The sequence below is a fragment of the Cucurbita pepo genome, chromosome LG02 (genome assembly GCF_002806865.2).
Source record: "Cucurbita pepo subsp. pepo cultivar mu-cu-16 chromosome LG02, ASM280686v2, whole genome shotgun sequence".
NCBI lineage: Eukaryota > Viridiplantae > Streptophyta > Magnoliopsida > Cucurbitales > Cucurbitaceae > Cucurbita > Cucurbita pepo.
In genome coordinates, this window is record NC_036639.1 from 396825 (window position 1) to 463504 (window position 66680).

General features: G+C 37.1%; 13 protein-coding genes and 2 long non-coding RNA genes across 21 annotated transcripts in view; 5 read left to right on the top strand and 10 right to left on the bottom strand.

The window, feature by feature from the left end:
* Window positions 1–79, top strand: part of LOC111788990 (ATP sulfurylase 2) — a 2795-nt gene extending 2716 nt beyond the window's left edge. The window contains exon 5 of the mRNA XM_023669599.1: window positions 1–79. This exon is cut by the window's left edge and continues 285 nt beyond it. The gene's annotated coding sequence lies outside the window, so the exon portion shown is untranslated.
* A 1849-nt stretch (window positions 80–1928) lies between these two features.
* On the top strand, window positions 1929–2683 carry LOC111788992 (auxin-responsive protein SAUR50-like). The gene has a single exon (XM_023669601.1). It carries the CDS (start codon window positions 2110–2112, stop codon window positions 2425–2427), a length of 318 nt encoding a protein of 105 aa, XP_023525369.1. The 5' UTR covers window positions 1929–2109; the 3' UTR covers window positions 2428–2683.
* A 3358-nt stretch (window positions 2684–6041) lies between these two features.
* Window positions 6042–11890, bottom strand: LOC111788626 (filament-like plant protein 4). Of its 2 annotated transcripts, none has more exons than XM_023669028.1 (6): window positions 11583–11890; window positions 10252–10356; window positions 9821–10040; window positions 7279–9700; window positions 7021–7078; window positions 6042–6789 (listed from the first exon to the last, which is right to left on the bottom strand). In XM_023669028.1, the coding sequence occupies exons 2-6, from the start codon at window positions 10348–10350 to the stop codon at window positions 6358–6360; spliced, it is 3231 nt and encodes a 1076-aa protein (XP_023524796.1). In that variant the 5' UTR covers window positions 10351–10356; window positions 11583–11890; the 3' UTR covers window positions 6042–6357. The 2 variants fall into 2 exon arrangements, with proteins under 2 accessions (XP_023524796.1, XP_023524797.1); XM_023669029.1 differs by lacking the exon at window positions 11583–11890 and adding an exon at window positions 10966–11061.
* Window positions 11891–17696: 5806 nt separating this feature from the next.
* LOC111789356 (auxin-induced protein 6B-like) lies at window positions 17697–18228 on the bottom strand. The gene has a single exon (XM_023670106.1). It carries the CDS (start codon window positions 18173–18175, stop codon window positions 17723–17725), a length of 453 nt encoding a protein of 150 aa, XP_023525874.1. The 5' UTR covers window positions 18176–18228; the 3' UTR covers window positions 17697–17722.
* Window positions 18229–22373: 4145 nt separating this feature from the next.
* On the bottom strand, window positions 22374–24720 carry LOC111787571. 2 transcript variants are annotated; one of them, XM_023667585.1, is made up of 7 exons: window positions 24561–24720; window positions 23967–24118; window positions 23697–23806; window positions 23499–23584; window positions 23181–23285; window positions 22911–23088; window positions 22374–22743 (listed from the first exon to the last, which is right to left on the bottom strand). In XM_023667585.1, the coding sequence occupies exons 1-6, from the start codon at window positions 24668–24670 to the stop codon at window positions 22953–22955; spliced, it is 699 nt and encodes a 232-aa protein (XP_023523353.1). In that variant the 5' UTR covers window positions 24671–24720; the 3' UTR covers window positions 22374–22743; window positions 22911–22952. The 2 variants fall into 2 exon arrangements, with proteins under 2 accessions (XP_023523353.1, XP_023523351.1); XM_023667583.1 differs by having other exon boundaries at window positions 22374–22790.
* A 1564-nt stretch (window positions 24721–26284) lies between these two features.
* On the top strand, window positions 26285–31229 carry LOC111789282 (auxin response factor 5-like). 3 transcript variants are annotated; one of them, XM_023669999.1, is made up of 14 exons: window positions 26285–27159; window positions 27251–27363; window positions 27461–27559; window positions 27664–27720; window positions 27813–27965; window positions 28049–28133; window positions 28250–28340; window positions 28422–28586; window positions 28674–28796; window positions 28877–28952; window positions 29023–29158; window positions 29247–30514; window positions 30602–30792; window positions 30867–31229. In XM_023669999.1, the coding sequence occupies exons 1-14, from the start codon at window positions 27048–27050 to the stop codon at window positions 31006–31008; spliced, it is 2811 nt and encodes a 936-aa protein (XP_023525767.1). In that variant the 5' UTR covers window positions 26285–27047; the 3' UTR covers window positions 31009–31229. The 3 variants fall into 3 exon arrangements, with proteins under 3 accessions (XP_023525767.1, XP_023525769.1, XP_023525768.1); XM_023670001.1 differs by having other exon boundaries at window positions 26286–27159; window positions 29023–29146; window positions 29250–30514; XM_023670000.1 differs by having other exon boundaries at window positions 26287–27159; window positions 29250–30514.
* A 429-nt stretch (window positions 31230–31658) lies between these two features.
* Window positions 31659–33255, bottom strand: LOC111789285. Its single transcript, XR_002814309.1, has 3 exons — window positions 33056–33255; window positions 32618–32683; window positions 31659–32030 (listed from the first exon to the last, which is right to left on the bottom strand). It is a non-coding gene; the product is annotated as an uncharacterized LOC111789285 (long non-coding RNA).
* Window positions 33256–33450: 195 nt separating this feature from the next.
* Window positions 33451–39170, top strand: LOC111789283. Its single transcript, XM_023670002.1, has 8 exons — window positions 33451–33837; window positions 35583–35753; window positions 36130–36741; window positions 37549–37736; window positions 37865–38103; window positions 38188–38387; window positions 38568–38693; window positions 38787–39170. The coding sequence occupies exons 2-8, from the start codon at window positions 35598–35600 to the stop codon at window positions 38883–38885; spliced, it is 1620 nt and encodes a 539-aa protein (XP_023525770.1). The 5' UTR covers window positions 33451–33837; window positions 35583–35597; the 3' UTR covers window positions 38886–39170.
* Window positions 39171–39343: 173 nt separating this feature from the next.
* LOC111789284 lies at window positions 39344–41542 on the bottom strand. The gene is made up of 2 exons (XM_023670003.1): window positions 41105–41542; window positions 39344–39643 (listed from the first exon to the last, which is right to left on the bottom strand). The coding sequence occupies exons 1-2, from the start codon at window positions 41459–41461 to the stop codon at window positions 39617–39619; spliced, it is 384 nt and encodes a 127-aa protein (XP_023525771.1). The 5' UTR covers window positions 41462–41542; the 3' UTR covers window positions 39344–39616.
* Window positions 41543–41882: 340 nt separating this feature from the next.
* On the bottom strand, window positions 41883–45708 carry LOC111788034 (protein IQ-DOMAIN 31-like). 3 transcript variants are annotated; one of them, XM_023668171.1, is made up of 7 exons: window positions 45404–45701; window positions 44721–45041; window positions 44435–44635; window positions 44209–44286; window positions 42843–44115; window positions 42486–42773; window positions 41883–42301 (listed from the first exon to the last, which is right to left on the bottom strand). In XM_023668171.1, the coding sequence occupies exons 1-7, from the start codon at window positions 45482–45484 to the stop codon at window positions 42282–42284; spliced, it is 2262 nt and encodes a 753-aa protein (XP_023523939.1). In that variant the 5' UTR covers window positions 45485–45701; the 3' UTR covers window positions 41883–42281. The 3 variants fall into 3 exon arrangements, with proteins under 3 accessions (XP_023523939.1, XP_023523938.1, XP_023523940.1); XM_023668170.1 differs by having other exon boundaries at window positions 42486–44115; window positions 45404–45708; XM_023668172.1 differs by lacking the exon at window positions 41883–42301 and having other exon boundaries at window positions 42679–42768.
* A 2192-nt stretch (window positions 45709–47900) lies between these two features.
* On the top strand, window positions 47901–49427 carry LOC111788036. The gene is made up of 2 exons (XR_002814082.1): window positions 47901–48227; window positions 49213–49427. It is a non-coding gene; the product is annotated as an uncharacterized LOC111788036 (long non-coding RNA).
* LOC111788035 (protein RCC2 homolog) lies at window positions 48243–53005 on the bottom strand. Its single transcript, XM_023668173.1, has 16 exons — window positions 52807–53005; window positions 52573–52634; window positions 52402–52469; window positions 52192–52313; window positions 51872–51977; window positions 51733–51784; window positions 51010–51127; window positions 50870–50900; window positions 50747–50770; window positions 50472–50596; window positions 50205–50286; window positions 49695–49817; window positions 49553–49606; window positions 49393–49462; window positions 49051–49084; window positions 48243–48910 (listed from the first exon to the last, which is right to left on the bottom strand). The coding sequence occupies exons 1-16, from the start codon at window positions 53003–53005 to the stop codon at window positions 48537–48539; spliced, it is 1644 nt and encodes a 547-aa protein (XP_023523941.1). The 3' UTR covers window positions 48243–48536.
* A 1755-nt stretch (window positions 53006–54760) lies between these two features.
* Window positions 54761–56695, bottom strand: LOC111788891 (aldehyde oxidase GLOX). The gene has a single exon (XM_023669462.1). The coding sequence runs from the start codon at window positions 56676–56678 to the stop codon at window positions 55002–55004; it is 1677 nt and encodes a 558-aa protein (XP_023525230.1). The 5' UTR covers window positions 56679–56695; the 3' UTR covers window positions 54761–55001.
* Window positions 56696–59876: 3181 nt separating this feature from the next.
* Window positions 59877–61708, bottom strand: LOC111789018 (aldehyde oxidase GLOX1-like). Its single transcript, XM_023669630.1, has one exon. It carries the CDS (start codon window positions 61629–61631, stop codon window positions 59961–59963), a length of 1671 nt encoding a protein of 556 aa, XP_023525398.1. The 5' UTR covers window positions 61632–61708; the 3' UTR covers window positions 59877–59960.
* A 144-nt stretch (window positions 61709–61852) lies between these two features.
* LOC111789020 (protein DECREASED SIZE EXCLUSION LIMIT 1) overlaps window positions 61853–66680 on the bottom strand; it is a 5016-nt gene continuing 188 nt past the window's right edge. Inside the window, exons 1-13 of the mRNA XM_023669632.1 lie at window positions 66504–66680; window positions 66328–66390; window positions 66173–66244; window positions 66014–66070; window positions 65510–65712; window positions 65295–65341; window positions 65109–65202; window positions 64703–64769; window positions 63898–63980; window positions 63728–63819; window positions 63047–63153; window positions 62623–62686; window positions 61853–62191 (exon numbers count right to left, since the gene is read on the bottom strand). The exon at window positions 66504–66680 is cut by the window's right edge and continues 188 nt beyond it. Coding sequence (XP_023525400.1) covers window positions 62093–62191; window positions 62623–62686; window positions 63047–63153; window positions 63728–63819; window positions 63898–63980; window positions 64703–64769; window positions 65109–65202; window positions 65295–65341; window positions 65510–65712; window positions 66014–66070; window positions 66173–66244; window positions 66328–66390; window positions 66504–66607 — 1152 coding nt within the window. The 5' untranslated portion in view covers window positions 66608–66680 and the 3' untranslated portion in view covers window positions 61853–62092. The remainder of the gene's footprint in view (window positions 62192–62622; window positions 62687–63046; window positions 63154–63727; window positions 63820–63897; window positions 63981–64702; window positions 64770–65108; window positions 65203–65294; window positions 65342–65509; window positions 65713–66013; window positions 66071–66172; window positions 66245–66327; window positions 66391–66503) is intronic.

A 66680-nucleotide genomic window follows, 5' to 3' on the forward strand; every position in this document is an offset into this window, starting at 1 on the left:
AATGTCTTTAAGATATGGTTGTAACAGTGAATTGTTTCTTCACTTGTGAGATGATATAATGGTTTAAATTAATTGCCAATATGAACATAGCTGAACGAATCTTAGTCGAGGTTAGGCAGTTAGTTGTATGTGTTATTTAGGGAGGGGTTTGTGAATAAAGAAAGAAAGAAGGGAAAGGGAAAGGAAAAGGAAAAGGGAGAGATTTTAGGTACATCCGGAAAGTACTTTTAGTGAGGGAGAAAGGAGAAATGGTTAGGGTATGAAGGAGAAAGGGAAGTGCAAATCCTGGGAGTGATCGGCATCAGCTTTTTAAGCAATTTGAGATGTGTCCCATTTATATTCAATCACCAATCGTGTTTGAGCTTCCCTCCAAAAAAAGTGCTTCAAAAAACTTCCCCCAAAATCCACTGTCAGGAAGGAACCCCATGAAAACCAGGGACAAACCTAACGTGGAGCTCATGTGATTCCCGTTACCAAAATCCTGTCACTTTCTTCTATTTACACACATACAAAATGGCTTCCCAAGCGCCTGCCTTTCGGTGTCATAATAATACACCCCATTACCATTGTTGCTCTGTTTTTATGTTCCCTCTAAGCTAAATGCCAAACCCAATTTCCTTCACACAACGTGGAGGAGAAGGCCGACCCCAACCCCAACCCCAGTAGTTTCTTCAATCATTCACCTTTTCTTCCCAATATTTTCCCATTTCAAGTCAACCACTTTGACCTTCCCCAGCCCCAGCTATATGTAATTAATTTCTCTCCTAAACTCCGACCTTATTGAAGATAAGGATGATCATTAATCCGCCAAGTCAGCCTTGAATTATATGAAAGAAAAGTTTTGAGAAATTATTATGTATAAAAGGAAAACACAGAAGACCCACTTGAAAACAAACCAAGTGTTGGAATTGAACATAAATAATAGTTTGTGTTTGAATGTTGTGAAGTTGAAAGGCAGAGAGGACATGGAGGAGGGTACTTCCTAAACACATACACTTTATTATTAATGTATTCTTTTCCTTTCCGTATCAAAATCTTGTACAACCTGGTCCTGTAACAATAATTATAAACACCACTATACTATATACTATATACTATATACTATACACTATTTATGTCAATCATTTCTTCCATAACAAATATAATACTTTTTATTATTATTATTTTCCAGAAGTCAAACCATTTCCCCTGACATTGACCTGTGTTCTCTTTATTTCTCTGTTTGCTTTATTTTATGATTGAAGCTTTTGGTGTCTCTAATGAAGTTTCAATATCAAATCATGATTTTGTTGTAAATGGTGTGTGGGGGGAAGAAGATGTGGATATAAAATGTATTAAAAGCAAAGCAAGGAAATATCTGGATTAAGATTTGGGCAAAGGTATGGATGGATGTAATTCAATATGGGGGCACCCCAAAACATTAAAGCTATTCAATAATATATCATTCTTTTTCCTTCTAAGGAAAGAAGAATCTCCTCGACTTAATCAACCAACGCTACAATATTGTTTTCAGTTATGCATGTTTAAAAGCTTTAAGAAGGCTTCACTGGAATGACCGGACTAGAAAAGCATTCAAAACTTGATCGAAAAACCCATGTCTATTGAAAAAGATATAGAGTCAATTACAAAAGGTACTAGTTTGAAAGTCTTATTGGAATCGAGCTACTCTGGGACTCACATTATAGAGTCAATTGCAAAAGGTACTAATTTAAAAGTCTGGTTGGAATTGAGCTACTCTCGGAAGTACAATTACATAGGACTTTTTTTTTGGGTAGTAGTAGAGGGTATTAAAAAAATGATGTTGCGAAGGGATCGAGTTTAGTCAAAATTTGGAGGGGGAGGGAGGTAAGTTGTGGAAAAGGAGAGGAGAAAGAGTAGGAAAATGAAAGGGTGGGCCGTTTGGGGTGCAAACATGAGATTCACTTCTCCCAAAACACCCGTGCTCTGTCATTTACCCCACACTAAATCACTAACCATTATAACCATTAACCCTTTCTTTCTCTGTTTCCTCTGTTTCTCTCCCTCCATAAATACCCCAAAACATCCCATCTTCTTTCCCACCTCCACTTTCCTCTCTTCTTCGTTGTTTTTTGTATCTCCCCAACCAAAATGGCCATCAGAAAGTCCACCAAAATGCCACAGACCGCAGTGCTGAAGCAGATGCTGAAGCGCTGCTCCAGCTTGGGGAAGAAGCAGCAGCAGTACGACGAACAGGGCCTCCCTTTGGACGTCCCCAAGGGCCATTTCGTGGTGTACGTAGGAGAAAATCGAAGCAGACACATTGTCCCCATCACATATTTGAATCACCCACAGTTCCAAATCTTGCTCCAACAAGCAGCTGATGAATTTGGGTTCGATCATGACATGGGCCTCACCATTCCCTGCGATGAACACTTCTTTCAGTCCCTAACATCCACCCTTCGATGAACTCTTATTATATTTCTCCTTTTTTTCATTTTCTTTTCTCCTTTTTTTCATTTTCTTTTCTCCTTTTTAGGCCGGCCAAAATGATGAAGCTGCTTCTCTGCTTCTCTGCCATATAATATTGTTATGTTCTTCTCCATTTTTCTTCATTTTATTTCATAGTTGATGGAGAAATTGAAAGGGAAGAAGAACCCACGATTCCGTATGACTGAAAATGTAAGTAAAATTAGTTTGGGGAAATGGAAATTTGAGTCAATCACAGTGAGTAGCGATCTGGGCTGGTTTTTTGTCCCCTTTTGGTTAGTCGCTGATTTTAAGGGTTTTGTCCGTTGGGCTTGTGTTTAAATTTTCCATGTCGCCGACGTTTGCCCAAATCTCGATTAACTCAACCGTTTTTTGCCGTTAAAACTGAACGACATGGAATGTTCTGTCACGGGCCAACGTTTTCTCCTCTCCCTAACTCTCTCTCTCTCTCTCTCTCTCTCTCTCTCTCTCTATATATATATATATATATATATATCTAAAATTAAAAATAAAAAAGAAAACTTTTAATTAAAGTAATAATAATGATTATTAAAGTCCAAATCTTTTTCCTAAATATTATATAAAGTATTTGAAAGGAGAGGAGGCAACCCGATTAGAAATTAAAAAATGTATGTATTTTTTGTGGTAATTTATGGGTGATTAATTTATTGGAAATTTGTAAATAATTTGAAAGTTGGGGAAATATGAGAGGGACANAAAAAAAAAAAAAAAAAAAAAAAAAAAAAAAAAAAAAACCTTCGACTTTCTGGAAGCCCATGTGGGTGGGGACCACAATCAGAGTACACATTTCTTGAAAAAGTAAAAAACTTTATAACGATTTAATGATCGGACGGTTAGGAATTAAGATGTGGAGGCGCGTGTCAAAGTGGTAGCCGTAGCCGTAGCCAAGGGAGGGCGTACTGCGTAGGACATCAGACTTCACCAATTAAATAATAAATATGGAAATTACTTCAACAAAAGCTGCCCCTTTTATTTTCATTTATTTTCAATTTTATTTTTCTTTATTACCAGTCAAAATACTGAATATTATTTATAACTGAATAACTAATTCTATATTATAACCAATTAATTATTAGCAAAAGCTTTGATTAATCAATAACTTATATAATATCCTCAAAATATTTCTATATTAAGCTAACTATGTTGATTGACTTTGAAATAGTGAATGCCTATTATCAATCATTACAAAAGTGGTTGACTTTTCAAAACATAAAAACAACCATTCATTATTATAAAATTCAAATTAGAAACAATACCACATAATTCAATTTTACTGTATTTTTAAATAAGAATTTAAATGAAATGATTTAAAGTAAGTTGAGAGCTAATTATAAATTCATATTAACATTATTATTCTATCAACATCGAGTGGACATTTATCATTTATGCCGACAATGATTATTTTATTTTACAAATTTCATATGTTAGATGTCATTTTCACACCTTTGCAATAATATTATTAAAAAAAAGAGTGATAATATTTAATGTAATTCAAAGATTTGAAGAAAGAAAAAAATTGGAAATTTGAATATATGGTCCCCTTCTCATTGTAGGGATGCAAATTAGTGTAGGGCCTTCAAATAACCACATGCCAAAAAAAAAATAATAACAATAATTACTATAAAAATAAATAAATTAATTAATATATTAGATATGAAATAAGATTCTACCGAAATTAGTATAAAATTTTAATGGCGTGTATCATTTAATGTTAAAAGATACTAATTATAATTAGGTAAATGCCGACCAATGACGTTGAGAGAGTAGATAACGACTATCGATGAGATTGAAACGAGACTACGCGTGAAAGTGAAAATGAAATTAATAAGAAAAGACAAGACGACCATTAAAACCTCTCGAATTTAATTTTTAAAAAAATCATTGTTTCCCCCACGTTTTTTGTTTGTCATTATTTTTCTAATTTGTTGAATTTTATAGGGATATTTTATTTTTATATTAGAATATAAGGTGATGGGTAAATGTTAATTATTTTCATCTAATTTTATTTATTTATTATTTTTTGAAAAAAATAATAATAAAGCAATTGGGATTATCATCAACAACAGACCAACGCTCGTGATTGCATCAAATCAAGTAGATCCCACGTCACTTTAATGGATTTACTAATTTAATTATTTTTTTAATCCAACTTTTTTTCCCATATTATAAATTAACCATATTAATTAAGAAAAGAAGGGGATATGTATATTCATAATTTCGGCTTTCATATGAAATGGGAGAGATGAGAAAATCTAGCTCGGTTCTTTTTTTTTTTGCTTTTGGTATCTGCATTGTACTAATGTGGACCGGTCGGGTCGAATTGAGTCGTGTCAACTGTGTGAAGGAGATTCGAGCAAATGTTTTGGTCCTTAAGTGGAAGAAGTAGGGGTAGGAATATGAAAAGTCTAAAATGTGGGGAAGTTGGGTGAGTTGTAGGGTATCCATGTTTGATATATATATATATATATATATTTTCCCTATTACCCTAAAATCTTCTATAGTTCCACATGGATTCTAATAGAATATGTGATGTGTATAAAAAATTTTGTAATTATACCATTGACCCAACTTCTATTCGTATACTATATCTCTTCTTGAGTTGAGTAATATTAAAGGTAGATTAGTTTCAGTTGTCGAGATAGAGAGATACAAATCTTCCATCTTTTGATTAAAGATATACTATTTTAATCATTAAATTTAAAGACAAAGTAAAGAACATGTTAATTTTACGACGTATGAATCAAATTATAATACTTTAACCAGTTTTTGAAACAGTGTTAATAGTCCAACATCATAAGTTGATATCTACAAATGGGTCATTATGTCCCACTCTTCCAACAGTCTTAATATATACATAAAGTAAAGATATGAAGCAATAAAAATGCAATAAAAGTACAACAATTTTACTTAGAGTGCGCCAAGTAGTGGAAGTGGGACATACAAAATAATGAGAAAAATGTAAATTTGGTACGTTATATAAATCTCCACGAAAATGGTGGACGGATCTTGGGCTGCATCAATAATAATAATAATAATAATAATCATAGTCTTTAGGAAACATTATAATTTCCAGATTTCAATATACCCCATTATTTATTAGCAAGCTTTGGTTCATATTTACTGCTTTGTCTCTTCATCCCAAACACAAACGTATTCAAATAATGCATTTCAGTTCATATCTAACTGGGCNAAAAAAAAAAAAAAAAAAAAAAAAAAAAGATTGAAATTTATCTGATAGTGATGGAGTGATCAAAGGAAGGAGCTTGTAATTAGTCGGTGGGAGTTGTTAACAATTATTGGGATTGAAGAACTGTATAATACGGTGTACTATTTTATAGAGCACAGTCCAACTTCAACTATGGACCAACAGTTTTAGCTGTCATTGATTTGGTTGGATCAGTAATTGAAGTGAGGACCATGTGAATGAATAACCCCACATGGAGCCCCTCATTTCAATTCATCAATAACGCCCTATGCTCCTATAGCTCATGTGCCTTGCTTATCCCTGCAATCTCCCACCACTACATACCCTTTGTGATATGTGTATATATTCAAAATGTGGGGTCCAAAAATCAAATAAAAGCCACACCAATTGATCACAGAGTTCACAGTCCAAATGTCAAGGGAAAGCCAAGCCTTCAAGAAAGGAGAAGAAAAGAAGAAAAATTAACAGATGTGAATATGATAATAATGTACAAATGTTAAAAGATACGTTTGTAAGCATCATTTTTTGTGCTGACTTTCACGACATAGACCTCCCAAAACTGATTCCCATCTAAAATCTTAGATGTCTATGTTTGTTTGGTTTTCTTTTTATCTATTTATCTTATTGAGTGAAGTATTTTAACAGAATCGCATTATCATCATGCATGAGAGTAGCACGGATGCCTAATGACTGTTCTTTCCTTTCGAGGAGAAGAATCTACTGAATCCTCGAGCATGTTTCTCTGGAGTTGGAGCGGAAGAGGAGGAAGAGGAGCTTGACTTGGTTGGTCTGTGCTTTGGATGTTTTGAATTGCTAGGAGACATCAAGAAGCTTCCTCCTTCACTGTCAGAAACACTGCAAGGGGATTCTGCATCGACTATGGGTGCCATTGCAGAAGCGGCGGTATCCAATTCAGACTGATCCAGGTCCACCAGATTGGTGCCACTTTTAGATGGTTCATCCTCGTTAAACTCTTCGCCTCTTTGACTTCTCTCGCTGAATGGAGATCCACCAAAGTCCGGTTGGGGGCGCAGAGATTTCAGCTGCTTGCTAAGAAGAAAAATCGTTTCTTGACATTCTGCCAACTTCTCTGCGGCCGCAGTCAACTCTATCTCCTATTGTAACAAAAGAAATACCAATACCAAGTTCAATAATAGAAGGCTCAACAAATTATTTCATTGCTCCTCAATTGAAACAACCTATTCCTTAACCATATTTGTAGATTGGAATAAGTTAGTGCTTTTCTTTCACGCTCATTCTTTCCTGAATGTATTATTATGATGGTAATTCTAGAGCGTTTATGGGGCAAAGCAATTTCAAAAACGGAAAAGGTATTTCAACTTCACCTGGCTCTTCTGGGGATCATCATTAATTGCTGAAGAACATGTAGCGCAAGCCTCATTCCTGTAACACAAGAAACAAAGGATATGAAATTTGATTTGGTGATGCATTAAAACGAAAACAGATAAAGATCTAATAAAATCAGGCAATAACGGGGGAAATTGGATAAAATTTAGGACAGACATTGATGTCCATCACCTAAAGTTTACCATACATAGGCGTCGTTATACTACTCATGCAACAGAGGAAGGTACAAGACTAACCTCTGTAGTTGTTCTTGAAGCTCCTTGCACTTGGACAAAGCTTCGTGATGATTCCTCTTTTCATCTTGAAGTTCATTATCCAATGCTTCAGATTTTGCTCTCAAAAGATTTATCTCAGTTTCCAAATCTTCTGATCGTGCTTCAAGTGACCTGTAAGACTCTACCATACATTTCAGCTGTGTTTCTGATAAGCTGTTTGATTTCTGAGCCAATGCCAGCTGTGACCTAGATTCGGCCAGCAGCTGCTCAGTTTCCTGCAGTTTATGCTTTGTTGCCTCAAGGTCCTCTGTAGACCTTGCTAAATCCTTTGACAGGTTCTCATTGGCTAATTTTAGCCCTTCAATGTCCTCTGCTGAGAGTTTGGGTAATCTGGAATTTGATTCATAGCTGGAGACTAGATTTCCATCACAAGGAACTTCAAGATCAGAAGTTGGACTAGAAATATGGGAACAACCGCTTGTATATCTTTCTTCCAGTGGATCGTTTTGGACAACCTTGTGCTCTGGTAAAGCTACCTTGTCTATGCAATCAGGACTATTAGTATCCCCATCAGTATCCTTGCATTCAATGAAACTAAATCTAAGCTCACTGGCCTCAGATAGAACATGAGAAAGAACAATCACAAAGTCCACCAAACTTGTGTTCGCATACACAAATTTATTGAAGGTGGCAGAGAATTCCTCAATCCTTTGACCCAGACCATGCCCATCTGGAGATACTGTATCATGAACTCTCGAGGCTTCTTTCCCAAGGAGCAGCACAAATTCATGAACTTGAGAGATGGCAGCTTCCAGGTCTTGCCTCATGGGCTGATTGGGTGTAGCAGACTGGGATAACGCAATTTCTCTTTCTACTCCTAAACCAGCATCATCAGGATTGGCTTGCCTATCGCATGTCAGGTCAGGGCATTGCACTTCTTTAGAAGCACAGCTCAAACTGACAGTAGGTTGCTGAAGTGCATCATGAGCATCTTGCACAATGCATTTAATATCCTCCAAAATTCTGCCAGTATCTGCATCCTTTGAAATAGACTCAAAAATCATAGATATTCTTGATCGGAGTTTCATCAAAGGCAGTCCATCGGAATCAGCACAATCTGTTGACAAATCAACAGTAGAAGATGCAACATTTGTAGATGGACTTGAATCCAGTTGATGTTCCGACTGGATACCATTCGAATACTGGTGTACAACTTCAGAGGCCTTATTGTTTGAATCATCTGAAGCAAGGATGGCACCATTTGACTCATTCGATAGGCATGCCAATTTCTCCATTTCCAGAAAGTCATCCATGAGCCCCAAGTGACTTCCACTTTCAGTTTTACTTAATTTCTCACTTCTCATCTCTCTAAATTGGGAAATGTCAGAGGTCGCCACTATGGATAGAGAATCTGCACAACTCTGGCCATCCTCATTTCCATCTTCAGACATAGAGGTCAAGCTGGGAGGATGAGTTGTGCTTTGGCATGAAAATCCTTCAACAGTGTACTGAACAACAGATTTTGGGGAGCTCCTTTGGTGATTACCATTTTGAAGCTGCATCTCCAAACTTTGAAGTTTACTAGCCGTCTTGGCACACAAACTTCTGGAAGTCTGCAATTCACTGTTACGCTTTGCCAAAGCCTCTTTCAGCATCTTAGTTTCCTCCTCCATGGCTAACAATCGTTCTGTAAGGAACTCATTCTCCTTTTGGAATTTCTGTGAATTATCAAGGGAAAATTCGGACACAGATAATATATGTGGAGTTGGAGGCCTACTAGGTGACTTCCTTACTCGGGTGTCTCCATATTCCCGGCCTAAACTTTCAACCTCTAGTTTCATTTGAGCCAGTGCAGCAGGACCAGGCAATTTCTTCCGCACAAGTCCACGTAACCTTTGACATTCTGCTTCCATCTTAGTTATTTTCTTAACAACCTCCATGTGTTGCTTGTTAGCTGCTTCAGCAGACCTCATGCTCATATTCTTCTCTTCATTGCGGATTTCCAACTCCTTAGATACTATGTGTAGTTCATATTTAAGTGAATTTATTTCTCTTTCACATGATTCAATATTGCCCTTCAACATCTCAATGTCGGCCTCAGCTTGTGACTTCTCTTCACTTATTTTAATCAGCATGTTGGAACGTTCTTGTAATGACCTTGAAAGTGCGGCATTCTCAGCAGCAGACCTAAGAAGTTCTTGGTCTAAGTCTGCCATCTTCGATTCAAACTCAAGTTTAATTTTGTCCCACTGCTTGGTCTTGGTGAAAATAACTTCTTGCAATTTAAGTTCATGTTCTTCTTTCAGGCTTCTTATCTGCCTCATGCATTCCTTCAGAGCACCATCCAAATGTGACGCTCGATCTTCAGCAGTGAGCTTCGACAGTGTCACGGTTTCTAGATGATTTTTTAATGCAAGAGCTTCTGCTTCAGCTTTCTCCCAACCTGTTGTCAAGGCATTGGTTTGCAACAAAGCATCCAGAATAAGCAAAAATTTCAAATCACCTTAATTTTACAATTTCAGATTTATCTCTCTAATATAACCGCAAAAATATAGAACAATACCTGAGACAGCTTCTTCAGCAACTTTAGCATGCTGTTTGACTAGGTTGTCCTTAGTAGTCATCTCGGACTGTGCCGCTGATAGTTTCTCATTCAGATCTTTGATCTCACCCTCCAGTGTCTGGATTTGTTCATCGCGAATTTTTACTTGATCCTCCAAACCGGTAAGCTGTGAATAAGTCTCCACAGAAATTTGTACATAACTTGGTTTTTTGTAACCATCCTGTATGAGGAAAGGAGATACGGTAAGAAAAAATCGTTTCAGTAAATAAATATAAAATGTGATTATAAATTCAAATCCCACCACCATCAGCTCACTTCTAAGAGAAGAAATTCTTGAGGGGAAGGAAGAGAGATACTGTAAGAACAGTACTACTGAGCAACCTCAGTGAACAGTTAAGATTTGTTGGGGTGGATAAGTTTACACTAATTACCTGATCACCCTGGCCTCCTGCCGACTCTGACGTAGTATTCGTCTTGTCGGATGTTTTCTCAGATGATTTCTTCTTCCAGGGCCAACTTCGTCGATCCATTTCAGGCTGCATAAATTGCAGTTACATCAGTTAAATTAATGAGTTATGCAAGGAAAAGAATAGACTATAAGATCTAAACCAAGATTCAGACAAAAACTAGAGTCCCAAACTTCTAATAGCATCATCATTTAGTGGTCACTGCCTGAGGAATTACTTAGTTCTGATTTTTTCTTAAGTGGTGCTTAAAACTTTCCATGACACATCGTATCCATGGCGCATGGGATGTGAAAGAAATTTTTTAAGAAAGAAAAGCCTCAGGGTTTACAGAAACTGAAAAAACCAAATCAACTAAGTCAAATAAGGGTAGTGGTCACAGATTAAGGGAAGTAAACTGCGCAGCTCCTTGCACGTATGGAGTAATGAAAGTATAAGGTTCCAAAAATGGAAATCCATTTCTTTAAGCCCACATTTTTTGCAACAAAACAGACCACATCCAAACGCTGTGTAAATGCTATTTATTGGACACAAACAGCACCAGGATAAAAAGTAGCTACACCGAAACACCAGAACGGGAAGAAATTTAAAGGATGGCAGTTAGCAATTCCACCGCTCATCTCCCGACGGAAAAATTCAGAAATAAGTTCGATGAAAAAAAAATGAGTCAGATAGACATGCATGTGAACGATGTCATCACTATCTGTTCAGTAAAGGAACCATCGAGATCTAAGCAGAGAACTATTGCTAGACGAAGATCATTGACCCTAGAAGCCAATCGGTGCCTGTTGGGATAATGTAGAATTCTTTTAATAAAAAAAGTAAAGAAAATAGTAGACATAATCTACCCACACAAGGAAGAATCAACGATGTTCTTAGGTAAAGCGAGATCCAAATTAATTAGTAAATGGTCCAAAATAGTTATAGATTAAAATTTAAATACGGCGAAAAAATGCACTGATACCATACCACGAAAAAGACAGTTATCAGAATTCCAGTTAGAATTAAAATCCCTAAACACTTGAAACAAATTTAATCAGAAGAAAAAGTGGAAGCAATTACCGACAAAAGAAGATATTTCCACTGAAGCAAAAATTCAGAATCAACATCAAATTAGGGAAAGAAACAAAACCTCAAAACTCCGAAATGAAAAAACTCGCGATTGCGAGAACAGAACAATTTATTAGTCAAACAGACGCTCCCTCATCCGAATTCGAAACCAGAAACAAACACAAGCAACAGCTCGAGAAGAAATCAGTAGTAGGAGATAAACGCAAAGAAACTCAAAATCAACTAACCGATAGGAATGCCGGCTGGAGGAAGAACAATCAGATGGAAAAGAGAAACACTCGGGTAACAGAAGGAACAGTGAAACTGTGAGAGTAAAGAAAACCAATCAGTTGAAATTCCGGCAATGAAGATCCAAAGAGATGATTCGCTAATCGCGGCCACGGCTTCGGAGGAAGAGACTCGGCGGAAACGGCGACGGCGACGGCGGAGGTGGAGCGGGAGGTGGAGGGTGAGTGCGGGAGAGGTGAAAATGAAAATATTCGGACACAGTGCGTCCACTAAAAAAAGCCAGGACGTTGGAAAAGCTCCAAAACCATCTCCTTTTTAAATTTTTTTTCTCTACTTAATTTGAAATTAAAATTTACTTTTTATATGAAATAAATCAATATTAATTTATTCGAATTTTAATTATAATGAGAGTCAAGAGAAAAAGGGCTTCTGTTAAGACGAATTTGCCCATGAAACAAACCAATAATGACGGAAAAGTCCCTCCCCCCGCGCCTGTTTTGCTGAAGAAGCTACAGCTGAGCTGTATCCGATAGTTTAGAAAGTTCGGTTTGTTAGTATTTACATTACGCTGCCACTATGGACCACCGTCACTCTCTCTCTCTCTCTACAGCTCATTTCTTTTGGCCACAATCACCTACGCCGCTTTTACCCTAAACCCCACCATCACAGCCGTCCAGTCAACCCCCAACCGTAATTTGTTCCCCTATGGTGCGGATGGCCCACTGGAAAACATGAAATTTGTGCTCTTCGATCTCTTCTTAACTGATGTACGGCTGTGATTAAAAGCTGTGTATCGTATATTATGTATCTATCCCAGAATATTATTTAATACCCTCCTGCGTTTTGCATAGTTGTAATGATTAATGAGGGTTGATTAAGCAACTTAATTTATATAAAGAAAGAGATTAGTGGGAAAATTAATGTTTTTTTTTTTTTTTCCATAATTGGATTTGGAATTTGAGGAGGGGGTGATAATTTTGCAAATTTTTTTTAAATTTAATCCTTCTCCATACTTACTGTTAACTTTTTTATTATTTATTATTTAACTTAAACTTATTTCCGAATTTTACATATAATGTTTTAAAATAGTTAATGCAATTCTTTATAATTAAGTAACTTTTTTTTTCCGTCAAGATTGTATGATAGTTGAGAGTTGAAATTATGTGACATTAATAACGAATTAAGTATATTAGAAATAATTGATGGTTTAATTAATGAATTAGACACATAAAGCACACTCAAAGTTGACATGATTTGATTTGATTTGTAATGATATTCCGACATGTTTTAGTCACTGTTAATCTTTTATTTTTTTTCGTTGTTGTTGTTGAAAATTATATTTTGATGTGAATAAATAATTTATAAAATTAGAGGTTCACGTGTTGGCTACTTGGGTTGTACTAATTGTCATTTTTGTTAAGACATTGGGAAGCATTTAATAGCTGCCACGAAAATGAATTTGATTTTATTTGCCAAACTGTTGGACTCAGTCTTTGGGAAATGGAGATAACATTGNAAAAAAGTAACATAAAATTGGAACAAAATACAAAACCTTAGGAGTTCAAAACAAAATAAAAAAAAAAAGTGGGGAAAGGGAAGAACTTGTGAGAGACGCAATTGAATGTTTGGAAGAACTTGCGTTGCACTCCACCTTATCGCCCACATGCTTCTTCTTCTTCTTCTTCTGATTCTGCTTCTTGGTCGTCGTCGTTGCTGCTCTTTGGTGTTGTTTGAGGCCCCAATGGGCATGGAAATGACAGCGTTTGAAGCAAGGAATCCATATCTATATATATATAATTGATACCCACAAGCCCACAACTCAACCTCTTTTCTTTTCTAATATACAAATACATGCTTCTTTTCCAAGTCAAGTCATGGCATTTCAATTTTTACTATCAACTTGAATATAGTTCAATTGTAGCTAACGTAAAAGAAGAAACCTGACATAGTAAAGTTGAATTGTATTGAAAACAGGGACAGAAATTTGAGAAGGGGATCCAGAGGGAATCCAAGAACATAAAAGCTTTGTCGTTTTCCCAGATTGATTTTACTTAATTTGTTCAAACATCCGATTTATTGGCGGGCTGAATCGAGATTGAATTTCATGAAACATTTTTAAAATTTTATTCTAATAATATGTTCATCACCTGGTGAGTGGTCGGATTGGAACCGTCATTTTTTTTCCAGATGAATACGGCGGCGGCTTCGGCACTGTTTGGTGACGCAAGTGTGGATTTAAGGGGCTCGACAATCAAGACATCCGCTTCGTTTGCACAACATGACTATTCCTTTCCTACCACCTACCTCTATTTATTATTATATTTCCTTCCATTTATCAATTTATTATTCACACTTCAACTCTATTTTTCAATTATAAACCTTCCACTTCACCACATAATTCATTTTTTAATTTCATTATTAGCTTAGGGGTAACGACTTTGATAAGGTATTTAGGTAATTTATTGTTAATATTGATAAATATATGTGTGTGAAAGAGAGTAATAAATATGTTGTCGGAGGACGTGAATGTGATTTATGAATGATGGGAACTAAATAAAACATGGTCAGTTTGAATGGACAACTCGACCTATAACAACCTCAAGAACTCGATGTTTGTTGTTCATTTAACTATATATATTGTATCATAGGAGATTTTATTTTTATTTTATATAAGTTGTTATAAGAAGAATTATGTAGCATTTGCAAATGCAATCGGAATCGTGGAGTGAAAAATAGTGAACAAAAGGTGGTGGTCCCCACCATTTATTTCTTATTGGGTGTGGGGACCACATTTTTGCTCTCTCTAATTTACATGGAACCAAATGGGTAAGACATTTGACACGTGTGCGTTTTGTGAAACCCCAGATGGTCTTGCTTTGCCGTTTTATTAATCGAAGTGGACAGCGTCGGCATCCCCTTACCAACGCTTCTAAACGCACCGTTTAACCTCTAATTATTGTTAAGCAAGGATTAAGGGTGTGTTTAGATGCATATCACCATCGAATGAAAAAAGCAATTGAAAAGATAGCACCAACACTATAGTACCCAAATGAAGCAACAAAACAATCCAACCACCAAAACCCAATAATGGAGGATTAATTAACTTAATTTCATTCATTGACTCATTAACAAAAATTAAACTCTCAATTCATATAATATAATATAATATATATCCCCCACTTGTTGTTGTCTATTCTAATTCTTGTCACCAGCTCATCTTGCCTCTCATTTCAACTAACTTAACATAACAATCACATAAAAACATATCTAACTAACTAACTAACGTCTCCATTATTCATCCCCTCTAACCCTTTATGCACTATTACTTGTGAAAGTCTCTCTTTTTAGCCCGCGCGATTTAATAACTTTGAAGATAAGCTAAAAACGACAATATATGCTAGCTGTGAGCTCAGGCGGTTACATCTAAACTTTCTTCTTTAATTAAGTAATATATGTTTTTTTTATAGTTAGTTGGTGAGTGACGCTTAATTATAAAACTTGCTACAAAAATCCAACCTAGCTTACATTAAATGAACAGGGTCTACTTTGAGTGGTTGTGAACGCTTAATTATTTAAATCTCAAGTCTTTTATAAAGAGTTGGAATTGTTAATTAAGTCAATGACTACATATGTGATAAATTGACATAAAAACTACTTCTTATTAAATAACTTTTTTATAAAGTCGTGAATTGAGAGAATTTGATTGACGTTCAGGAAAAAATTTCTAAGCTACGAATGCTATTCGTGGTAGAGAGGTTAGGGAAAATTAATGTTTAGTAACGATAATTGAGCTACAATTATATACTAAAAATCGAAAAAAAAGAAAAAAAAAAAAACAAGATATTTAGTACCGAAGGTCAACTTCCATTGTCACCTAACATAATCACATCCACAATATCAGCAAAAGCAAAACTACTTTATTTTGGTCATGCAATTAAAAAAATACCAACTTTCTTTTTACCATTTAAAAAACATCATGGAAATTACTATTTTAGAATGCATGAATGACAATGGAAAGATATAAGAATTAATTAGGTAACTAAAATTTGGAATCATCCAAATATAATAAGATAGAGGTGGTCCAAAAGATTCACATAAAATGTAATTAATTAATTAAAAATGAGTTAATGTAGAGATAATAATTTAGGAGAATTGATGATACGTATAGCTGTAAAATTAGGCAGAACCTTAATCGCAAAGGGTATTCATTAATAATAGTTATAGAATAATTAAGGGAGTGAAGAAAAAGAGTAAGTTGGCGGCACATGTAATAAATATAAAATTAAAAAAAAAAAATGTATATGTAATATGGTATGAAAAGACGTGTTACATAATTAATATTATTAGGAAAATATAAAAGGGGGTTTAAAAAGTAATAGAATATATTAAGGTTGTAATATAATATATTAAGGTTGTGACTTGAAACCTAAGAGTGAATTGGTATTGCTTTAAGGTTAAGTGAGAGACATGAGTGAGTTTTGGAACCCAGAAACTTATTGTTCTTTATTTTAATATACATTAAATTATTGTTCTTTTTTTCTTTTTATTTTTTTAATGAAGGGCTTTACTTTGTTGAGAAGTAAGTAAGAATTTTTCATTTAATGGGTTATTTATATATATATATATATATTGAAATTATAGGATTTGAGGGACCCACGCGTTTACTTGAGACAGCTTGAATCCACAATCCATTTTTCCCCCCACAAACAAATGCTCTTTCCATCCAATGTTCTTTTTTCTTTCTTTTTATTTCTAATATTATCATTGGATTCCATTTGTTTGCCTTTGGAAATTGGAATTTTTTTTTTTTTCTTTTTGTCTCTTTTATTATTATTATTATTATTAAAATAATAAATGAATAATATCATATTATTATAAAAATATAATTTTACGAATAAAAAATTCGTAGCGTAAAAAAATAACAATTCACCAATAAGGTTGAAATTGAATTATAAAAAAAAAAATAAAAAAAAAAAGAGTTTGTCGGTGTGTAAAAATTGCCTTTTTTTTATTCTTTTGGGGGAATTATGTTTCTGTCTTCGGCTGGGCTTTAGACAAGAAAAAACCCAAACTTGAGTGAACTGGGCCATTGGGTTTTCATGGGCTTTTTATTATTTTGTTGAGGCTTTACATGGGCTCCCATATCAGATTCTCACAAACAAAATGGCACGGCCCATTAATAGTACGGCCCATAATAAATGGGCCCAATGATGTGGTGTCCCATATTGGTTGAGGTGGAGGAGAACAAACCACCATTTATAAGGGTATGGAAACCTTCCCCTAGCAGACGCGTTGTAAAAAAGCCCGAAAGAGAAAGCTTAAAGAGGATAATATATGCTCCCAGTGGATGTGGGCGTTACAAATTATGAGGTTCCCAATATAATTATGCATTTTGTTTTATTTAGGGTGGTTAGTGGTTAGTACATAATTATGGTACCAAATAGTAATACGGGCTTGCGATAACCCACTCGAGATTAATTATGGACATCACGGCATCATATTTTATTTTATGCTAAGATTCCTTCTATTTTGTTTTACATTTCTTCTTCTTAATTATTAATTTTTAAATAGAACCAAGATGCTTGTTTATATATGAATAATTTTTCAGCAAATAAAAATTGGGAGTTAATTTGGGGAAGGTAGGCCTGAAAACATTACAGGACAGGAAAAGTGCACGAGCAATGTCTGAGATGGATTATAGTATGAGACAAGGACATGTCGTGTAATAAGAACTGAACACCCAAATTTTAAACATAAATAAATAAATGTTAACTATAATTGACCAATAGAGAGAAATTGGAATTTAAAATTTGGCATTGGATAATTTGTTCAAATAAATCGATTAATTTACAAAAGTAGCCCTCCCTCTCCCTGAATAACCAACATTTGATGTGGTTGTTCTTCCTTGTTCCGATTTGGGTTCGGGACGACGACGGTGGAATCATGTCTCCGACCAGTTTTGCCATCTCCACAGCCCTTCTCCGGAGCTCAAATTATTACATTACACTGTTTTTTTTTTTTTGTTCTTCCGGAAAACCCCTCCTTAATCCTCTTGCTACGTTTGTGGCAAGTGGGATGTGGGNGGAAAAAAAAAAAAAAAAAAAAAACCCACATTATATTTGATTCAGACGGATTTTTTTTACCAGATGGATTTCTCGGCCAATCCATGAAGCAAAGGCCGAGATTCCGGCCAGAAATCGACTCTGTTTCTGATTCCGATATGGTAGTAACTCTGACAATCGTCCAATTTCACGAACCGCCCCGAGTTGGGTGGCTCGGATCTAGAGATGAACCGGATCACTTCTTCGAAAACCGATTCGTCGCAAGGGATTGCCAAGGGGCCTGAATTGCTAAACCCGTATTCCTCTTCTGCTTCGACTAAAAGCTTCTTGAAAACCGGGTGGTTCAAGTAAGTTGCCCGGACGACGAACCGTCGACAGCTCGTTCCAACGCAAACGGCCACGTGTCCGGCCGGTACGTCCGAGGGGATACGATTGGCGGATATTCGTGCCTTGTTGCGCCACCGTCGGAGCATTTGTCGGAGCCTGACAATGTGTCGGATTTTGCTGCATTTCCCGAGTCCAGCCGTCATTTCTTGATCGGAGAGAAATGAAAGTGCACGTTGATGTTGAAGGTAAGATTTGTAGGATGTGTTTGGGAGTTGGGGAGTTTTGGAAATGGCGACGGTGGAAGTTTATATAGACATCCGCTTGACAAAAATACCCCCGCTTTTCTTTTTTAATTACTCCGGCCCCACATATATACATATACATAAATAAATAATGGTTCTAAGTGAAAATATTCGGAAAAAAAAAAAAAAAACACCAATTTTGGGCACTTTTCACAGTAAATAATTTTAAATAAAATAAGATATATTTTTGGAAAATTCCCAATTTTAAGCTAATTAAATTTTAATAATTTGTTTATAAACTTGAAAATTTCATAAAGTGAAAGAGTGATGTCTAATAAGCTATTGGTATACCTTATTTGATTGACTCATAACAAGATTTAGATTCGATGTGTAATGACACCCGACATTTCAGGTTTCTTATGTGACCTAATAGGTCACTATAGTAGTCTCGAGTGGTTGGGGAAATGAAATGGTGAAAGATTTTTGTGGAATGTCCGTGCATTTTTGTTTTGCTTTGGGCGCACGAAGTGAAGGTGGTTATTATTCAAACCTACCACATGTCTTCCTCCCTTCATTTTTAGTCACATCTTTTCATCTTTCTTTTGTTCATCAAATTAGATTCTTATTTTCTTTATATTTCAAATAAAGGAGTTTTTAAAGAAGAAAATAAAGGCTTCATTATTCATTGATTTATAGAAAAGTGGTTGGATGGGTTTGGGGTTGTCCTTATGAATATTTATTTTTAATTTCCAAATAAACAAATAAAGCGATGGTGATATAATATTTTATTGGTCAAAAAAGCAATTAAATAATTTAGTACTCTCCTAATTTCTGACACTCCCCATGTGCAGCTATGCCCCATCTCAAAATTAAAAAAGAAAAAAACAAAAAACAAAAAAAAAACATCGTCTCTTCCCCATTTAGCCCCTACCCATTTGAATTAATTCCACAATTTTGCTTATATAAGATGGAAACTAAGAAGGTCAATAGATGTCAAAAAGTGGTGGTCCCCACACCCACGTTCAATCACCTTCCCATTCCCCCACGGTGCATCCCCCAGAAAATAAAATGATAAAAATTAAGATTTTTCACTCCTTATTTTAAATTTTGTTGTTGTAACAAATTTTATGATCTTTATTTCTGTTCTTATTACGACATTCATGCTGAGATCAAGATTTTCGAGAATATTTGCAATATTATTAGCATTCGTGATTCGTGTTCCGATATATTATTTATGGAATACATCTTAAATATTATATTTTAATATTTTTTCTCTATAGTTTGATTTATAGTATATTTTATTTTATAGCTTGTATCCTATTTAAAGGATATCAATATCAATGAGAATACACACCTCCCCAATTCTATTTCTATCTCATTCTTCACGATTTTGGAATCATTTCTTCGTTTTAATCAATAATTAAATCATTAAAATAACGTAGTTTTCTAAAAATATTATTATTCTCTCTTTCTCTAGATAAGATTTGTCTCCACTAATACATGGTTTTATCTATATTCTTATTAATATTTAATTTCATTTTGTTTTCATATTAAACAAATTTCCAAATATATAACGTAAATCATAATTACCTTTTTTACCCAAATGACGGCATGTTGTCGGTTGAAGATACCCAACTTTTCATAGGAATAAATTAAGATTCATCCAAATTTGAATTCTATGACACATGGGATGTTTTGAGTACACAAATTGGATGGATATCTCATCTGACTGCTAAAGTGATGTTATTATAAGAACGTGAATAGACGCAGTAAACATTTGTGCGGCTAAATTTGGATGAATATGGTGAGCGTGTAGTGTCTATAGATGGGACCTCACATCAATGTAATTTGAATTTGAGATTGAAATCAAATTTTTTATAAATTAAAGTTATTGAATTTGGAGTTGATTTAATAGAATGATGTGAAATTGAAGTAATAATTATGATTAATTTGTTTGGACTTAGTAAATGGAATAATAAATATGAGAATGACCGTAGTTTTGCGGCATCTCCTCCGTATACGGATTACGGCCCACTTCTTGGTGATAATGACAGATATTTCTAATTAATTAAATAAATATATATATGACGTGGCAACGAATTATATATATATATATATATATATATATTACGTCATCAGGTGTTGTAGCTGGGATTATTGGAATAAAAAGTAAGTAAATAAAAATAAAAATAAATAATCCGACATGTCGTTTGGGTGTACGTAGTTATAGAGAGTTGAGTAGAATTGGTTTGGTTGTTGTCGTAAAGGCATTTAATCAACTCTTTTTCATCCACTACCAATACCATCATTTTATAATATTTATAATAATTTTATATTTATTATTATATATTTAAATATTCCCACCTCACTGTAATATTCCCCTAGCTGGCACATGCATTATAATATATCAAAACGCTGTCGTTTTCCTTCCATTTACGTGCGGTTTTTTTAAAAAATATTTTTATTTTAACTTTAGCGGCTAACGGCCTCAGAATCGACTCCACAGTTTATCTTCATTTTGTATTCTATTTTCATCGTAACTTATGTCTGTTTCGTGCTGACTAATCAGAGCTCAGATTTATTCTAATTCGGGTGATACTTAGTAAATCGTAATGGAAAGCTAAATATCATATTATAGTAAGCCATAATTCAAGACTATATATCTTTTAACACTAGCGTGAGAGTGATGGCTAACGAGTTGGAAATGATTTGGATAATAGATGTATCTGTCAGCCCATTTGGCAACTTGGGAGTTGATGATTTCCAAGGAATCCGTAGTAGCAGAGAGAGGCCATAACATGAATGGATGGTTCCGAATTTCGAGCCTTCCATCCAGAATACGCCGCCCATTTCACTCAATCATCCACCCTTTTTCCTTTTCATTGAGTGTACTCGAAATTAAATCAAATCTTTGGAGTTCTTTTAGCTTGTTCTTCATGATAATACGACAAGCAGCTATAAATTTGTTAAAATAAACTACACCATGTTATGTGGCCGGCATCGCTACCTGTTATGCCACAGCTCATCATCCTTCTATCTCTCTCTCTCTCTGTTCGCCACTTGTCTTATGAATCAAAGCTCAAACTTGATTATCAAGATTGCCAAACAATGCTCCATCTTTTTCAATCATGGACTTAGAAAAATCACCCAGGAATGAAGATTGGGGTTGGTTGTGGATTCAGTCAATTCCTTAATTATTTTAGCAACACCATATCATTAGCTTTTGAAAGGGCATCATATGATTGATAATGATTGGGAAGGTAGTCCATTAGATTTGGATACTTGGAGTTTATTTAACTTTATAATTAGCCACTGAAATAGAAGCCAACCAGCCAGCCTGCATAAAAAGAAGGGTTCAGTTGAATATCGCATTCAAATTCACCAACTATAAGATTTCCATAACCGACCTCATAATATCTTTGAATAAGACTTGGTCTTCTTAAGCCCCATTTCAATCATTTAAGCTTTTATGCTATACGACTTCGAGTTGAGTTGATTTTTTTATTGCTTCTAGCATTATGAAATGAGGCATTGAATAATATTGGAAGATGAGACTCAGTTTGTAGGTTCCATAAATGAGAAAATTTGAACTTCAAGAACGTGCAGAAGTTCTGTTCAATCATTTCTAGAATTGAAATTTATTAATATATCTTCACTGCATATATTTTGAAGATCTTAGAAAGACATCAGAGCAGGGGATCGAAATTCTGAAAACCGAACACAGATTCCAACTCCACAGACTCCACAGACGGTCAAATGTAAACATTAAACGATGTAAAGAGGAAAAGACACTAATTTTTCGAACCGAAGCTTGGTTGGATTCAAGGGTTTTTGTGCTTCCTAGTTCATAGTTCATGATACCATGCTACAAATCCGGTTCTCATCCACAAAAAAAAGAAAGAAAAAAGAAACTGTCATATGGCTGTCTTTGGATTTATGCGATTAAACTACAAACATAGATCACACATTCACATGGGAGTTGAACCCGGTTCACCCATTTCTGAAACTCGATTCCCTTCTTCTGATTCATACAATTCAGCAGCGGGTTGGATTGGACAGGGCACCCCATACCTTATAATGCTGAATTATATTTGCAGCTTTATATATATAAATGAGGGATATAGTGGCAATCATATGAGTCAACGGTGCAAATAGAATGTACTTGCAAAACCCAAATCATATCCTCATTATAATGATTGACAAACAAACGGTCTGGTTGTAGTGTTGTTTTTTGTGGTGTGTGTGATTCTGAATGAAACTAAGAAATATAATATCAAAATCTCACAGTTTTTTAGGGAAGTCTAGGTTGATAACATGTCCTCCCCCTATCCTTACCTAATGCACATTGGACTAAACAAAAATCATTTGCTCACTAATGTCTACTAGAGCTAAGCCCATAAAACAAGGATTTGGGCTACTTCGAAGACAATTACAAAGATGGGAAACTGCATTTATCTACACCTTGATATAATGTGATGTGTCACGTCAGATATTCCCAAGTGAAAGGTGCATCCCTTTCCCAAGCTTATCTTGCAATAGGAAAACAACGAGGACTCTGATTTGAATCATCATCACCCTAAATGCAATCGAATTCAAATATGCTCTTCAGGTAAATTTCTGGCTAATGTAGCTTCTTTTAGGCATGGAATAAGATCAAGCGATTAATTGTCTGTCATACTGAGATAGAAAAAATTACCTGATACAAAAACGATCTATGTTGTATGACAATTAGCAGTCTTCAAGATATTCTGCTAGTTTTTTGTTTTTTGGTTTTAGATTGATGGTCGTTGTTCAAGAGAAGTGCATTTACATCAGTGGCAACACTATCTTGCAACAATGATTCTCTGTCGGTATCTCTCATCTTCTTTCTACTCCTACAAAATTTAGTCACAAGAATCAGAAACATAATCAGATTTGGGATTAATTAAAGGTCAAAACCTCCCGGAATTCAGTATCTGCCATTTACCTATTAGTTACTGAACCTTCAACTGAATTTTTCTCCAAGCAATGGATGCTCCCTGTGTGAGATGGAACTAGAGATCCAGAGATGTGCAATATTTCCTCATCAAAACTGCAAGAATTAGTCCTTCGTTATGTTACATAATCAAGATATTTAGATTACTGAAGAACAACAAAAAGAATCAACAAATATGAATAAAAATGACAGGCTATCCATCAGATATGAGCTTGGTGTTCCGGCCCTGATTATTTGGATTTAAGCTCCAAAGAATAACCTTAAACTAAAATGCTACAGCACAAGTGTATTTATAGGGAAAAATCTTACCTCTTCACCAAAAATCGTACCATTGTCCCAACCTTTATCACATGGTGCTTGTTAGCTCTGCTGACAAACATTTCTTCTCCATGTTTCTATATCAAAATCAATGCATAATACAATCAGGGCCAGATAATAGAAACTTCCTTCTGATATAAGAAACATACCGAAAGGTATAAATGCTCAAGTATAATGCACAAAACGTACTGTTCTATGCTTGAATTCATCGCGAATGTCTTCATCGGTTATTACAGCAGAAGCAAAACCCAAGACAATAACATGGATTGATTCTTGCCTAAGCTTCACCACCTTTCCCTCTGAAGCAATAACAGAACTATCAGTAAAGCATCGTGATGAAGATTAAAAAAATTGCCTCCTGTTGGTAATTGAATATGTCTACCATCATAATGCCATGAAAAATTCGAATGAAAGCAATCGATACTCCTCCACATACTATGAGGTTCATAGACAACCAACCTAAAAGCATGTTCGGCTTCGGAGAGAAAAGTAATAGCTTTGCCTTTATTGTCACACCAAAATATGGATGCACTCCAGATAGAATCTTCGCACTTTTATCAATAATATTGGCCTCATAAGCCAGTAGGACACCTTCAAACCTTTCGTCAAATCTGCCAAAAAGATGCAGTTAATGATACAAGTTCATAGATATGTAACACATAAATGAACTTGAATGCTAATCAAATGGAGCAAAAGAAGCATCAATTACAATTACGAGAATTTTAAACTTCGTGCCTTGAGTTCAAAAAGAATGAAAACATCCAATACTCCCGAATAAATAAACTGTTTCCTAAAATCTAAAAAGTCACGGTATTTAAAACTAGAAGAACTTACATTATGAGTTCGCAACACAGAATAGCACGCGAACATGTAAAAAAACGCGGGAGAATGAAATCAACCTCTGAAGTTCCAAGTTAAATCGAGGCTAAAATCAAGTTTGCACTAGTCTAACTCTACCATTATCAGACATTAATACCAACAAAGCAACAGGATGAATAACTGGAAAATATGGTGACTTGAATTCGTTGAGAGGCTGAAAGAAGTTGGACTTACTTCAGAAGCATAGCGCCGAGCTCACGAAGCACCGCTTGCGAAACCTTCTTACTTTTGGATGGGTGAACGTAAATAACCAAATTGGCGTCGGAAACCTTAAGCCCCTCCATTGAAACGGCGAGCGAAACAACGGAGGAGAAGACTAATTAGGTGGAAGCAAGGTAAAAGCAGCACAATCGAGCGTATTTCTCCCCATGAAGCCCTAGTCCATAACATAATGGACGACAGGCCCAACTTCGTAAAGGGCCGAGTTTAATGGGCTCCGTAATTTGGGCCTGGGCCTGAAGGCGTGTTTAGAATCGGCCCAAGATGGAGTGGTGGGAGGGAGAAATGATTGAGGAGGAGGAATATAAAAGAATAAAAAATTGCATGCTTATAGATTTTGTGAATGGATTGGATTGGCAATCGAGTATATGCGTAAATAAAGAGGCTTTTTCTTTTTCTTTTTCTTTTTCTTTTTCTTTTTCTTTATTGTAATTAGAATAATATTTAATTCCACGTCACCTAAAACCAAATCCAAATATTTATTATTTGTCAACTTATGCACTTCACTCAACAAACAAAAATCCATTATCTTTTTGACCAATTCACAACCCTGAAAAAAGAAGAATCATTTTAAATTGTACTGTGAAACAAAATCAATAAATAAATAAATAAATAAATAAATAAATAAATAAATAAAGGTAAAGAGGAATGATGGTGGGCTTGCTTTCAATCAGTGGAAAGAGAGATGCCTTTTATATATATATATATATATATATATATATATGTTAATTAAGAACAAGAAAAAAATAAAAAAAGAAAAAAAGAAAAAAAGTGGTCGCTTAGAGACAAAATGGAGGTGTGTTTTGATTGTCCCCTGGAATGCCTACACACTTCACTGCTTCAATTCTTTGCTTTCTATTCCTTTGACTCCTCAATTCTTCACAATTCTCCAACCTATTCTTCCTCTAATTCTAATTAACTTGTGAAAGCATCATTATCATTTGGATGCTAAACTCCGCATCGTTGCAAAATCCATGTTTCAAGTTGGTCGAATTGATGCGTTAAAATAAATGTGAATTAACCAAATTGGTAAATGAAAAAGAAATAAAATAAAGAGAAAATAGAAAAGGGATGGGTAAGGGGTTATGATGTGTCTACCACCAAGGGAAACACAGTGGAGAAACCGTGCTTCCTGAATACATCATGGCTTATCATATACATGGCATGACCCATCAATTATGGAAATTCCCTTTCAAAACACACAAATATTATTATTATTATTATTATTATTATTATTATTATTATTATTATTATTATTGTTATTATCATCAACATAATCACGCCTTTTTGTCTTAATTACTTGGTTTACATATTGATTAGTTTTAGAAATCATTTTTATTAAAAAAAAAAAGAAAAGAAAAAGAATGATGAGATGGAGTGGGGTAGTAGGATAGGATGTACACAAAAGCTGTAGAATTAAACAGTGTGGGAAAAGCAGAAGCAAGGAGACAGTCCATTCACAAAAAGCCACGTGTCGCTTTCATCACCCTCCTGCACCTCCTGCACCTCCTGCACCTCCTGCTATTTTGTCGCCAGTGGCACGCGCGAGGAAGCTAAAGTCAAGCTTTACCCGCCTCCAATTAAATTCTATCTTTCTTTACTTTCTCATTCTCCTTCCATTCCATTCCTTTTCTCTTTTATTTTGTAAATTAAAAATAAAATAAAATGGAGGGTTGGAACCGAGGAGGAAGACGAAGATCCGAAGGGTTTTTCAAATCCTGCCAATCCACGTGGCTAAAGTGCGCCTCTCTTACATTCCTCCTCTCCACCAATCAGATTCTCGTTTTTTTCCCAAAGGACAATCTTCCTTCCCAATACCCTTTCTCTACTGGTTTCGTGTTCTCATAGCCTTTCTCTGTTTTCTCTTTATTTTTTTCCTTCTTTTTTCCCCTTTTCATTTGCTTCTCATCACAGTTTAAAGCTGCAAGGGAAATGCCCTTTTACGGGTGTGAGCCCAGGATTAGGATTTCAACCAATTTACTCTAAATAAAAGTTGTTAAGTTGTGGGTTAATTTAATACCCCATGAATTGTTAGTTCCTAGTGTGAAGTGTTGGGAACAGGAAGCAGCAGAGGTTTCCATCCAGAGGTCGGTGTCTGTTCAACGTAAAAACAAGCACACCCAGTTGATAATACGCCTCAATCCATGCTCTTCGATTCCCGTGCTTTTGATTCCAACACACCCCTTTCAGCTCAACAAGCCCCCACCTACCAGATTTTGCAGACACTACCATTTTTCAGTTTTTGTTCCTTCCCTCTTCTTGCTTTTTTTGACTCATGCCTTCTCTCTTGTTTTCTTCTTCTTCTTCTTCTTCTCTATCACTGTCCTAGTCATGGACTCCACCAATATGCGCCACTCTCAATTCTTCACATTTCTTCCATCATCAACTGGGTTTTCTTCTCTTTACTGAGGATGTGAACAATCCACGCTTTGTTTCCTCCTTATGGGCTCTGTGGATGAGAAGCTCAAAACAATAGGGGGGTTCATTACTCACGCCCCACAGACTAACCTTCTCGACGACATGAAACTGTTGAAAGAAATGCAAGATCAAACTGGTTTGTTTCTTCTTCCTTTCCTAATGGAATTGTTTTCTATTCCGGCCATGCATTTTTTAATTGAGAAATTCTCCATTTGTTTGGGTTGCAGGGGCCCGGAAGGCTATAAACTCCGAGCTATGGCACGCTTGTGCTGGTCCGCTTGTTTCCTTGCCGCATATGGGCAGTCTTGTTTATTACTTTCCTCAGGGACATAGTGAACAGGTACCTACCAATTCTTTCCCTTTTTCGTTCTTCATCTTCTTATGTGAATCCCTTTTCAGCTTGCCATGAACATACTGCATTTGTTTTGGTGTAACAGGTGGCAGTTTCTACCAAGAGAACAGCAACCTCACAGATTCCAAATTATCCAAATCTTCCCTCTCAGTTGATGTGCCAAGTTCATAATGTTACGTTACATGTATGTGCTTTTGTTCATACTTGCACTGCCTTTTGGATCATCCTTCGAAATATTATGTATGTTCTGAAGAATGCATTGTTATCCCCTTTCTTCATACTTTTCAGGCCGATAAAGATTCAGATGAAATCTATGCTCAGATGAGTCTTCAACCGGTGAACTCTGTAAGAATATGTTTATTTAGTTTTGCTCTTCTGGGTCACCTCTGAATTTGTATTATTGTTTATACCAACGTCTTTTTTTCACATTCAAATAGGAAAAAGATGTCTTCATAGTTCCGGACTTTGGACTACGGCAGAGTAAACATCCAAACGAGTTCTTCTGTAAAACTTTGACTGCCAGTGACACCAGCACACATGGTGGGTTTTCAGTGCCACGCAGAGCTGCTGAAAAGCTCTTTCCTCCATTGGTAAGGATTCAAGTCCATGCCATTTCTTGTTAATACTTAGTTCCATTTTCTCAACATTACCATTCTTGTTAATCTTGAAACAGGATTACACAATGCAGCCACCAACTCAGGAGCTTGTTGTCCGTGATTTGCACGACAATACCTGGACTTTTCGCCACATATATCGCGGTGAGTATGGTTCGATAGCGTGATAGTCACTGGTTTTTTTGAACTATGATCTACCATTCATAATGTGAATGAGGATTATGTTGTTTCCCTGATGGGGGTTTGGTATGTTTCTATAGGGCAGCCAAAGCGACACCTTCTCACAACGGGATGGAGTCTATTCGTCGGGGCCAAGAGGCTTAGAGCTGGCGATTCTGTCCTTTTTATCAGGTAAGATATCCTCTTTTTGACACCTTTTTTTTTTGGCAATGCTACCAAGTTTGAATCATTTGTCTTGTGACAATGATGTAGGGATGAAAAGTCACAGTTGCTCGTTGGAGTGAGGCGTGCTAACCGGCAACAATCAATGTTGCCATCATCGGTTCTATCTGCTGATAGTATGCACATAGGGGTTCTTGCTGCTGCAGCTCATGCTGCTGCCAATCGGAGTCCGTTCACAATCTTCTACAACCCCAGGTTCTATTAACTTTCAAATGGTTCACCTTTAGAATTTCCCAACTTCTTGGTCATCTGTCATACTTTCTTCGCTTTTTTTTCCCGTAGAGCATGTCCTTCAGAGTTTGTTATTCCCTTAGCCAAGTATCGCAAATGTGTATACGGAACTCAGCTTTCTGCAGGCATGAGGTTTGGGATGATGTTTGAAACAGAAGAGTCCGGTAAACGCCGGTGAGTTTAATTACAAGTTCATAGATTTTGTCAAAATATATGATCTGGGATTTTCTTACCATATTGTATTCTTGGCGCAGATACATGGGAACAATTGTTGGAATTAGCGACTTAGATCCACTTAGGTGGCCAGGTTCCAAGTGGCGAAATCTCCAGGTGAGGTATTACTGATTACGAGTATTCACTGGCATGTTTCTCCGCTGCCACTCTCATAATTTTGTCACAGGTGGAGTGGGATGAGCCAGGGTGCTGCGACAAGCAGAACAGGGTTAGTTCATGGGACATAGAAACCCCAGAAAGTCTCTTCATTTTTCCTTCTCTGACTTCGGGTCTTAAACGCCCATTACACGGTGGGTTCTTGGGTAAGATTTGATCCTTTCTGCGGCTTCCACTAAACATACTAGTTCTCAGAATTACATGTTTTTTAAAAATGGGATTCTTTCACGTTAGCAGGAGAAACTGATTGGGGAAGTCTGGTGAAGAGACCAATGCTTCGTGTTCCTGAAAATGTTTCATATGCGTCAACTTTATGCTCCGAACCACTGATGAAGATGCTACTGAGGCCTCAACTGGTTAACCTTCACGGCACCACTTTACAGCAGCAGGACATGATGGGGGTTATGCAGCCAGTAACCAATCCCAAAATACAGCAGCAGGTTACACCGTCGTCTCAGCATCAAAATCATCATCAGCCAGCTCCTTCGCCATCTACTGATCCCATTAACTCAAATTCATCACCTAAAGCAAATGAACCAGGAAAAGTACAGGATCCGGCGGCCATTGAAAGTGAAGCTCCTACTGGAGCTGAGGCAGATAAGTCGAAATATGAACGTGAAGTTTCAACCTGTCAGTCTAATCCATTGCCGCCGGTTGATTGTGGGGAGGATAAACTCACTGGTAATGAAGTGAATATGCAGACGCTTGTAAACCAGCTTTCATTTGTGAACCAGAATCAGATCCCCATGCAGTTGCAATCCGTATCATCCTGGCCCATGCAGCCTCAGCTGGAATCACTAATCCAACATCCCCAACCAATTGACATGCCTCAGCCTGAATTTCCCAATTCAAATGGTTTGATTTCATCCATGGATGGCGATGGATGCTTGATTAACCCTACTTGTCTACCTCTTTCTGGTGTAATGAGATCACCAGGGAATCTCTCTATGTTGGGATTGCAAGACTCCTCAACAGTGTTCTCAGAGGCTCTTAATTTTCCTATACCCTCTACAGGTCAAGAGATGTGGGATCCTCTTAGTAATATAAGGTTCTCTTCTCAAAACAATCACCTCGTCTCGTTCTCCCATCCTGATGCATCTAACCTGAACTGTATGGCTAATGCGAATGTTACGAGAGATGTTTCCGATGAGAGCAACAACCAAAGTGGGATATATGGTTGTTCTAACCTTGAAATCAGTAATGGTGGAAATACTTTGGTTGATCCTGCTGTTTCGAGTACCATTCTTGATGATTATTGCACACTCAAAGATGCTGACTTCCCACATCCTTCAGATTGCTTGGCTGGGAACTTCAGTTCGAGCCAAGATGTTCAGTCTCAGATCACCTCTGCTAGTTTGGGAGATTCTCAGGCTTTCTCCAGGCAAGAGTTCCATGATAATTCAGGTGGTACATCCTCTTGCAATGTGGATTTTGATGAAGGCAATCTTCTGCAGAATGGCTCGTGGAAACAAGTGGTACCGCCCATGAGGACTTACACCAAGGTAGGAATCTGTGGGTTTTCTGTTAATTATTTTCCCTACTATATGGTATGGATATCAACCCAATGACTAGCTGCTATGTGATTACAGGTCCAGAAGGCGGGATCAGTTGGTAGGTCTATTGATGTCACAAGTTTTAAGAACTACGAAGAACTGTGCTCTGCTATAGAGTGTATGTTTGGACTTGAAGGGTTGCTTAATGATCCAAGAGGCTCAGGATGGAAACTGGTTTATGTGGATTATGAGAACGACGTGCTGCTTATTGGCGATGATCCCTGGGAGTAAGTTCTTTTCACTCATGTTTGTTTCCTGAATTGCATGTGAAGCAGCCAAAGTGATGGGGATTTTTCTGCAGGGAATTTGTTAGCTGCGTACGGTGCATCAGAATCTTGTCACCTTCAGAAGTTCAGCAAATGAGTGAAGAGGGAATGAAGCTTCTCAACAGTGCTATGATGCAAGGCATGAATTGCTCCATATCAGAAGGTGGCCGAGCTTAAAACTTGGTTCGGTTGAACCAGTCGTCAAAGAAGGTCGATTCTTCTGCTTCGTTAGTTGAGAATCAAGTTTATTATAATTGCTTACACAAGCTAAAGCAGTAAGGAGAATTGTTAGCATAAAGCCTTCACCTTGTTGCAAGTGTGATTGTTAGTTGCCTATATTTATCAGTAAGGGACATTTGCCAAGCGCTCTAGTTGAAGTAGATTCAGTTCCTGCGAAATTGTACTCTTTCTGAACTCAGTNAAAAAAAAAAAAAAAAAAAAAAAAAAAAAAAAAAAAAAAAAAGAAGAGGGAAGCCTTTCTAATCTTCAACAAGTTAGCTCTTCTGCAGCCACTAACCATGTCCCCAAATTTAGAATGATACCCATGACTTTCAACTGGGTATCCATATCTTTATTGCCTGTCTTTATAGTAGATATCATATCTAGAGTTTTTTCCTCATACACTGCCTAGTTTCCAAGCTTGAACTCCTAGTTTAATTATGATCCATGCTCAACTTTATGTTAGATTAGGAATTGAACATAAGCCAGCCACATTCTAGTTTCTCCCTAGCCAAATATCTATTTTCGAGAACCTATGAGCATGTTCGCAAACCTTTCTTAGAACACGACCCTTAAGAAAAGAGAGATCAAAGCCAGTCATAAGTTGAAACTTGAAAGTGAAAGTAGAGTGATATTGAGATAGCCAAATCTCAAACGAGTCTATCAAGATGATGTATGACTTTTATTTCAAGAACATCCATCCCATTGGCAGATTTGCCATTCGAACTGAACAATTAAGCATACACCATGCAGTATTTGCAATACCCAACATCGTTTAAACAAAAAAATTTATTTTCTTCCAGCAGTAAAAACCAGAATCTAATATATATCAAGCCAAAAATCACATTTCTCCAATCAACGATCAGAGTCTCTGCCTATGCTGTAATTTCCATCTCTTCCATTGCTACAAGCTACATTAGTAAATGCGTTCATCAATGATGGGCCTTGGCTGCAGCTTTCGCATGAGACTTGGCCTTTGCCTGGCAAGTGCACAAGAATACAACCAAAAGATACGTTCTTAGACAATTGAATTCATATTCTGTACAGATAACTACTGAATAGGGACATAAGATGGTCTATGATTCATGAGCATACGTGCCTAATTTTTTTCTTAATCAAAACAAATAACATGGCACGGTAGTTGGCGAAACCAGAAGAAGAAACTTTCATATCCAGTAAAAATGGCTCATAGCTAAATGTTTCTAACTACACAACCAATGTTCTTAATTTTTTTTTTTTTTTCTTTTCAAATTTGGGTCGTGATTTCCAACAAGACTTCTTAAACTAGAAATGCCGACGGAAATAATGGCAGCGAATAAATCTGTTCTCCAAAAGAAAACAAGTGAAAACCATCAAATAAACAGATTACATGAAATCTGGTGATAACGTTGAATTCATCTGAATGAACGAGTGAAAGGGTAACAATAATCTTTACAAACTTGCAATAAACATGGAATTGATTCATAGACAGAGACACCAAACAATCAAAACCCATGCACAACAAAAATGACCATTTCAATGAATTTACAAACAGGAAAGGCTGGAAAAATAGTTGATTCCAATTTACCTTCAGAACCTTGAGTTTAATGCTTCCGTAAACCAAACCAAAGGTGAATGTTGATGCACGAGCTACCTGTGTAAATCNAAAAAAAAAAAAAAAAAAAAAAAAAAAAAAAAAAAAAAAAAAAAAATTGGCACATAAAAAGAAAGTTTTAGAAACTAAAATGAACCGATCCATTTGATTCCCAAGAAAGGACTTAAAAATGATAATGAAGAAATACAACGAAGAAAATAAAAAATTTCAATCGCAGATATCCACTCGCACCAATTATCACACGATAGAGAATTCTAAACGGACAAATCTAAATGCATTCAAATATCGCCGAAACTTTCGAGAAAAAGGGTGGATACAGCACATGAGAGGGATCGAAGTAAATACATATCGGAAATATGAAATAACGTAGTTAAGCAGATGATTATAGGCAAAAAAAGAAAAGGCATATACCAGTGCGAGAGTGCTGGTGCCGGAGTAAGGGCCAGGAGGGAGCGCCATTAGATGTAAATGATGATATCAATCTCAACGCAGAAATGCTCGGATTCGTCTCCTTCGAGTGCCACGAGTTTCCCTTTCCCACCTGGATCATAAAAAACCCTAATTTCCTCTGCAATTTCGGATCCGTAGCACCTGTCAAGGCTGACGTGTACCCGAATATCGAGCTCAAATTAATGGAGGGTAATTTTGTTAAATAACCTCCCTACATGGGCTAAAAGTGTAATATTATCATATCTATTATTCTAATATGTATTAAATAAATCATCAATTTACATTTTATGCCTTAAAAAAGGGTACATTTGGCATTTACATCACAATCCTTATATTTTTTTTAATCACAAAAAGTGATATTACAATTATGTCCCCATTATGGTTAAATCGGAACCTAATCAAAGAAAACGAAAGGAAAATAATATTTTTTTTAGTTCAATCCCAATGTCTTTCCCTTGTTACAGTGCACGTAGAATCCAGAAGCCTTACGCGATGCCACGTCTTACATCGATTCCAGTTTACCGGTAATTGATAAAGAAATGAATCGAAGGAGGGAACAAGACGCTAAGGTGGATCAGTGAACGGTGCCTTTTCGTCAGAATCGTCTGGTCGCCGATGAAGAAGCCATCGCTCTCAAGTCGTTGATGGTGCACTCGACTTACAGCATTTCACTAGATTGAAGGATACTTGCGTCCACGGCATCAGAGCTAAGATTCGCATACTGCTCAATTTCTCCCCGTCAGGTTTACTCCTCTGACTTATCTAATCCTCCTTTCTTCCTTCCGTGTCTTTTATCATTTGTATCATATTACTTTTGCATTTCTTCTCGCTTTGAGTTTCTGAAATGTGTTGCTCGGTTGAAGTTAAATTCTCATAGTAAATTAGTTTTCTTCGTATGAGCTCTTTTTGTTGTTAATTGAATCGTGGCGGTCGTTTCTTTCTTCAGGAGGAAGATGACTCAGATTCATCCGATTCCAAATCTTTCTCTCTTTGCTTTTCTAAATTTGGCTAGATATCTGAAGCGCGAGTACCTTTCTTGTTTTATTATTATTTTTTATTTTTCAATTGACGGCTGTAATGGCTGGTATCACGTTCTGTGGTATAATCACTCTGCTATTGGACCTTAAAGCATTCTAACACTAAGAGAAGTGGAAAAACCTTTATGTCATTGAAGGTAAAAAGGAAACGGAAACATTCTTTATCATTTTTTAGTGAAGATTAAAGAACTCTAGCTTGATCCATCTCCATCCGCTCTACTCTTTTGGATCGAATTGTGAAATGGATAGTCTGATTGTATCGAATTGGAGCATATATTTTTCTTTTTTTTACTTTACTTTATTTCGATCTCCTATTTTTGTACTCTTTTTTATTTTTGACATCTCTATCCTTTTAATTCCTATGACTACTTAGTATTTGCGATGTTGGTTTATTAATTTGTATTTATTATGTCTCTTAGTGATTGGCTGTAATTTCTTCTGATGTTAACATGAACATCTTGGAAAAAACTTGGTCTATTTTTTATATTTTTAATTAATTTATCTTCCCTGTCATGTCTAAAGTACAGTGTCTGATATTGTAACTTCTGATGATACATTTAGGATTTTTAACTGTGAGTTCCAATTAAGTATCTGTAATAGCCAAACTAATTAAGGATATTTGTGAGTTGTGACAGTATTTTATGTTCTTACGACTGCATTAGTACTCTTCTAGCAGTGACTTGACATCATGTGATTGGTTGTAGCAGAAATCCGTACTATCCACTACTAATCATTGGCTTTGTGTGGCAAAGATGCAACTTGACTACTTCCGATCTCGTACTTCATATCACATATTTATCGCGTTAACATGCTTGTCCCATTTAGTGGATTTTTTAGTCTTCACTCTTCTCTTGATTCAGTTAATTTAGCATAGAGATGTTGCTCTTATCAAGGAAATGCTGCCCTTCGGAATTTTAGCATTTAACTCCCAAATTATTTTCGTTGGTTAACAACAGTTGTAGTTTTTCCAATATTTGCGGGTTTATTACTTTTCTTGATAATGTTGAGGTGTATAAACATTTTTTTTCCTCTTCTTGTTGCAAAAGTCATAATGAGATTTTTATGAAGCTTGTTTTTCTGTTAGATGTTTATACTCATTGAATATCAAAATGAAATGGACATTGGTTTGCCTTCTTAATATTCTTCTCTTGGACTTCTTCAATATTTTGTGATTATTTACTTAAAATTTTGCATCCATGGCCTTAAATCATCCATATTTTATTCAATTTATCACTATCTAGAAAACATGTTTTTTGTTTCGTTATTGTTAATATTGTCTTACTTTAAATTGCTGCTACTTTATTTACAATCACTCATGAGATAGGTTTATGATTAAATTCTTGATATATCATACAGAAAAATAAGCAGGTACACAGTTGACTCTTTCTATGTCAGGTACATTCAGTGTTTAAATAGACAATAACTGGATATTATATTTGTTCAATCCCCAGTATTATTGATCAACAATGGGCGCATCAACCTCAACAGAGAAATGGGTTCCTGATGACCAAAAAGAGGCTGAAGCTCTAGCAGCTTCAACGGGAGCTCTTCCTCAGCTTCAGAGTGCATTCTCTAAACTGGCGGATCCCCAAACAAATGCAATTCCTTTCGAATCCTTACAGGCAATATTCTAAACTAGTTTTAATAGCTATATTGGATGACCTGTAAAAGTAAAAGTATTGTATTGTAGATTTGAGATCACTGTTCATAATTTCAATGGTTTGAGGAGGGAGACAATTTCAATTATTCTATTGCGAAAGTTTTCTAAACATATTTTTTTTTCACAGAAATCTGCTTCTACCAACTAGAAAACTGTTTTCCACAAACAATTCCGACAAACTACCCCTAGATTTTAGACCCCCTAATCCCCTTCCTCCCTCCAGATCTTAGAACACGTCGAGCATGAACAATGGCTGCATTGGTTGAGACTTGATTTTTTTAATTATTTGTTCATTCTTCATGTTTGCAATTTTCTTTTAACGTGTAGTTTGGTTTCAGAAATGCTTCTTTTTAGGTTATAAAAACCGAACCCAAGAAACATCTGTGGTGCCTGAATCCTTTCCAGCCGTCCTAGACTGTGTAGGCTCAACGATAGCTGAACTATTCTTCATTCCAGAGGAAGGAGGAGTTACCTGGGTTGAATTTCTCAAGGGCTACAACAAATGTTGTGGAAATATATCTGCATCTGTGTTGCTTAATACATTAATTAGGGTATTTGATGCTACGATGGTAAAGGCAGGACTCCCTTCAAAATTGGAGGTTACTTCCCTTGAGGATGAATTTAAGATCAGTGGTTTCCTTCTTTCCAGTGATATTCTTATGCTTCTTTGGATGTGTTGGACCATGTCTTGGGATTCTAGTACTTTCAAAGTCTTAGGTTCAAATTCAAATTTGTTTTTGCCGGATATTAATAATCTGGTGCTGTCATCGGTGTCATCATGTGCTGAAGCTGGCAATACTGTAAGCATTTGGGACTGCGATATCTTAGGTTTGGCAGTTGAAGTACCTGTTGGAAAGTTTCTTCCTTGGGCAGTGAAAACTGTTCCTAGTCTTCCAGATGGATTTTCACATTTTGTACATGCAAGAATTCTTCAAGCTCCTACTCAAGAGGTAACTGATTCCTTTCTTAAGTTAACTTTGCATCTCTTTACAAATGGCTTTAAATCCATAGGCTGACACTTCAAGGCATTACATTTCTTTACTAGGTTGAAATATGGTTTCTGATAAAGTGCCTTTAGAATCTGTTGTATCTCTGCAGACTTATCTGCGGAGGTACTCTGGTATTGAGCGAGTTGTAAACTTATTAACGAAGGAAGAGGCAATCAACTGTATTATATATCATTCAATCAGTAATAATACTAAAAAAGAGATCAATGTCCTTCAATATAGAGATGTGTTCATCCACCGATTATTATTAATTGCATTAAAATTATTGAATATTTCTATGATGTCTTGTTTTACAATTTACAATGCAGCTCCTGGCTGATTAGCGCTACTTCTACCTTCTTGTTCTGGTGACTTTAAATTCAGTTTGTTATTGTTCTTTCATTGATATTAGCACATATTTGAGGTTATAATCTAGGTCTAGTCTCTCTTGAATGAACTTCGGTGTTATTCTCTATATTCCAGAGACCTGTTTTTAGTCCTTCCAAATTAGATGTGATGCTCATTCATAGGACATATTATGATGCATTGTTCTTTAAAATTAGATGCGATTACTGTTCCTAGGTTATATATTATTACTTATTAGCACATGAATTTAGGCTAATGTTTCATGCTGAGTTGTAGAACGTAAATATTTTCCACTTCAAGATTGGTATTTTGAGAAAGGAAATTGTTAAATCTAGTGTCTTGAAAATAAATTGTTTTCTATGGAGGATCCTAGTTGACCTTCCCTTTTCTGGTTGGTCATGATAGGTCGGAGTGGAGTCATCAAGTTCATTAGCTGCAGATATTGCCTCACCTGAGACATCAAGTTCCTATGTTCTCACCCGTGGAACAGCATGGGCAGTTTCCCTTTCACAAAGAGGTTGTATAAGGGAAGAGATATCAAAAATATGTTTTGTAACCAGTGGCGATGGAAATTATGAACACCTCCTTTATAGGTATGAATTCGAGTCTTCCCTGGATTGTTGTTTGTTGAAACGATCTTTCCCATTGACAGTTTCAGAATGCATGTCAGATATGCATGATGCAATTTAAGGATGTATTTGTATTCTTCTATTTATTGTAGGTCGTCACTTCATGGAAGAGGCTTAAATAGATTCTGGTCAAACATCGAAGGCTACCATGGTCCTTTGTTTGTGGTTGTTCATGCTGAATCTGTAGACACTCGTGACGATAGCACCAATGAATTGAAATGGACTGTTGGTGTACTGACATTCCAAGGTTTTGAAAATAAGGATCAGTTCTATGGAGGAGGAGGAAATATCTATGCTCTTAGCCCTGTTTTTCATGTCTATTCACCTACTGGTAGGATGATGTGGTGGTGAGGTTCTTCCAGGTTCTCTTGTTTGCCAAATATTTTTTGGACTTACTTCAAATAATTATTTACAGGGAAGGAAAAGAACTTTGTCTATAGCCACTTACATCCCTCTGCAAAGGTTTATGAGCCACATCCGAAGCCCGTTGGAATTGCATTTGGGGGAACTACTGGAAATGAAAGAATATTTATTGATGAAGACTTTGCCAGGGTTACTGTTCGCCATCACGTGGTCGACAAGACTTACCAGCCTGGTCCTCTCTTCCCGGATCAGGTAGGAATAATATTCTATCCTAAATGTGAATTATTGAGTGTGAGCCTGAGATATTCTTATTTGTGATGGTTTATCCTCAGATAGATAGTTCAAAGATGAGAGAATATATCGACTAGATGTCTGTTCCTTAGTCAAGCATGCTACTTACCAATTTTCAATTATGATTCAAATAAAACCCAGGGGTTCCTGCCTGTTGAAGCCTCCATTTTAGAAGTGGAAGCTTGGGGATTTGGCGGCTCTGCGGCCAAGGAAATCCAAAATTCGTATAAAAGGAGAGAGGAACTTTTCACTGAGCAGAGAAGAAGGGTAATGAATATTTGATTTAATCGAAATATTCAATTGTTTTAACGAGCAGAATATTGAAGTTAGCATCCATTTGGTTCCTTGAAATCTTTGCAGGTTGATTTAAAAACATTTGCTAGTTGGGAAGATTCACCGGAGAAGATGATGTTAGACATGATGTCGGACCCAAATGCAGTTCGACGAGAAGACCGTTAAAACAAGGATGAGTTGTTTTTGTTCATTATCATTGCTTGATGATCTCTACATTTGTCAGTAACTTGATGGTGGCTGTACAGAAATCAATAAACTGCAAAACTATATGTAGTGTAATGTTTATGTGCCTATTTTCTCGACGAAGCTGTTACATGCTTTGTCGCGAGATGGCATTATGGTCTCTGGCTTGTATCCATTACTATGCTTACACCATAATATTGAGAGGGACTGGAAGACTTTGAGAACAGTGTTTGCCGTGATTATCAATGTTTTCAGGTGTTTCTTAAATCCTTGTGTAACTTCGTGAACTTGAAAAGAGATTTTAATCTTGCATTTCTATTCATTCAAAATCATAGAAACTCATCCATCTTGGTGTTTGATATTCCAGAATCGGTCACCTACTGTGAACATTGTTCAATTTTCGTCAACTTTGCAGTGTTTGTAAAAGCGTGAGATTTGGGTATCAGGAAACTTGTCACAGAGCATGTATTAGCAACAAGTTATTATATGAATAGTTCGCTCATGAAAAAACAACACAGCATCCATGTTTAGAACTTGGTGCGGAAGGAGAAAACAAGACTAGTAAACATCCATAGGAAAAAATCTAGAACGAAAACATCTCAGAGACAGCAGCACATGTACTACTACACGGAAATTGATAACTTGGTGCGAGGACAGAATGCACTCCCTCTTCTTTCAGGTACATCCGTAAGTTGATCAATTGAAACAAAGTGTTACTGCTTGTCTTCCGCTTTTCTTGGCTGCAACAGGAAGCACAGTGTTAGAAGATTACATGAAATTCAGACGCAGGAACACATGCGAATGAAAGAACCTAAAAGATCAACTTACAAGCTCAGGAAAACAGATTTGTCACCCAACTTGGGTGTGTAAAAGTACACATGATACAGAGAGAAACTAATTAAAAGCTTGTAAATAGCCCAAAAGCACAAGCTTACCATACAATCACATTCTGGATTTATTTGAACTCTAAGACAAACATTTTGAACTTTCTTACCACCATTTCCAGAAAGGCATAAGAAACGAGTATATTGCAGATTTCAATGATTTCAAGAGAAATCTGCAACATGTGCTCGCTTTGTAAGTAAGAATTAGTGACTTAGTGAGATTTTGCAGAATGGGAATACCAAATCAACATCAAGTTGTAGAACATCTGTTGAGTTCCCTTGTTGCCGAAAAACCCTTTTAAACTGCGAATTCCTTATGATATGCAACTAAAACAAGTTCTTGCGAATGGAAAAAGGAGCTGTTTGAATGTGGGGATGTTCTTATTTTACCCGAAGGGTTTGAATTAGCCCCCCACCCCACCGCCCCGATTGTATTTCTCCCGATATTAAAGAAAAGATGGACCATCTGTCTTTTCATAGCTATTGTCCAACTAAAACACCATAGCAAAAGGTTAACTAACTGTCCTCTTTTGCCTTTGTGCTTGATTGGTTCAAGGGTGAATTCTGCGGATTCATTCAACAAACATTCTCTTGAAACTATGACAGAAGCAGAGCCACAGATGGAAGACTATATATTAGCACTTTAAACAAATAACAGCCGTTAAAACAAATGGAGCTTTTAGACAAACACCTAATACAGAAGATCATCAGGGAAAAAGAGAAAAGAAGCAATTCCCACAGATTTGGATCACTTAGATTAACTTACTACGTGAGGCCTAGGAGAAAAACTTGGATTAACTGTACAACTCAAGGTGCGTAAAGACGAGAGATTTTCCAATGGGTCAGAAAAGTCAGTAAAACGAGAATACTAATCATCTATAAGTTACTAGTAGAGTGTAGTTCATATCAATACACATATTGTAACACTGTATGTTCCAGCGCAAAGGTAATTAGGGCAAACATTCGAGTCAAATGAATACCAAAACGCTAGCGCGCTGCATAAGACAAGGGCCAAAAACATATCATCAATTCAAGTCCTTCTCAAATGCTAGTGCGGTTCACAAAATAATGCCAAAATCCATAACTCTTGAAAAGCAGAAGCGAAGCATTGGGAATTCTTACAGGAAATTCAGTAGACAAGTAAGTACATGAATATAAATTCTTATAGTTGCAAAAACTTCATTCTAAAAAAGAAAATCCATCAAACTCTTGGTGCACATAAGTTGTTCGACAAAATGCGACATGTAGTACCAAAATGAAACTCAAGCAGAAGAGGACAAAGAAATTTTCCCAGCAAGGGAGAACAAAAGCACGAACCTTGATACTGGGAGGAGGGTGATTAAGCTCCTCATCGGGAATGATAACCGGCCAAGTTTCTCCAGCTTCTCGAAACATTTGCTCGGTCTCAAGGAGTTGGCCCTTTTCAAGAATCATAGTCCTGATTGTTTGAGCAGGAGTAGAGGTAGCGTCGAAAACCTCTTCGACTCCATTGACGAAGGTGACGGTGATCTGGGGCGGGTGGTCGTCGGTTCGGCGCTTGACGATCAACTGGCAAGCCGGGTTCGATTCCTTGGCCTTGCGAGCATTACACTGCGCCAAGAATTCCATGCAAGATGCCAAGCGTGGATCTAAGGCATTGAATTCGATTCTCACTTTGGAGAGGAACTTCAACATTGCGGCTTATTCCTTTCGCCTCAACCTTCCAACAAAAGTGATTGGGGCGTGCAAGAAGAAGCCTATGGAGGGGAGTAAGTTGGGTTTTATAGACCGACCGAAACGGAGAGTTTCTTGAGAAAAATTAATTAAAAATGTATTTCTTTTTCTTCCTCTCTTCACACCTTTAATTAAGTTTTGTGCTCAATTTTCTTTTTTCTGTTTATTAATCTCTATATTTTTAAATAATTTTCCACTTTTAAATTAATAATTAATGATTTTATTTATTGAGCTATATATATATATATATAATTAAAAGTTAAAAAAAAAAAATTAAAAGATACACAACAAACCAGTGGAGGAAAATAGAAAAATTAATACAAGGTTAAGAAGGAAATTGGATTTTGTTTAAAAGGTATTAAAAATATGATTTGAAGGTGCGATAAGGATAATAACAGCTTCTATATAAGAATATAACAATAGTGATGAACATCAATGGATCATCAATCACAATGTACACAAACTTCTACAACAAACGTTACAAATTGCAGTAATTTAAGGAACATGAATCATACATTCTGTAAAATGTTGGTGTTTGTAGACCCTTTTTTTCAGCTTACCTAAGTCCACGCATACCCCAAATGCTCACCAACTCCATATGAGAATAATACCATGGTGACATTACTTGGGGCGGCGCAGCTTCAGAGTTAAGGAACAAAACAATGTTGGTCGCTAACAAGAACCAAATTCCACCATTCAGATTTAATGCAGTCATCATGATGTCGGTTGCTGAGGTTGTGATTACTTCAAAAAATGTTGACCACAAAGCAGCCCCGATGATCTATCTTTGCCACTTCCTCTCTGAAAATTAGGATACAAACAATAGCCAGTAAGTCCCTATTCTTTTGTTTTTGCTTCTAATCTTTAACTTAGTGCAACCAATATACACATTACAAGCAAAATAAATGTATAAATGAGTTTGTATGGGGTTTTAGAAACTTACTGATAAAGCAACAACAACAAAAATCTTAAGAAGAAGGTTTACCATTTCCCTTTCCGCTCTTTTGTGCTTGAGACGTCGTTCTTTGGATTCGTGGTGATCCCTGCCTTCCATTGGCAACTGGAAAGGAATGCCTCTTCTTGATGTAGATTTCTTCATCTTGAACATCTGGACTGGATCTTGGAGAATTATTTAACTGCACCTTAGCTCTAGCAGATTCCGTAGCTCGCATGAAATGAGGGAGAGATTGATTGGAACTGCTTTCTCTCGACTCTTCTTCAATATGATCAGGTCTTGCTGAACTAAAGGAATTGCGCCTCTTTTCAATCTTATCTTTAGGAAAAGAGTCCGAGTTATTGGGCGAGTCAACATTGCGATGAAGTTTCAAGGGTGATTTCTTACCAGCAGTGAGGGACTTGCGCTTCGGATTGCTTCTGCTCATATCTGTTTTTCTCTTATTAGATTTTGTAGAGATCTGACTAGAAGGTGTTCCTTGGGATTCCAGAATAGTAATATGGCTTCTTGGAGAGGCTGATGGGGATAGCCTACAATTGCCTGTTTCAATATCCTGTTCTCCCTGCAGAACTGATGCATTTACGTCTGGCTTAACTTCTTTTTTAGCAGAGTCCACAGTTATTTTATCGATGGATTCGACAACACCAGGCTTTTCTGGAGACCCCAAAACAGGTTGAAATAAGTTCGACACTTGACTGGAGGGAGCACTACCCACGTCAATTTCTGTGCTCTTATTGCTGCTCTGATCATGGACACATATCTCTGTTACATTGGTTTCATGCTCATATTCAAAGGCACCAGCTTCAGATAAATCAGGTGAATCAAGAGTAGAGGTAATGGAAAGCTCGGTCCCACATTCAGAGCCACCAGCTCGAATAGTCCTGGGTCCATTTGTGATGAAGTCCTCTGTAGTGGACACCTCCTCCGTCTTTAGAGAAGTAACTGATGCAGATGAGATAGCACCAATACAAGACTCGACCCCGGTTTCTTGATATGATGAACTGATTGATCTACCTGAAGTTTCCATCGAACTCAGCTCTTGAAATTTGGATTGGGCAGCAATGAATGCTGGATTACTTGCTCTTCTTGAACCAAGGATAGTCTTTTTCTCCTTCAACTCTAGTTGATCTGAGGAAAACGTCCCAGTCGATGTTTTGTTTTGCTGGAATTCGGTTCTAAGATCCTCTTTATGAGGGTTATACTGTAACTGAGAATCTGCCACCAATCGCATCCTCTGATCTGGGAGAGAATTTGCCTCCATCAAGGTTTCTTTCACATTTGAGACACCTGCGTCCTCAAACCATGTCTTCTCCAACATGGAAGAGGTAACCTGACATGGCTGAAACTCTGTATTGTCCATATCATAAGTAATCAAGTTATCTTCACTTTCAGAATGCACTACTGATTCCTCATTGCTGGATCTTGAATCAGCTGACTTGCAAAGAACATTAGAGTCAATCTCAGCACTAGCTTCAGACGCGTGAACGTTTTCTTCCTTCTCTTTTCCTTGTTCTCCTGTCATGAACTCTGCTTCCTTTAACTCCAGAACATCGACTGATGAGATAGATGTCCATCTCTCCAACCATTTCCAAGTAGTCTCAGATTTAGAACAATAGTAACTAACGTTGATAGGTCTCGTGGTCGGTGTAGACTCAAGCAGCTTCAAATAAAGTACAAATCAGTTTTATCGAATGCAAGTATGTAGCATTTACATGGTGCTTACTCAACAAATCGCAGTTACATAAAAGAATACCTGCCGAGCGAAGCTATTGCTAAGTAGTTTCTCAATTGAAACGTAAGTCCCACTTGATTTCCTCAACTTTTCCTTCTCCTGAAACACGAGATACAAAATAAAGATGAGGCAGCATGAGTATTCTTTCGTTATCAATGCTTTCATCCTAACTAGATTTATAAGATAATGTGAAGCCAAGAAGGCATATTTGAAAGTCAACAATCAAATCTGAGTAAAGTTGGGTTACCAAGGTCTTATAACTATGGCTATCCTTTGTATGCGATCGTTCAACTGACAAACGGGCACAACGTGCACGCACAAGAGCTTGCATTTTGATAATAGCCTGAATACAACGAAGAGTTTCAATGGCATGTTTCCTAACCAAGTGCCCACGGATAGCAGCTTGCAACTTAACCACATTCTTCAGCATCAGAAGCTTTCTTCGGGCCTGCAAGAGAAGTTAATAAGTATAGGGACAAGGACAGAGAAGGGTCATAATATCTGATCTAAAACATTAGAAAAATATAACACACCAACAGCCCTCTGATAACACTCTGGATGATAATAGCGCTACGTTCCTCCAGCTCAATATCAACTTTACTCTCCTTTTGAATGACATCAACAGCTTCAGATTCCTTAAGATTTTCAGTACTCGGTAATTGAGGTTTCTCGGTTGCGCACTGCAAACCAGCATCTTTTTCTAATGTACAACCATTGGTTGGTTGCTGGAAGTTATTGAAGCTCTCTCTATTTCCAGGAGAAGAGATCTCAGCTATCACAGTGTTACTTAACACTCGTTGCCGGCTTGATCTCTTTCGAAAACTCCACCCTTGCTTGTCATTCAAACGCTTACTCTGCATAAATACAAACCAAGTCCATATCACCTAAAATACAAATGCTACATGATAAAATGACCAACCATACATGATCCAAGGTCATATCGCAAGAAATGAACAAAAGAGATGAGCAAGCACAATACTCAATCCCTGAACCCCTAATTGCATTGCAAATCTCCACTGAAATTCCTTTTTCAATTCCAATCATGAGAGAAACAAACTCGATCATGAAGTTACCAAAACTAATGCAGTAGAACACAAATTCTCAGTAAACTCGATGAGAACAAGCACATTGTCCATTTCTACTAAGTATACCAAACTTAGAGCATTAAGTCGAACTACAGAGATACAAAAGTTCAGAAAGCAAATGAGATAGATACCTCAGAAATATGGTTATCATCTTTCTCCCTAGAATCGCCACCGCAGGCGATAATCTTAAAGCACGAAGTAGACTTCCCCATAGATTCTCACACTACCAAGCTTTCCCCGATTCTCTCACGGATCTAGGACACCAAAAAACAGAACCTCCAACACCGCGCTAGACTAGCATCGGGAGCAGGAAGAAAGAGGAATCCGGAACTCAAAAGCCACTCCAATTCGACAAAATTCAGCCTTTTGAAGTCCGCGGAAGTCGTATTGCAGAAGAACGAGAGTGAGGAAGCCGAGGAAGAAAGGCCACTGCTCCCTTTCAAATATTGCAGATAAAATTACTTTAAAAAAACTCAACTCTCCAATATCTCGACAATTTCTCGCGAGATATTTAGTTTACCAAGTCAATATCGTTTTAATTAATTTAATTGAGATATCACGTGGTTAAAATACGAGCCACCGCCAATGCTTCCCCCAGTGTGTGTGTGTGTGTGTATATATATATATATATATATATGTATATATATACACTCCAATTGTTTCAATTATATGATAAAATTATTGGGTCTATAATATGAGCAATAATAAATCAAATAATGAATTGAATTAAATAATACGGGGAAAGCTATAGAAATGAAAAGATATTAGATGGGACGGGAAATCTCTATATTAATGTCATTAATTTTGTATCATATTCAGATGGAGAAAAATAAAAATAAAAATAAAAATAAAAATAAATAGTTAAATAGGAAAGGGAAATAGTAAAAAAAGAAATAATAATGGAAATTAATATTGAGATTGAGACCAATCATTGAGTGCCACATGTGCGAGATGAGAAGATTGGAAATGCAGGAGACAGGAAATGTGTGACAGGATAATACGGACAACAAACACTGGCAGACATAGACGAGTAATTCATATTGGAGGCTACGGCTGTAGCTCTACTCGGAGACCAATTATTGTTTTTTTCTTCCATTTTTTAAAAATTCATTTAAAACTCTAATATATACATTTAATTATAAAAACTAAATTATTAAAGAGATGAAATTATAATTAAAAGATGGAAAGTTTTGAAATAAATGAGTTGTCCCTATATATATATATATATTTTCCATCAAATTAGAATTATGTGGGTGTGGTAGGGAACCTCTTCCAACTACTCACCAGCCAGTAGCCGGTAATAACGCCAATTAATCGCCCACGACTCGACAAACCGCATCCACACACATACATGTGTGTGACATTAATGGTCATAATATCCGAATCTAACCATAATGTCTCAAAGTTATTTGCCACATCATTTTTTTTTTTTAATCCAAAATCACCGCTTATAATCGTAAATATTGCCTTAGTTGAGCTTGAGCTTTCCCTTTCAGAGTTTTCTCTAAAAAATTTAAAAACGTGTAGGTAGGGATCAGTTTCTAAACTCTTATAAACAATGTTTCTTTCTCCTTCCCAACTGACGTGGGATCTCACAATCCGCCCCTTTCAGACCCCAACTTCCTCGCTAACACTCGTCCCTTAACCAATGTGGGACCCTCCAATCTACCCCCTTCGAATCCCAGCGTCCTTACTGGCACTCTTCTCATCCCCAACTGATGTGGTATCTCACAATACACCCCTCTTTGGGCCCTAACATCCTGATTGACACTCGTTTCCTACTCCAATCGATGGGGGACCCTCCAATTCACCTCCTCCCCCTTCGAATCTCAACGTCCTTGCTGACACACTACCACTTTGGGGCTCAACCTCGTTGGCACAACGTCTGGTGTTTGACTCTAATACCATTAGTAATAGCCCAAGCCCACCGCTAATATATATTATCCTTTTTGGGTTTTCCTTTCCGAGCTTCCTCTCAATGTTTTTAAAACGTATTTGCTAGAGAGATGTTTCTACATTTTATAAGAAATGTTTCGTTCTCCTCACCAACCGATATGGGATCTCACATGTAAATTTTGTAAGTTTGGATGTTTAGTAACCTATTTAATAAAGCAAAATGGGGGATTTAATAAAGGATTTGGAGTTGAAATGAAGCAAAATGGTGGTGACAAGAGAGACAATAATTGTTTTGGCGAAGAATGTTTGAAGAACCAACAAGAGCATATGACAGAGCAAAGGACCTCACCACCATGGGATGTCTGGTGGAGCCACACTCACATGGGTTGATTGCCAAGAATCATGTGAATCCTTCAAACTGTAGTGTGCTAAAACTGGCCTTGATTTTGAAATTACTACGCCCACAAGGAACCATCGTATGTCCCTGTTTAAGCCACTTCGTTCCCACAAGGCCCAGGAGCTTCCTCTCGAGAGATACTGCGGTCGGAGGATCTGACCCATCTAACAAAAACACAAAAACAAGTGTTAGAACTTTGAATTTGAATCCTGTGGAAGCTCTTTTTATACACTCCAAACCCAGTTGCCATACTGGTTTGTTGTGTAGCGTGTTAAGTTTTTGGTTCCTTTTTGAGAGAATGTGACAGTGTTGCCAGTATGGCAAACATAAAACGTTACTCTGAACGTTGGCTTTATGATCTGGAAAGATGATAGAAAAGACAAGAGAGAATAATATTATGCACAAACTCTGTAATACAAGAGGGGGTTGAGACGTTAGGATCCTTCAAGATGGGTCCTCCTCCACATCTCATGCCTGTTTTTCAGTAAAGCTCAGTGTTAGTAGGAGTGAATGAAGAAATCGAGATCGAACCACCCGACACGCTCTCTTCCCATTTCTTGCATTAGAAGCAAACTTGATTGTTCAGATTGGTCCCAGCACAAACTTCCTCCAGTTTTACAACCAAGATAGTAGGTGCTGAGAGTGCTGCTCTGTTCTGTGAGGTAACTTAATGGCAATGACATGAAAGAGAAGCTTTCCATTTAACTCTTTAAGAATTTTGTAATGTTTTTACACTCAGATATACCTTCATAACTCAAAAAAAAACTAGGTGAAGTTCTGAATCATCAATGTCATTAGGTAAGTAAGTGTTACATCATCTCTGGATAAGCATATCATTGAAAACAAATGGTGGTGAAATAATCTCAAAATTGCAGGAATAGTCTGGGGTAACAGAGTTGCTGATTTCACTTGAATTGAAGTAAGGATCACCAATTAAAACCTACACTATTTGAAGGGTAGATGTCTTGCCCTCATGTCTTTCGAGGTCTACCTCTCTTACCTGCTCCCGCTTTTCCTTGAGAAGGCGTTGATTTCTTGTTCGACGGGGGGCGTCCCCGTCCACGGCCACTGCCTTTTCCTCCGCCAGATGAGTTTTTACTTCCCTTTGGTCTACCTCTACCCTTACTTTTGCTCCCATATTGTTCACTTGAATCCGACAGCCCATTCGCCTCATCTTCATCGCTGCTGCTGCCATCTTCATTTTCCTCTTCTTCCTCCTCCTCTGACTCAGATGAAGCTTTAGCCTTCTTCCTCTTCTTCGCGTTGTGCAACGCTTTAGCAGCCTTCGGAGTTTGCTTGACCGCCGAACCTTTATTCTGTGGTACTGCATTCGAAGCTGCATTCTCTGCATCAAGAATAATAGCTTAATCTCTAGAATTCCCACCATAATCCTCCTTAATCTTAACTTTTCACAGGCCAAGGCTCTCCTGATTATCCTTAACAACCATTTTTCTTGTTTATTAGTTAAACTTGAACATACCATACCTTCATCAAAAGCTTTGCCATCGTGTATATCAAGCTGTCATCAAAGCCATTAAAAGTTAGAAGCAACCTTTTACCCAAGTAAAAATGAAATGTGTACACAACAAAAAACAAGAAAGGGTGACGATAGGATGGCAACCATGCTAACAGTATCCCTTTATCCAGGAATGTCATTGCAGAATGCAGCAGTTTCAAACACAGTGCACTTCAGAAAATGGATAAGAGAAGCAAGGAAAGGCAGGTTCAACTATTTCTGGGGATTTTCGGGACTACTTTTACGAGGTTTTATTCAACTGTAAGGGCAAAATTTTAACTTCGAAGTCGTTAAATGTGAAGGACTATTACCTGATCAAGTCGGTCAGCCATATTAGCTCTATCAACAATAACCATCGAGTGTCCAACACCACATGCAACACTAAAGCAAAAGCAAAAACAAAAAATTTGTCACGTCCTAAAATATTCGAGGAAAGGCTCTATATATATGCATATAAAAATAATGATCTACCTTACGACATGCATGTTCTCCAGGATGTCGACTTTCTTGGGTACAGCAGAAGACCTGAACAATAGAGATTAGCATAAGAAAACATTCAAGAGAAAAACAATTAGAGAGGCAAGAAGCATTTTGGATAGTGAAAGGATCATACTTCTGCCCTGTTGGGCCATATCCCAGCTCTCCATATTGTGCATGGCCCCAACTTATGCACGAGTTATCGGCACCCACAAAATGGTGCATGCCGCCCGAATCCATGCATCTTATATTCCAACCACTGAGTGCAAAAAAAAAAATAAGCAAACTAGCTTGAAGAAGAAATATATGAAATAATTAGAAAGAGAAAAGCCATAACAGGAGAATACAAACGAGTGTCAACGATTGGGGGTCCCACATCGATTAGAGAAGGAAACGAGTGCCAGCAAGGACGCTGGGCCCCGAAAGGGGGTGGATTGTGGATCCCACATTAGTTGGGGAGGAGAACGAAACATTCTTTATAAGGGTGTGGAAACCTCTCCCTAGCAAACGTGTTTTAAAAACCTTGAGGGGAAGCCCGAAAGGGAAAGCCGAAAGAGGACAATATCTACTAGCGGTGAGCTTGAGCCGTTACAAATAATAAGGGGACAAAACACTATATAAAGTAACAAATAGCAAGGAGCAAAACCTTAAATCCATGAGAGGTTTGGGATACATCCAGTCATCTCCTGCATTTTTTATTTTCCCCCACATATATAGCTGCCCCCCACCTGAAAGAAGGGAAGAAAATACCAATATCTAAAAGAGTTCTTGCTATAAAAAGAAAAAGGACAAAGGAACTCAAAAGTAACATATAGATGAGTGGAGGGCTGTGAAAGTTAATTAAAAACTGTAGAATAATCTGGAGAACAGTTGAAAATAGAGCAACAGAAGCCCTCATGTTATGAAGTGGTACCTGCAGTACAAGAAGAGTTAACAGACCCTGCTGAAACAATAGCATCAGGAGGAAGCGTGTTTTTCCTCTGGAATACATCAACGCGTCGAGGGGCCCATTCATCCTTCTGCTCTCTATGCCCAAGTCTGCAAATTAACACATCCAAAAAGTTCGATAAACAAAAAGCAAGAATTTGGAAGAAGAGGGCGGAAGTTGAGACCGAAAGAAGAGCCAGAAAATTTATTCCATTTGTGGAATTGCAGGAATTCAAATCCAAGCCGGTCCATATCACTGACCTTCCATAACCACCAAAGCCCCACCTAAAAGTGAAAGTAAACATAAACGAGACAAATCCATTAGAATCCACGATGCGACAAAACAAAGTTAAAATCCAGAAAGTAGCCTAAGACAATACTCACGTGTAAACAAAGCCATTACGATCCACGGCCACTGCATTTCATTAAGCAAAAAACAAACAGAAAAAGGAAGTATTAACAACAAGCATGTCCAACAGGCTTCAAAAGTGGCTGATCCCATAGAGGAAGATATATTGCTAAACCTGTATGATTTGTTCCACAAGCAACTTTAACAATTTCTTCTCCAGCAAGAGAAGCAATAGCTCTGGGGCGTGGTTGGGCTTCATAAGCAAGTCTGACTGAGCTATCCTTTGTGTTGTACTGCAATCACATTTCCAGAAATGTAAAGCTTCATACCAAATTAAGTCTTAGCATACCGTATCGTGATGAGTATAACAAAGCCTATTGTATTAGGCAAGCATCGCAAATAAGGATGCTCGTGCGTAAAATTACATCAAATCTCTCAGATTATTACTACAGAACGATAGTTCAAAATTCAGTCACATTTCGAGAACATGAGTTGCAGCAAGACCACTGAAAACATTTCACTAATTACGTTACAACACTGCACAAAAATGCTGGAGAAAACATGCATTTCAACTGAAACACTACGGTATTCACCATTCATAAGCATGGAATAGATGAAAGACTAGAAAATCAGTAAACTTCGAGGTAAGCTGATAGTAGATCAGTGCATCTTCAACAATCACAACCAATACTTAAGAACATACACTGAGGTTGTATATGTATTTAAATCACAAAAACAAGATTTCACATTGAACAACAATTTTGAAAACACTATCCCACAGTTGGTAATCCCATATCGGACTGCAATGCTTCATACGATAAACAGCACAAGATTCTTCATTAGTTCAATTCAAACTAAAAAGCATAGAATAAAAAGTAGTAAAACCACTGCATAGTACCTCATTATCCGTTCCATGACCAAGCTGTCCATACTGTGGAAGACCTGCAGTACTGAGAAACCGAAAAGCCGAATAACTATGATATCTACAAACAAGAAGAATGAAGAAAACAGAATCTAAACATATCCACAAACCATACAGTATGGAAGCTCCTTCAATAGAAGATAACCACACAGTGAAATCACCGCCACAAGCAGTATGTTTCACTTCAGATACAAGACAACGTACAGGAGACGACTCAATCTCTAAATAACAAAACAAGGAAAAGAAACAAAGATCAAGTACATGAAAGATTGTGAGTTAGAAAAGGAATTTAAACATGAAATATGAAGAAGCAGTGACACCCAATTGCCATATCCACTGCTGTAAGGCACAATTCATATTTCTCATAACTAGTTAACAATGCAGCATAAAAAGTAACATTTACCTTAATTTAAAACTCTATTTCATTCAACTCACCATTTTTCACTGAACCTGAACCCAATTGGCCATGTTTGTTCCAACCAAAAGATAGAGAACTTCCATCCTCAGTAACCACAACTGTGTGGTTTCTCCCTGCTCCAGCTTTAACTACCTTATACCTAACAACATACATCATCAAGTCTTAGAAAAACATACCAAACCTTAAGTATCGAACCGATTAAACCTCCGGCGAACATAGTAACATACTTCGAAAGGTCAGATACTATTGTGGGTCTGTCTCGCTGAATCAAATCTCCATGACCCAATTGACCTTTCTGAACACAAATTACTTCACGCGTCAAGCATAAATAAACAATAATCTATATATACATTGAAAAAAAAAACGCTTTTAAGGTTGAGATTTGAGTGTAAACATGCCTCATTGCGTCCCCAGGTATAGCAACGCCCTTCCACGTCCAATGCCACACAATGACACGATGCTACGCCAACATTAACATTCAAAACGTCAATAACCACATCACTGCAATGCAGGATCAGAGTTGAATACTCCATAAAATACATCAACCAACCTCTCTGTCTAGTTTAGAACTAAAAAAAAACAACACAAAAACCACAAAATCTGTAGCGCTGAACAGAAAAACAAAAACTTACTGCAACCAGAAGCGACAAAACGAATGTCAACTCCGACAAGAGGGCGGAGGCGAGTGGGGGAACTCAAGTTGCCTTCCACAGAGCCTTTCTTCCGACCAATGATATCCCAGCAGGTAGCACCACAGAACAAAAGCTCCCCTGCCTTGTCTTCCTTGTCCTTAACCTCCTCGACCTTGGAACCGGCGTCGAGCGAAGACATTTTACCCGGAAGCCCAGAGAGAGCAAGGGTCAAAAAGAAGTTGAAAAGACGCCGGCAACAAAAAACGAGAGGAGGAAGAGAAAAGGGAAAGGGGGTGAAAAATAAAAGTATGGAAATGGGTAAAGAACAGGTAAAATTGGCGGGAAATGAGAAGTGTAACGGCTAGTAGAAGAGATCGGGAAGGTATCAGCTTTTTTCACTCCAGGACGAAGAAGGTGAAGCAAGAAGAAACCCTAATCCAAATGGGAAGCTCCGCAAATATATAAATCTTTTTAATAATAATAATAATAATAAAGAAACCAAACACCAAAAGTGGTGGGTAGGGGAAGGATTGGTTTTTGGGTATTCCGAGAATTATGATTTTTCAATTCATAAACAAAATAAACCTTTTTTTTTTTCTTTTTTTTTTAAATTAGTTCTTTGTGTTTCTGATTCGTCGTCTCGTCTTCTTCCTAAATCTTGACCGTTCCTTCTCCTCCTACTAGCTGGTAGCTGCCATTTATTTTTCCAAATAAATTTAAAAATATCATTTTTCTTTTTTTTTTTATTTTAAATTTTTGTCTCTTCTAAAACTAAAAAAAGACTGCAACTGCAAAAACCCCGTGAGTAACCGAACCGTGGAAGAAAAGGCGAAGGAGAGAGTTTGAATATTCTTCGATTTGGAAATTGGAACGGTCGGACGACGTTGTCTCCATCTCGTGACCCGATTAACTGTTCCTCGCGATTATCAATCTTGTCGTGGATAAACGGTACACCATGGGCCCGATCCAACTAAATAAAAAGGCCGAAATGGGCCTGGCCTACTTATCTCATGGGCCTGCCTCAGGCTCAGTTCGGGCCACCCCCACTTCTAATTCTCCCCGACAAACATTCTGGCTCGGCTTCTATCCTCTGAATTCGGTCCCATTATTTTAATATAATTAATTAAATTCTGATTATCCCGAAACCAAAAATAATAATCATGGTTATTTTTCATATGGATTTTAATTTGATGTGTGTACATTTGGGGTTATATTCTTTTATATGATAAAGTCGGCAGAATATATTAAGCTTTATATGTTAGTATGACTTGGCATTTATAATTTAAGTTATTTTAATTTTGTCTACTACTGAATTATAAAGTTTATATGTTTTACCATTTAAAAAATAATAATAATCATTATGGTACACCCGACATTAATTTCTATTGCAAAGTGGAAGTTTCCAACAAACCCGATTCCTTAAAAATAGTTATATGCTTATGTTACCATTAATTAAATTAATTAAACCAATTCATGTCTACTCAACTATTCCTTTCCATTCAAATTATTACTAAATTTAATCTAGTTGAGATTTTTTTCCGACTAAAATTTTAAAGTTCAAATCTTTATCATATATATCAAATTACGAAAATTTAACACGATCTATCTTCAATTAATTGACAGTTAATATCACGAATCAAGAAACTTAAATCTTAACCCTGAATAATAAGGCATCTATGAAAACAGTAAAAGACGAAGCAAACTTCTATTTAATACAAGAAGCTAGAATTTGATTGACATGGGTCAATACACGTTCTTTTATCGTCGATTCCTTCTCTCCCATACAACTCAAATTTTGTGTAAAGCAAAACAGACTGCCCATCTAGGAAACCACGACGACAAAAACACCTATTTTAGACCAAAGTTTTAATGTCATTCATTTATTAAACCATACCCACATCAATCATATCATTTTTTTACCTTTAATATTGATTCCTAAGACAACCCCGTGTAGTAAAGTGAACACCAATCAGAATTTAAGCTATTATTATATAAAATATTTACATCCAACCAAATTTACAAATTCACCCCTCTTCCTACGATGATCTGTGAAACAACAAACAACTTTTATTTACTTGAGAAACAAATCAATTTCTCCTTGTGTATATTAAGTATTGACAATTAAAAATCAAAGCACAAATGAAAATATATTTGAGCCAAAACACGAAGCACACGGATCTGATGTGTAGTTTGGGTCAAGCAATTTGCACCCAAATTCCCTCGCTGGGAATTTCCTGATGAACGACGTATAATATATAATACCCCGACGGTGCAACGTTAAGTGATCCCGGAATTGTAACTTCAACTTCATATTTCGAACTCCCTCTGAGTCTAAACGCCCTGCTCCCCAGATTCAACAGCCTCTGATTCATGGAGAACGAATGAGTGTTGAACGCCGGCGACAGAATCGTCACCGACACCTTTGTCGGGGCGACCTTTCCGGGGACTGTGAAGCCCACCTTCAATGCTTGTCCATGGCGGACCTTCGCCGGGGAAATTGGGTATTGGATTGCTGGTCGGAGAAATGAAAATTCAGGATCTAAATACGAAGGGGAAAATGCTTCTAAGCTTAATTCAGTTGGAAACAGAACGCCGGTGAAATTGTATAACGAATTCGGATTACTGCCGCCAACTAGAACACGACCGTCGCGGAGTAGAATCGCTGTCGAGTGGTACATTCGGGGAATCGTTGTCGGATTTTGCAATTCGAATCTCCGACCGAGAGGGTTGTTTGTGTGGTACAGAACCGGGTTCAAAACCGGTTTACGGCCGAGTTCCCACCCGGCGGTACCGGCGGAGCCTCCGTTAATGAGCAAAACGTTGCCGTTTGGAAGCAACAACATATCAACCATCACTCTGGGTTGCGGCATTGTTTCCATGACCCACTTGGGATTCCGGTCTGTAATTTTGATTCTGGCACAAGTTTTCAATGCCTCAACGAAAACCCCTCGATTGGCCTTAGTATAAGACCCTTTCGGAGCTCCGCCGCACACCAATACCTCAACTTCGATGGATTTAGCATCCAATTTCAACGGCAGCATCACGGCGGAGCCAGTACTCGGGTAACACCTTGGCTCGCCGTCGGGAATTGCCGGAAATGTCTTGACGACTCTGTTTTTGGTGTAATCGAATAAAATCGCACGATTGTTGGCAAATATGAATAAATTCCCATCCGGTTGAAGAAAAACAAATGGGTATAAATTGTTTTCGATATTATTGTCGTTGGTCTCTGCCAAGAAGGGCAAATTGAACAATTTTTGAGTTGCGGCGCTTTTCGGGTAGAATTCGTAATTGAACTGTCTCCGACCGCCGATGATGATCTGTCTACCGTCGGGGAGAATATGGTTAGTAGCATACCACCGCCTGGCTAATAATCCCAACTGAATCTCCTTCCAGTCGCAGGTGGAACAGGGCTCGAATGTTCTGACCCTCCGTTCGCCGGAATTAAAGCCGCCAGTTTGAACTAGAGTGCCGTCGGTGAAAACAGAGCCGGAGGAACACCAAACGTCGGATTGGACCATGAGTGGTCGGAAAGTGTTGGCGATGACATTATACTCGATTGAGTGGGCCGTACAGTCGACTTTTATGACGGCTTTAGGGTCTCTAAGGCATTTTCCTCCAGGCAAAGAAAGATTGGAAGGACCAAAATCGGTGCGATCGAACATCACAACGCGGTCGTTTCGAAGTAGCTGCATGTGCATGGCGGCAATGCCGACGCTTTTCTGCAGCAGCCGCCACCTCCCGCCGGCCGCCTCCGTGAGAGGCAGGCCCGAGCAGAGTATGAGGGCAAAGAAGAGTGATAAAATTATGGAAGGATTATACATAATGGCAGCTTTGGAAGTGCTTTTGATCTGGTTTTGATGGGTATGCATGGCTTGGTTTTATGGGGCGGTGGCTTGTTTATTTATACATGTTTTGGGCTCGCACGAATAACAAAATGCGTGGGATTGACGAAACCCTTTGAATTTCCAAATAATAATAATAATAATAATAATAACTATTTTTTTAAAAAAAATTATCCAACATTTTAAGATTAATTTGCAACTTTTCAAATAATATGGATGAATGAATTTTCAATTTACTTTGAATTTGAATTTTCAATTAATAAGTAGTCATGGGTGGTTTTATTATTGTTATTATCGAAGGGGTGCTTTTATTTTATATTATTTAAATAATATTTTCAAAAGAATTTAGGGTGTGTAATATATTTAATTTTTTTTAGCTTTGAAAAGACGTGAGGTTATTTGAATTTTTGATTAAATGAATTAAGATAAAAACAAGGGTAAATAAATAAAATACAACATTAAATAAATTATTGTTGTCTTATATGCCCTTGTCTTGTTCACTTAGTCCGCTTCATAAATGCTACTTGTTGTCAAATTCTTTTTAAAATCACCCGATTATGTTGATCTATTGGGAAGGTTGACCCGACATTATTTTTTTGTGTTAATACAACCCGTATTGATCTGTTTTTCAATCCATAACTAATTTAATTTTATGTTTTTTTTTTTCTTTTTTAAGTTTGTAAGGGTTTAAATATTTAATCTTTTAATAAAAAATAAAAGGTTATGTTCATGTTAGACTGTAATATTCTGTCCTTTTTTTAATTATCAATTTGCATCTATTATTTATTATTCTAAGTAACAAAAGGTATATTGTAAGAATCTTTAACTAGCAATATAAAAAATAGAAAGTAAAGCATTAATATAAGTACTAAAACTTACAAGACGCATATATGCCTAAAACACCCTTAGGATGTCGAAGTTGAATTTATTTGTACGTAAATAATAATATTAATGATAACACGTCTCGTTTTTGGCCAAGCTAAACAATGTTGGATTAGTAAGGTGAGTGACATTAAAATTGTACGTATGAGAAATTATTTTGACGGTGAATCGTGTATGTTTAGTGTCACTACCATATTATCCTGGCTGCAGATAGCAATTCAAATGTATGATTAAGCTTCGGGTCACGTTTGAGATAAAATATTTTTAAAAGTGTATGTGATAAAATGCGTTGAAAACAATATTATAGACTAAAAGCATATAAACAACAACCACAACTTTGATAGAATATAGCTCGAGTAAAAACAATTGATGACCAGTCACATTTCATATAATATATTTTAGCGTATTTTAGCTATGGGGTCTAAATATGATTTTAATGAACGGTCCTCTACTCCATAATGACATGACAGAGATAGTAATGACCTAACTATACAGGAAAATAAGTAAAAGGGGTTTGGAACGAGTATACGACCATGGACAACACGTTTTGACCGAGACATCCGACACTTGGCTATAAACAACCCACCTAGATAAACTGTGAAACTTAGCAGCGGAGGATACTTTGTACCGTGCATTGAAGATGGAAAAAAATTAATATTTTGTAAGACGATTATTCTTATTTTTAAATTACATATAATTAAAAACTTAAAATATAATATAGTGAAGATTGTGTGTGTTGGAGGCCAAAGCTTCTCACCCAACGCTTCATATAGAATATTAATATAATATATATAAAATTTAAAAAGGAACCGTTGTGTGACGTGCCGGAGACTTAGTCATCAAATATTATTTAATATGATCTTATGTGATACGGCAAAGCTTTTAGCAATGGTTTTTTTTTTTTTTTTTTTTTTGTTTTTCAAACCAATTATTGATTTATAATTAATTTATTTATTTTTCAACGCTTCCAGCTATTGATTATTTCTTAGAATTTTCTGATTTAGACATGATAAGGGTAGTATTGTAATATCCATAAGTGTGATAGATAAGTCTATTTTTTAATATTTAATTTTTAATTAAGTCATACTAAGAAATACATCTCTCAACATTCCAAATGTCTTTTCACTCGACAAATTAAATGCATAAATAAAAACTTATAATCATAATCTTATCTATGGATAATAATATCGAGCCCATCAAATATAGACCATTGATTATTAGAAAATAGAAAAATATATATTTAATAATTTTTTAGCAAATAAGTATTCATTTTATTATTTTTAAATTACCATATATTCATCGTTTTCTTATCTGCTTTCGTTTCACATGGAGTTTATGTATATATTTCTTGTAAAAAGAAAAAAAATTATACAAAGTATTAAAAAATAAAATATCCATTCAAACATGGATGAGATATAGCGATAATGATGGTTGCAATGAAGTCGATAAACTTGTTTATGGTTCGAAACTTGAACAAGGCAACCTTTGATTATTTTCTTTATATCTATGTTTTCCTTTTTATTTAATAGAAAAAAATAATATCATAAATAAAAGACAAAGCAATAATATTATATATGTACATTTAGGATACAATAATATTATTTAGTAAATGTCAATTATCGTTATATAATTGGGTAACTGTGTACTTGTGTAACAGCTCAAGCTCACTACTAGTAGGGCTTTCATTTTTTAGTTTGGGAAACTCAAGGTTTTTAAAACGCATCGGGAGAGGTTTCTAGACCTTTATAATGCTTCACCCATCCTTATAAATAATGTTTCCTTCCTCTCTCCAACTGATGTGAGATCTTACCATCCACCTCCCTTCAGGGCCCAGTGTTCTCGCTGACATACTATCCAGTGTTCACCTCCCTTCGAGGCTCAACGTCCTCGCTAGCACACTTGCCGGTGTCCACCCCTTTTGGGGCTCAGTGTTTTCACTGGCACGCCACCCAGTGTTCGTCTCTGATACCAAGCCCACTGCCAGTAGATATTGTCCATTTTCCTTTCGGGCTTCCTTAACGTTTTTAGAATGCAATTGTTAGGGAGGAGTTTTCACACCTTTAGAAAAAAATATTTTGTTCTCCTCTCTAATCAATGTGGGATCTAAGAGTCAGTTTTGGTGGGTGGATTGTTACCATCGTGGCCAACGCAATTGACATACATTTTATGGGTCCGTAGATTACAATATTTCAACAGTTTTTTAATTAAAAAATTACAGTATTTTAACTAACAAATTCAAAATTTATACGAAAGCATGTTGGCATTGTACATGGATTTCTTCATCTTATTCATAGGTGGTTTTAAATTGTTAAACCTTAATTATTCATACACTATGATTCAAAATATGAAGGCAAATTACAAAGAATATAACCAATATGAACAAAAACAGTAATCCACCTCGAAAAAGAATTGGAACAGCGAAATCAATTATCCAAGTATTTGAATCCAAATGCCTTCACTGGGAATGCACTGATGAACAACAAATAATAGATAAAACCCAGGCGGTGCAATATTACTGCCAACAGGAGCGCTAACCTCCACTTCATACTTCAGATCCGGCCATATGTTCGTCGTCACATTGCCCACGCCGAGCACCAACAGCCTCTGGTTCATTGAGAATGAATGGGTATTGAACGGCGGAGCCAACATGGTTACCGACACTTCCGTCGGGTCTAATTCGTCGATCACCGTAAACTCCACCTTGAAAGTTTGTCCGTGGAGAAGCATCATTTGAGACCACGGTGTTAGTATTGTGGGACGTAAGGCCAAGAATTGAGGGTCAAGATATGAAGGATGAAATGCTTCTATGCTAAGTTCCGTCGGAAAAAGTGTGCCGGAAAAATTATAAACCGGATGCGGGTTGCTCCCACCGACGAGGATACGGCCATCACGAAGCAAGATCGCTGTCGAGTGGTACATACGGGGGATTTTACTCGGGGCGTTCATTTCGAATCTTGCACCGGGTGGTTTGTTGGGTCGGTACAGAACCGGGTTCAGTACCGGTTTCCGGCCAAGTTCCCAGCCGGCGGTGCCGAAGGACCCGCCGTTGATCAGCAAAACGTTGCCGTTTGGAAGCAACAACATGTCGCCCATAACCCTGGGAAGTGGCATAATCTCGATGAGCCATTTGGGGTTTGGACTGGTAATTTTGATTCTTGCACAAGTTTTGAGTGCTTTGACGAAAATTCCATTGCGAGCTTTAATATGAGCTCCTTTTGGAGCTCCACCGCAGATCATGACCTCCACTTCAATGGATTTCGCCTGCAAATCCAACGGAAGCATCACAGCCGATCCAGTACTCGGGTAATTCCTCGGATTGCCGCCACGAATTTCCGGGAAGGCTTTAAGAACCCTGTTCTTGGAGTAGTCAAATAAGATGGCTCGATTATTAGCGAATATGAATAAACTCCCATCGATATGAAGAAACACAAATGGGTACAAATTGTTTTCGATTTCGCCATCGTTGGTTTGCACCAAGAACGGCAAACTATATGCCTTGGCTGCAGATTTAGTCTCCGCCAAATGCCAATAAAACGATGCAGGTTTAGGAAAGATTTCATAGCTGAAGCTGTTCCGCCCGCCGACTATGATCTGGCTGCCATCGGGGAGAATGTGGTTGGTGGCATACCACCGGCGGGTGAGCAACCCCATCGGAATCTCTTCCCAGTCACATCCTCGGCACGGTTTTAAGATCCTGACGGTACGGTCGCCAGCTTTGAAACCACCAGTTTGAACCAGAGCGCCATAGTGCACAGCTCCACCCGACGAGCACCACATACTTGACTGAATAGCGAGTGGCCTGAATGAGTTGGTGGCGACGTCGTACTCGACAGAATGAGTAGTACAATCGAACCCGATTCGACGTCCATTGTAGATTCTTGAGCACTTTGCTTTGGGGAACGACACGTTCGATGGGCCAAGGTCGGTGCCATCGAACATGACGACACGGTCGTTGTGGAGTAGCTGCATGTGCATGGCTGAAATGCCGATGGCGTCCTGCAAAAGTGTCCAGTAGCCGGTGCAGGTGGAATGGGAAAAAGACATTCCGGCGAGGAGCAACACATGGCAGAAGAACAGAACCACCGACTGCTTATTCATATCTTTTAAAAGAACGATCTTGAGACGGCGATGAAACTAAAGAACAAGAAAGAACCAAGAAGATTCAATTGGGCAAGCCAAAATTAACCGGCATCTATCATGCAGAACCTAACGCTCAATCAAGATTAGCTTCTTGAAGAGTTCAAGAAGAAACATGAACAACAATTAGCGTAACCTATAATATCTCAGTCTCCTATGATCAAATACCAACTATAGAACACTGAGAGCCCCAACAAAGTCTCATTCCGTGAAGTGAAGAGATGCTACAGATGCGAAAAGTTGGAAGGGTGCTTTTTACCTTTTATCAGTAAATGCACCACAGTGAAATAAATTACAAAAAGATTAAAAAGATTAAAAAAAAAAAGAAAATAATAATAATAAATAAAGGTACATCAGAGGGCATGGTAAGTCAGATGCCTATACCCTCATCCCAAGCGAGAAACAACGGCAGCCATTTGAATTCAAGTTCGAGGAGGATAGAGTTCCCAGAGTGCCACTGTTCTGTCTTCTGACGCAGATGCCATTAATTTACAGTTGTCCGAGTATGATACAGCATTACACTGCAAATATGGAAAGCAATACGCTTAAAAGCCAAAAAAAAAAAAAACTACTGAACAATGAGAAGCAGGAAGAAGATTATGCAATATAAGATGGACTAATAACGAGTTTGTAGCCATAGCCACTTCAAATATATCATGGGTAGATGTGAAATCCTTTTGCTATATTTTCCAGGCTCTAAACGAACCATGAAGAAAACAAAATGACCCATTGTATAATGGAAAGCTAGTTTCAAAGCTGTTAAGAAAATGAAAAGTTGTTTGATAATTTGTTCCGTTCCAAGGAATGCCAGAATTCTCATCTCCTCATCAACAATCAAGATCCACAGAAAACTAGAAACGAAGTCGGTGCACACATAGTATGAAGAGAGAAAAGAAGAAAAAAAGCTAAATGTAAAACGTTTGGTACTATTGCCATATAAAGAAAGTCATACCAAGGCCTGATGATACTTCAATATAGCAAGGGGGCTTCCTTTCCGATAATTATATATCCGTACTCTGCCACAGGGAGAAAGAAAACAAATTAAGCAAGAGATCATCTTTCGGATCATGTTTCACATATTTCACAGTATCATGCAGCATAAACAATCAAACATCAGTCACGTGAAACATTAAAGATTTCATGCTGAAAGGTTCATTCCAACAGCAATCTCATAGAAGATCTTTTGAAAGAGTAGTTTGACTGGGACAGCTAGACAATAGAACACAGGGATACACGTCTCTCCATTGGCTCAGCACTACTTCGTTCACCATCTTCCTTTGAGATTGAATATCTTCGTTTTGGGGCATATTTACAGGCACAGCAGATATATATAAAACACAGCACACCACACAATTTCGAAGCATAGCATTGCTAACCTGTGATCCCAACCAGCAGTTGCAGCAATCTTGTCATCTGGTCGAATAGAGACCTTTGCTATGCCAGGCCGTTCCAAAGTAATTTCTTTCTTCACTAGACATGTCCCCTTTATAACTCAAGAGAACCAAAATAAATTTCACATATAAAAGCGCAAAATGGCAGTTGCCCAAACACTTGCATCTATACTAGTAATGGACCATGAAATAAACGTAATTTTTATAGACAGTAAACAATGAAATAAAGCCATCTCAATCTACAGACATTTCAACAACTAATGGGACCATCAGAAAACTTCTATTATTATCATATGAAAACTTCATCGCATAGAGAAACACGCACAAACACCTTTTACTATCATATTAAAACTTCTCCTTGGGAAGAATGCAAGATTCAAAATATTCTCATTGATTCATGAAAGGCATTTGAAGAGTCATGATGAACATCCCCTCCACCAAACAATTATTGAGCTGAATATTAGGACAGTCATTCACCCACCCCTCATATTGTCAAAAAAATCTAATATTAGAATAAGTCAACATAAGCTATTAGCCTATTTACTACATAAGGAAGGTTTAAGTTATGTAATTTTTTACTAGCCGAATATTTCATTATTACAGAACTAATATATCATATTTAAGTAGCGTCATTTTTTAAAGTAAACTTTTGTACACTTTAAATACCATGGAATGATCCAAACTAAAAGTCACAATTTTGTCGTCTGCAGCTCCTGAGATACCACCATTGCAAGATCCATCAACGCAAATGCTTAGAACTGCAAACAAGATAATCAAAATCGTGGCTTTTCACTGAGGAAAGAATACATAGAAGTCCAGAATATTCAGACAAGCACCTGGCTCTGAATGACACTTCACTGATGTTACAGGAACACCCGGATTCCTTAGATCCCACCAAAGCATGGAACCATCCTCGTATCTAAATAATGAAAAGAAACTTAAACTTGCATTCTAGAGGATTAAACAGTGAAATTGATTAAGCCTATGAACTGTAAAGCAAGAACCAAAGATGGCATGATCAGAATACATGTTCATTAAATAAGATTGTGATAAACTATGAGAGTATAACTGTGGTCCCAATTTTTGGACGGTAGATGATGTGATGTTAGGCAATGATCAACTTAAGAAGTTATGGGCAATATGACGAGACGAGGAGAAAGATACACATGAACATCTTTGTTCTATTTGAGTATTTTTAACTAGTACATAATTGGCTAAATTATAAAGCACACTCTTGAACTTTGCCATTTGGTTAAAAAATACCCGTACTCTTTCAAAAGCTGCAATATTACCCTTAACCTTTCATATATGTTTCAAAACTATTCTTGAAGTAAAGATGTGTTAGATTATGGGACAAAATATCGGTTTCGGTGACTAGGAATGATATAGAGGTGACTAGGACGCTTGCATGAATTAAGTAAGAAAGAATAGTAGTCAAACACATCGGCTTTTTGTCCAACATTACAATGATTTTTTTACTCCAAAGGTATTTTCGAAACGTTTATGAAAGGCCAAAGATAATATTATAACTTTTGAAAGAATACGACATTCTTGAAACAAAGGGCAACGGATATTTATTATAATTTAGCTTACATCATTTTGTATAAGTGAAGAGAAAGAAGGATGAAGGTAAAGAAGTACCCAGACAAGACATTTAAGAATCCCTGAGATTTAGACGGTAGAAAGGCTTGGACTGCCATGCACAATCCTGCCAGAGACAATTTGTTAAGATTTCAAAGTCGGCATGAAAATTAGAAAAGAAAAACCAAAATTGATCATGTAACTAAAGGCTATGTTTGATTGTACAAATGGAATAGAATCAGAAAAGATATTAGAGACAAGTACTCGTTTGGTCACAAATAGGATAAGTCAATTCATCAATTCATTTGATTAAGTAATGAATGGTAACTATGCAAGTAAAAAATTAATAACTAATAATAACACTACAGTTCTTTTAATTGTCATTTTGTTAAAGCTATTCTTTAATGATATTAAAAACATTGTTGTAAGAAATACTTAATGGTTTAAGCAAACCAATGAAACCAACCTCTCTCCTTGGTAGAGATATTTGGGCAATCCCCTTCACAGTTTGGAGGAAGTCGTAGCAACCTTTCCCCAGAATTCAGATCCCAAATTTCAACCTTTCATCACACACCGTAGAGAATAAGAAATCGAGGCCTCGGTACTCAATGGTATGTGGGTAAATATAGACAAGAATAATCTTCATACAAACCTCTGAAGATTGCTCCCCGGCAACAGCCACATACTTAAGTCCGTCCGCTGGTTTATCAGCAGAAGTCAGGAAAAACACCATTTTAATTAGCGTCATCACAACAATGTTAGAAGATGTACCATTATTCAACAATGGATAATGCGAAGACATTAGGCATATATAATCAAACATGCATTAGAAAAAAAAAATTACATGAACCATCGACTTGAAAGAACCTTCTGATATGCATGCCTGCTCAGTAGAATTTTCTTGAGTCTTTTCTCCACTGCAGCTCAAAGTTTCGACCTCGACGGGGTTCTGGTCTATATCATTACTATACTTAGGACCACCATCGTGCCTTGAAAAATCAGAAGGCTGCTTCACCAAGGAGAGTTTGCAAAAGTGATAGGCATTTGTGTTGATTGTGACAGAGGGAACTCTGTTGTGCATAAAAATTACCAACAACGTATGTGAATTACCAAAAACAAAGAAAGACACCAAAAATTGTCCGAGTAAGATTAGAAATTTTGAAAGACGGGCCTCACGTAAAATCCGAATGTTCAAGATGAACAAACAGTTCAGACGATAATTTCATGTAAGGTTCAATAGAATTTATTCGTAAAAACATAGATACTGCAGACTGCAACAGTGTTCTTAAAATGGTCTAAAGTTAGGGACATGCGTGGCCGGAAAAAGTAAAGAAAATTCTAGTGAATAAAGCATCGTAAACCAGCAAATACCTGGACAGAGCCCTATCATCAATATCCCAGCACTTCACAGTTCCATCCCTACCCTGGCTATACACAGAGGAGTTAAACTATAAGCATACACAACTCGCAAACCATTCAAGCAATGAACTAAAATTCCGTACTGGATAAGAAGATATGAAAGAAGAGCACCTGACAACTCTATTTGTCCCAATTGAACGACTACAAGCAATACTAATAATTCCGTGTGCCGCACTATGCACCCTGATATCAGTTATCCCAATCACAAATCAGATACAACACACAGAAGGAGCAAAAACTAAAAGCAACGAAGCAATAATCAATACCATGCTGATGATACCGTTCTATGCTGAGCCGTGTCCCAAATACGCAACTCACCATCTGCAGAGCTAATATGAATCGCAATTACAACACTTTACTACCCGGCAGAATATTTCAAATAAATAAACAGAAGCAAAAGGCTCAAAAAATGAAACAACGAGTGATCGGAGCTAATGGATACCCCGAAAAGAGAAGAGGTTCAGACGGATGAAAAGAAACGTCCGTGACAGAGGCCCGATGACCTCGGAGCACGGCCACAGGGTCCGGCGGTGGCCTCTTACTCATTCTCACTCCAACGTCGCGTTTCCTTCTTTTCTAATTCTTCTCTTCACCAGGAAATTTGTAGTGCCGGTAAACC

What these genes read in the sequence shown, in the direction of transcription:
- LOC111789282 (XM_023669999.1), top strand. Translation starts at nt 27,048, where the DNA reads ATGGGCTCTGTGGATGAGAAGCTCAAAACAATAGGGGGGTTCATTACT. An exon ending in AGAAATGCAAGATCAAACTG is followed by an intron (nt 27,160 to 27,250) that starts GTTTGTTTCTTC and finishes TTTGGGTTGCAG; the next exon opens with GGGCCCGGAAGGCTATAAAC. An exon ending in GAAGAGTCCGGTAAACGCCG is followed by an intron (nt 28,797 to 28,876) that starts GTGAGTTTAATT and finishes TTCTTGGCGCAG; the next exon opens with ATACATGGGAACAATTGTTG.
- LOC111788992 (XM_023669601.1), top strand. Translation starts at nt 2,110, where the DNA reads ATGGCCATCAGAAAGTCCACCAAAATGCCACAGACCGCAGTGCTGAAG.
- LOC111788891 (XM_023669462.1), bottom strand. Translation starts at nt 56,678, where the DNA reads ATGCATACCCATCAAAACCAGATCAAAAGCACTTCCAAAGCTGCCATT.
- LOC111789018 (XM_023669630.1), bottom strand. Translation starts at nt 61,631, where the DNA reads ATGAATAAGCAGTCGGTGGTTCTGTTCTTCTGCCATGTGTTGCTCCTC.
- LOC111788034 (XM_023668170.1), bottom strand. Translation starts at nt 45,484, where the DNA reads ATGGGGAAGTCTACTTCGTGCTTTAAGATTATCGCCTGCGGTGGCGAT. An exon ending in GCCATAGTTATAAGACCTTG is followed by an intron (nt 44,287 to 44,434) that starts GTAACCCAACTT and finishes CTCGTGTTTCAG; the next exon opens with GAGAAGGAAAAGTTGAGGAA. An exon ending in AAAGAGCGGAAAGGGAAATG is followed by an intron (nt 42,302 to 42,485) that starts GTAAACCTTCTT and finishes CCTAATTTTCAG; the next exon opens with AGAGGAAGTGGCAAAGATAG.
- LOC111789283 (XM_023670002.1), top strand. Translation starts at nt 35,598, where the DNA reads ATGGGCGCATCAACCTCAACAGAGAAATGGGTTCCTGATGACCAAAAA. An exon ending in TTCCTTTCGAATCCTTACAG is followed by an intron (nt 35,754 to 36,129) that starts GCAATATTCTAA and finishes GTTTGGTTTCAG; the next exon opens with AAATGCTTCTTTTTAGGTTA. An exon ending in GTCCTCTCTTCCCGGATCAG is followed by an intron (nt 38,388 to 38,567) that starts GTAGGAATAATA and finishes AATAAAACCCAG; the next exon opens with GGGTTCCTGCCTGTTGAAGC.
- LOC111789356 (XM_023670106.1), bottom strand. Translation starts at nt 18,175, where the DNA reads ATGACGGCTGGACTCGGGAAATGCAGCAAAATCCGACACATTGTCAGG.
- LOC111788626 (XM_023669028.1), bottom strand. Translation starts at nt 10,350, where the DNA reads ATGGATCGACGAAGTTGGCCCTGGAAGAAGAAATCATCTGAGAAAACA. An exon ending in CTTCAAGAACAACTACAGAG is followed by an intron (nt 7,079 to 7,278) that starts GTTAGTCTTGTA and finishes CTTGTGTTACAG; the next exon opens with GAATGAGGCTTGCGCTACAT. An exon ending in ATGATCCCCAGAAGAGCCAG is followed by an intron (nt 6,790 to 7,020) that starts GTGAAGTTGAAA and finishes TTGTTACAATAG; the next exon opens with GAGATAGAGTTGACTGCGGC.
- LOC111788035 (XM_023668173.1), bottom strand. Translation starts at nt 53,005, where the DNA reads ATGTCTTCGCTCGACGCCGGTTCCAAGGTCGAGGAGGTTAAGGACAAG. An exon ending in ATAGTATCTGACCTTTCGAA is followed by an intron (nt 52,314 to 52,401) that starts GTATGTTACTAT and finishes GTATGTTGTTAG; the next exon opens with GTATAAGGTAGTTAAAGCTG. An exon ending in GGCTTTGGTGGTTATGGAAG is followed by an intron (nt 50,597 to 50,746) that starts GTCAGTGATATG and finishes GTTAATTTGCAG; the next exon opens with ACTTGGGCATAGAGAGCAGA.
- LOC111787571 (XM_023667585.1), bottom strand. Translation starts at nt 24,670, where the DNA reads ATGGAGGGGCTTAAGGTTTCCGACGCCAATTTGGTTATTTACGTTCAC. An exon ending in CTCGGCGCTATGCTTCTGAA is followed by an intron (nt 24,119 to 24,560) that starts GTAAGTCCAACT and finishes TCTTTTTGGCAG; the next exon opens with ATTTGACGAAAGGTTTGAAG. An exon ending in GAAGGTTCAGTAACTAATAG is followed by an intron (nt 23,089 to 23,180) that starts GTAAATGGCAGA and finishes TAAATTTTGTAG; the next exon opens with GAGTAGAAAGAAGATGAGAG.
- LOC111789284 (XM_023670003.1), bottom strand. Translation starts at nt 41,461, where the DNA reads ATGTTGAAGTTCCTCTCCAAAGTGAGAATCGAATTCAATGCCTTAGAT. An exon ending in ACCCTCCTCCCAGTATCAAG is followed by an intron (nt 39,644 to 41,104) that starts GTTCGTGCTTTT and finishes TTCCTGTTGCAG; the next exon opens with CCAAGAAAAGCGGAAGACAA.